Here is a 72,089-nt window from a genome sequence, read left to right as displayed (position 1 = left end):
AATGTTATTTTATATTCTGTCTTAAAAGTCCAAAAGCTGGGCGCCTGGTTGGTTCAGATGGTTAAGCGTCTGCCTTCAGCTCGGGTCATGGTCCCGGAGTCCTGGGATCGAGTCCCGCATCGGGCTCCCCGCTCTGCAGGAAGTCTGCTTCTCCCTCTGCCTCTCTCTCTCTCTCTCATGAATAAATAAATAAAATCTTGAAAAAAAAAAAAAAGTCCAAAAGCTGAAATTTTTATAGGCCTACTTCTGCTGTTTATTGATTCTATCTTTTCTCACTGATAATACCTTATTTCTCTCATTTTTTTAGAGAGAGAGAGTGAGCATGAGCAGGGGAGGGGCAGAGGGAGAGAGAGAAAGAATCCTAAGCAGGCTCCTTGCTCAGCGCAGAGCCTGATGAGGGGCTTGTTCTCATGACCCTGAGATCATGACCTGAGCTGAAATCAAGAGTCAGATGCTTAACCAACTGAGCCACCCAGGTGCCCTGATGCCTTATTTCTCTTGAACTCTTCTTTTCTTTGAAATATTATCTGTGACTATGTTAATATCTAGATTGGAGTTGACTTCTCTCAAACGTGAGTTACTTCTACCTGGGGGACCTATCGAACTGGAACCATTAAAGGATTTCTTCTTCGGTGCCCAAGATTCTTGGTCACGCCGCTTTGAAGAATGAAGAGGGAGACCAGACAGAAGAGTGGTGGGCAGCAAAGCAAAGTTTATTGAGAGATAGCAAAATGATAGTACAAAACTCCTGAAGAGAGAGGGGACCCGAGAGGGTTGTCACCAGAGTTTCTCAGTCTAGAGGTTTTTATGGGCTTGTTGGCAGGCTGTTTTAACCTGATTAACCCTCCCTGGGCCTGTCATCTACCTATCATATGGAAAAGGGTGGAGGGTTCCTTCCAAGGTGGTATAAAATTCTTTTAAGGGTGGTTTCCTTTTACAGTGCAGGTCCCTTGTCCCTGCCTGCCTTGCTTCCAACTATCCTTCATGAGAACCACTTTATTTTTTTTTAAGATTTTATTTATTTATTTATTTGAGAGAGAGAGAGAGAAAGAGCACATGGAGGGGGGGAGGGCCAGAGAGAGAAGCAGACTCCCCACTGAATAGGGAGCCTGATGCAGGGCTCAATCCCAGGACTCCAGGATCTTGCCTTGAGGTAAAGTCAGTCGCTTAACCAACTGAGCCACCCAGGCGCCCCTTTAAATTACATTCTACACTGGAGGGGTTTTTTTTTAAATCACACAGCATGAATTTGAACTGCATGACTCATAAGGGCCAGCTTGTGTTACGACTCTTTGAAGGCTATTTTCTCAAGTTCCAGAACAGAAAGCTCTCTTTTCTGATCCCTTCTGCAGAATGGGGTTTATTTTTCATTTACTCTTATACTTCAGGTATAGTTCTTGGAGCCTCCAGCTTTATTCAGAGGTTTATTACCAGGCCTCTCACGTTAAGCATGCCCCAGACTTTAACATTTACATTTAAACTTTCAGGGTTTAGCAGCGACCTTCAGGGCAAAAATGGGCATTTTTAGTTCCCAGGGTCTCTAAGTTTGGAGAACTCTGCAGAGATGGTCCTTTCCTTCCAGCTCAGCAACGGATTTTAAATGATTTTATATTCTTTATGTTTTATCTGTTTAGTTTATAGGGTCATTCAGGGTATCCAATTGACAACACTGCCTGAGATGGAACTCTACATTTACTTACTCTATAACATAAAAGTATCGAACCGTTAAGATAATTTAAGGGAAAAAAAAAACTAGCCATAGACTGGGAGAAGATATTTACAATACAGATATCTGACAAAGGACTCATACCCACATTACATAGAAACTCCTACAAATGAAGAAGAAAAAGACAACCCAAGTGAAAAATGGGCAAAATAATTTTAACAGGCACTTCACAAGAGAGTATATCCAAATGGTCACCAAGGAAAGGCAATGACATTCCACGACACGCCCAAGAGAAGTGCTATTTTTTTTTAAATAGCAATATGAAACATTGATGAGGATTCAGAACTACTATTACTCTTGTATACTGCTGGTGAGAACAAAAAATACAACCACTTCATTAAAGTGTATACCTGCTAAAGTTGAACACACGCATACCCTGGGACCCTGCAACCCCGCTCTTTGGTGTATACCCAAAAGGAAATGAATACCCAGTTGCATCAATATACAAATACAAGGATGTTCATAGCATCTTTATCAATATTACCCTGTGATCTTGTGACATAATAAGAAATACGCATTTGGTCCCAGTTCCTGGCACAGAGCTCCTAAAACCCCTGGAATTTCCTGAGGGACAGGGGTAAAAGGAACATCTTTTGTTATTCATAAGCCCCTTTCCACCATATCTGAGTTTATGCTAATGTGATGACTCTTTGAGATTAGGGTCTGGTTGCCAGAAACACCAACCATGTGTTTAGAGAGTTGGAATTTTTAGCTCCACCCCCTGGCCTCCAGGAAGGAGAAAAGAGCGAGAAATTTAGTTAATTGCCAACAGCCAGTGATTTAATCGACTGTGCCTACCTAGTGGAACCTCCATAAAAACGTTAAACACTGAGGTTTGGAGAGCTTCAAGGTTCTTGAACACAAGAAGGTGCTAGAGGGTGGTGTTCCCAGAAAGGGCATGGAGGCTCTGTGCCTACCTGCCCCCCACAGCTTGTCCTATGCACCTCCTCTGTTTGACTGTTCCTGAGTTTCATCCTTTAAAATAAATAGATAACAGTAAGTGAACTGTTCTCCTGAGTTCTGTGAGCCCTTTTAGTGAATTATCAAACCTGAGGAGGGAGTCACAGGAACCCTCTGACTTTATAGCTGCCTGGTCAGGAGTACTGGTGGCCCCGACCTGCGATTGACATCTGAAGTAGGGGCAGTCTTGTGAGGCTGAGCCCTTTCTCTGTGGGATCTGTGCTAAGTCCTGGTACTTAGTAACAGAATTGAACTTGATGGTAGGACACCCAGTTGGTGTCCAGAGAGTGGGAGAATTGGTTGTTGGTGTGAAAAATCTACAAACTTGGTGTCAGAAGAGTTCTGTGGGCAAAACCAGATTTTAGTAATCCCCAAACTAGAAAACACCTAAATGTTCAATAGTAGGACAGATAAATCTCTACAGTGGAATATTATACTGTGTTGGAAAAAACACAAAGTACTGATATGTGAAACAACATGGGATGAATCTATAGACGTATATAGAGTGAAAAAAGCCAGAACTACTCTGGGCTTCCATTTATATGAATTTCAAGAAGCCCAAGAAGGTAATCTATTATGACAGGAATCAGAATAGTGGTTACTTCTGGTGTTAGGGATTGAACTGAGTTTCCCAAAGAGATATGTTCAAGTCCTAATTCCCGTGCCCATGAATGTGACCTTACTGGAAATAGAATCTTTGAAGATGTAATAAGGAGGATGAGGTCATGGGGAATTAGAGTGAGCCCTACCTCAATGATGGCTGGCCTTTAAGAGGGAAATTGGGACACAGAGACCGAGGGATGTGGATGGAGAAGCCTGTGTGATGAGGAAGGCAGAGCTCAGCGAGGCAGCTTCGGGACAGCGAACTCTAAGGACCATTGGCAGCCAGCAGAAGCTAAGAGAGAGTCTACAGCAGCTTCTCCCCAAGAGCCTCCAGAAGGATCCAGTGTCACTGATACCTTGATTTTGGACTTCTAGCCTCCAGAACTCAGAGAGAATAAATTTCTGTAGTGTAAGCCACCTGGTTTGTGGCACTCTGTAACGAAAGCCCTGGGAAACTAACTCGCTATGGGGAGGTATCAACTAGGAAAGAATGTGAAGGAACCTTCTGGGCTACTAAAAACTGTTTTGAATCTTGATCTGGGGAGTGGTTACATGATGCATACATATGGAAAAACATTATGGAGCTACACTGTTACCTGCACTTTACCCTAAGTTATACCCAATTTAAAAAGTAAATAAAAAGGAAACCGGGGGCGCCTGGGTGGCTCAGTCAGCTCAGTGTCTGCCTTCGGCTCAGGTCATGATCTCATGGTCCTGGGATCAGGCCCCGAGACGGGCTCCCTGCTCAGCAGGAAGTCTGCTTCTCCCTCTCCCTCTGCTGCTCCCTCTGTGTGCTCTCTCTCTCTCTCCCTCTCTGTCCGATAAATAAATAAAATCTATTAAAAAAAAAAAAGGAAACCGAACAGAAAAAAACATAGTGCAAAAAAATTTTTTAAATAAAAGAGGGTGCCAAAAGAGATTATCTTTATGTGCCTCCTGATTTAACATTCTTGAAAAGATGCTTTAGTTGAGAACAGAAATGATAAAGGGAGCTTAGACCAGATCTCACAGAGTGCCATCACCCTGATGAGGCAAGAGTAGTTGAGGGCTAAACCCCCGGGGCTGCTGATCCAGAAGCTTGACCCAGTAATAACCCTAAGATGATACAGCACAGAGGCCTGTCTTTTCTTTTTTCTTTTTAAGATTTTATTTATTTATGTATTTTATTTATTTATTTATTTATTTATTTGAGAGGGAGGAAGAGAGAGAGCGTGCAAGCAGGGGGAGGAGCAGAGTGAGAGGGACAAGCAGACTCCCTGCTGAGCACGGAGTCCGACTGAGGCCTCGATCTCACGACCCCAAGATCATGACCTGAGCCGAAATCAAGAGACGCTTAACCGACTGAGCCACCCAGGCGCCCCAAGAGAGAGACATGTCTTATTCTAATTTTTTCACTCAGGGTTCCAGTTGCAGAAAACAGCAACTAGGAACTACTTTAAACATAAAAGGATATAAACTGGGGAATTGGAATTAGGCACTTACTAAAAATGTTTAGAATGCCTAGAGAAGCAGACTCTCGTCTGGTCTCCAGGGATGACTTCTAGGAAGAACAGAGAACTAGCCCAGGAGAGGAACCCCAGCCTCTGCTACAGCCAGGAAGGTGGAGAAACAGGCTGCCTCTAGAACATACCATGGAAGCTAATGGATCAGGAAGTCTCTGCCACTGCACGTGGTGCTTGTGAGCTCACTCAGGCCTGTCAGATACCCCATGCCTTGCCTCTTGCTATCCGCACAGCTAGAGATTGGACACCCCCGTGACTGTACATGGCAGCAGACAGATGCCTGCACCTCACTTCCACCTTAAATCATAACAAATGTATCTAATTTGTGGAAACTATCATAGCAATAATCATAAATACAAGGGAAGCACAGTTTGTAATTTTGCAGACTCTGAAGTATAGGAAGGCACAGTAGGAAGCCTTGGGAATGGAGGTTGAATTATGAATTATGTTCCCCATAGTTCAGCCCTTTGGCTACTCAATATCTATGCACACTTGAACCCATACTTAAATTTGTAAACAATGGCAAAGCAAAAGCAACCTGTTTCTGTCTCACATGATGCAATTACCCTTCCTGACAAAAACACATGCAAAACCTCTCACAAGGAGGGTGCATCCAAATTCTAAAGAATCACCTCCTCCATCTCTGGGTGCTGTTCATTCCTCTTCTTGTTCAGCCACAGTCCATATTCTATAACCAGTGGCTAAATTCTGAAGTTAACCACCAGCAACACACCCTATACAAATACGAGGGGAAAAAGGAAGAGGAAAAAAAATGAAGGAAAGTGGTTCAAGTATATACCTATTAACCCAAGACAAGAGCTTGAGGCCCTTATTTACTTGGGAGGTGATGTCATGAAGGAGGAATAGGAGCTGGGGGTGAATGAGACAGGAAAGGGGAAAGACAATGAAGAACCATTATGAGCTGGTGACCACTCTGGACAAGTGCAGCTCATCCCACTGGGACTCCTCTGAGGAACTGATTAAACACAACTCAGAGTTGACCCTCTCAAGGTCAGAGGTGGGAATCTATCCAACAACCCCGCCCCCCACCCATGGTGGAGAGTTGCCCTGGGGCATTAATCTTCCCTGTCTGGGGCACCCTGTGCATGGGTGAAGGGAACTTTCACAATGTCAGAGAAAACATCATCAACACCTGAAACGATGCACCGTCAGCATGCAAAGGGATCGTCCACCAGGGCAATGATTCCTCCTAAGTGCCCCTAAAACCAGAGGCAGCAGCAAAGGGGGGCTGCTACAACATACAACACAGAAAGGAGAAAAATCTGGGCTGCTCCAACAGGTCTCATTTCTGTCAACAGGTCATAAAACTGCAGTTGATATTGAGAATTTCCTTGTTCATTCAGCATTACCTTTGCTCTCAGGGCCTCAGCTGATTTGAGTCTGACCTGGTAGGATGATCCCAAAGAAGAACGCAGTAAAATGCGGTCGCTGAGGGCGTGGGTCAGGAATTGTTATCAGGATTCGAAGCCCAGCGCTGCTACTTATTAACTCTGTGACCTTGGTCGAGTTATTCCATTTCTCTGTGCCTCAATATGCTCATTGGCAAAACAGATAAGGAAAGTGTCTACATCAGAGTCGTACTGTGAGAACCAAAGGAGTTGATCTATGTAAAAGAGAGAACAGAATTTGAGGCGTAGTCGATGCCTCTTAAGCCCAAGTTTATTTGTTGTCGTTTATTTCCTGAGAAGTCCTGCCTGCATTAGGAAGGTAGTTCTCCATTAACTTTTATCACTGGTTTTGGCACATAAGAGGCAAAACAACTCTTTCTTTGTCCCCTTTATAGCAGGAACCCTACTTCTCCTTGATGATCAAAATCAATCATCCCAGTAAGGGTAGTGACCCTCTTTTTGCCAATAGCGAGCAACTAGACGCTGGATTGCTGTTGCAGAAAAACCCCAAGGTCTTCACTCTCCGTGCTGAACAGCAGATGTAACAGACAGATGGCCTCTACCTCACCTCTACCTTTCAAATCTTGACCACACACATCTTGTAACAACCTAGCTGTTGTCAATTTTTTTTAAAATACACTTAACAGTTAGAGATGCTTCCTGAAATATTTACCAAGATACGATTTCATCTCTCTAGTAACCAGAATATTTATATCTGTGAAATGTAATGTCTCTCTGTCTTGGTGAGTGCTGAAGGTTTTAACTTTCTGGGTTATTGTTTATTAGCAATACATGTCTTAAAGTGGACAGCCCTGTGGGTGGAATTACATAATGAATGCACTGATTCTTCCTGGTTTTGCTTTCAAAGGCAACAAACTTCGGGGAATGCCTCACCCTAGCCCTCTTTATACTAATCCCATTCTCACCGGGAAATAAATAAGGAGGCTTTATGGAAAATGTCAAGGGGGCGCCTGGGTGGCTCAGTTGGTTGGGCGACTGCCTTCGGCCCAGGTCATGATCCTGGAGTCCCAGGATTGAGTCCCTCATCGGGCTCCCTGCTCAGCAGGGAGTCTGCTTCTCCCTCTGACCCTCCCCCCTCTCATGTCCTCTCTCTCTCTCTCATTCTCTCTCTCAAATAAATAAATAAAATCTTAAAAAAAAAAAAAGAAAAGAAAATGTCAAGGGAAAAGAATGAAGGGGAAAAATGCACAAGGAAGCTGGGTTCATTACCTAGAGTTGTTCCATGTAAAATCTGTGTCATAGATTATTGCATTATTGTTCAAATACTTGAAAAATTTCCAAGCAGCTGCAGAAAGAGAAGAGGTTGGGACATTTAGGATGTAATGGGACATCATTTTAAAGTGTTGCTCTTGAAAAGTAAGTAGGTAAGCACTTGAGAAATTTGGGCATATAGCCTTGAGGATGTAAAAAGATGATATTTTAGGCTCAAGAATGAACTGGAAGTCTTATTAGACTGCTGACAGTTTTGAGAAGTATTGAAAAACTATAGTAGCACAAAGAATTGAAAGGCTACCTCTAGTGCCATCCTGAATCAATTGCATAAGCACTTTCCCCTAATGTTCCTTACAATTATCCCCGCAGGCTCAACCCACTTGTCAGCAAAAATTAAATGGCAGAGTTACCGTGATATTATTTCTGAGACACTACCTACTTTTACAAAACCCTCTTCAGGACATTTACGAATGCACTACAGTGTTGCTATAAATAATTAAAATCAAATAAATTCAGAATAGCTGAATAATTTAAACACTTGTCAAAATGAATCAGCTAAGAATATTCTGAGGTTTAATATATTTGATATCCATGCTTTGATTTACTTGTTTTCTCATTAAATCAGATAAAATAAAATAAAAAAGCAGTTCAGCTTTCAGCTCCTGTATGCCAAATAACATTGCCTTTGCTGTCCTGCAAAACCCATCTGTTGGAAAGCAAACTTCAATGTGTCAACAAAAGGAACTTATAAAATTTGAAATTTGGGTGGATTTTCTACAAGTACCACGTGCCCTGAATTCAAATCACAGTCCTGTCTCCCCATAAGTACTGTCCTATTTTCACAGACTATATGTCTTTGGAATTTTTGGCTTAATGTATGTGGTCCTTGGGCTCAAGACATTAATATATGTATTATTGTGTATATGTGTCCTTGGTGTCAAGAAACTGTCAATATATTAAGGAAGTAAAGGGTATACGATAAAAGTTAACTGACAAAGTGAGGCGCTAAACGTCAAGTGCCATAAATTCTAAAGGGATTAGAAATTAGGCGAGACAGTACCAGGCTCAATCAGAAAAAAACTTCCAAAAAAAAAGAAAGAAAGACTTTTTTTCTGAGCTTTAAATTATGGTTAGGACCTTGGATAAGGTGATGAGTAAGACAGCATTTGGAATCAAGGTACAAAGTACAAAGTGGAGTATTACGTACAAGCATGGAAGAATAAGCAAAGAGCCTGGCTGAAAGAGGGGACTTCAGGGTCCGAAACAGAAGATGAGAAAAGAAGCATAGGTTGGAACCAAACTGGGAAGGGCCTTGAACTGAGGTCAGGTGGTTTCAGTTTCATTGGATAGACAGTCAGTAAGAGGCTCCTTTGAGCAGTCGAGTACTAAGAAGTTTGCTCCCATAGAACACATTAGAAAGACAGGAGTGAACGCAGGGAGACCCATTACAAGGTAATTATCGCCGCACGGATTCGGGAGCAGGGTCCCCGTGAATCATGGTGATAGGAATACAAAAGAAGGAACCCAAACAGAGGAGGTGTTCCTATAGAAGTTGGCGACTGGCAAGGAAGAAGAGATGAAAGAAAGCCTAAGAAAGGAATCACATTGACAGAGGAAGAGAAATCAACAGTTTGTGACGAAGAGAATGGGTTTGATTTTCAAGCTTTGAGGGGCAGCTCTGTTTGCAGGGGGTCATGTCTGGGCCTGTTTAAGATACATGGAAAAGGCGATGCTAGAGAAAGAGGTCTGGAACCCACCCACTGCCTCGCGGCAAACAGCCTCTCCTCTGCTGCCCTGCCCACCTCTCCCCTGCGCGGTATTCAACAAACTTCCATCTCCTTTGTTCTGCCTCAGGTGAGTCCTTTCACGGCCAGCCCCACCTGCTGCCACCTGATCGTCACCCCACCTTTGGGGCCCCCCATCTGATTGAGAGACACCACAGATGTCCATGCAGGAGATGGAAATATGTAATATGAGGGATGATTATGATTATTATTTTAGAAGTTTATCTCTCAATATTATTCAGACAAATACAAGATATTGAAAATTTACTAAAGAATAATGAAAAAGCAAGAACAATACTAACCAAAACTCTTTTTCATTAATTATGCCAATGGAAATTATATCAAGAGAGATACATACTGGGATGTTTTCAAGTTAAATGTATATTGCTCATTTACGCAAGATGAAGGGATAAAGTATTTGTATACAAATATTTGAGTTAATAATGAATACAAAATTTCTAGGCAGGATAAGATGAAATTATCCATAATAATTACATATTTATGCATTTGGGAAATAAATCACTTATGCTAGCTACCTGAGGCAATTAACTAGATTTTTTTAAATAAATTGACCAAGTTAATAGGATTAATGTATTTGATTGATTGTTTTAGAATGATGTGGTCACATGGACAAAGGTAAATATATTCAAATATATGCTTAAATCCTAATTATTCACTGACACTTTATAGATATTCCTCATACCTACTCAGCTATGAATCCCTGAAGTCTAACTGGGTTGATCCCATTTCTACATTATGTCAAGCAACAAAGTAACATTTGGAAATAATTACCTTGTATACAAGCATGAGAATACTGTTGATGAATTTTTATGGAAGCACCAAATTATTGGAAGAACTTAAAGAGGTTGATATTAAAACCAGGAGGCTGTTTGGTAAAATACTATGGTTTTGGAAGTCAGGCAAACTTAGATCCAGACAGAACATGAACAGGATTACATGAGTGGATGAGTGGATGTATACATATAAGAAGTGCTTAGTTTAAAAAAAAAAAGTGCTTAGTTAATGTTGCTTAATAATTAGTTAAGGACGTTCTGATTTCACGTGCTCATGGGGAATGCAGGAAACCAGACATATTAACCACCAGTTAAAGTAAAATGATGCAATAATAATAATGCTTATATTATTTATTATTACGTGCTTACCATGTTATTGTTATGCCCATTTTATAGAAACTGAGGCCTAGAGAGGTTATATAAATTGCCCAATGTCACACAGCTAATAAATAATGCACTCAAACCCAGATTTTCTGACTCCACGGTCTGGGCTTTTCAACACAAGTGGATTAAGTCTCCAGACAGAGTTGAATAGGAGTTTCTATGGAAGTAGAAAGGAAGAGGTTCTTGATGCAAGAGGCAAGAGATAGCGCGGGGAGGGTAACAGGAGATGGGGAATGATTTTACTGAGATGAAAAAGGCAGCTTCTTAAAAAGTAGGGGTTTGGTAGACAAAGAAATAGAATGTGCAGGCAAAAAGGAGAATTACAAACAGACAAGGTGTGGCTGGCTCACAGAGGGCTGGTGAACACGTGGTAAAAGACGAGGTCAGAAAGGTCAGCAGGAACATGCCTTCAAGAGCTTGATGCCTCCTGAAGAGCTGTGACCCCAGGAAGCATGGAATGTCATGCTCGCGGGGACATTAATGTGTGTGATGGATAGGAAGGGGGCGGAAACTGTAATAGTCCAGACAGAGATAACAGGAGCCTACACTGGGGACGGAAAGGCAGAAACAGAGTGTGAAAATATTATAAGGTAGAATCTACAAAGTCTAGTGCTGATAGGACGTCACGGGTTACAGGGGCAGGGGGACTCTAGGCTAACTTCTGGCTTCTGACTAAGGCAACTGTACAAAAGATGGCCAAGCAACAAAGTAACTAAACTGAAGACTCTAGGGAGAGGAGCTAGTCTGAAATGGAAAATAATGAATTTTACATTGGACTTTTTGTGTTTGGAATGCCTCTAAGACATCCAGATGGAGATGTATAGTGAGGTAGTAAAAAATACGTGTCTGCCACTCAGAAGTGATTTCTTAATATCCATTAATATCAAACGGATACAGCCCTTCCAAATGTACAATATTCTTTTGTTAATCTGAAAAACATCCTTTTATGTATGGACATACAAAGGTATAGATTTAATAACGTACACCAATGAGCATAATCATCCTACTGGTCGACAATAGATCCCTGATGGGAAAGCCAGGCTGCCAACCTTGGATCTATCCATTAGACTGGACTGCCTCCGTGTGTATCCAAGATGCAATAGCAGAAGAAAAGTACCTCACCCGCCTCATTGTTTTAGGAAACGTACTCAAATACTTGGAGGCCAAAAGTAATCCAATGGGACAGATTCTTAGTCTATATAACCTTTTAGGAAACATTTTAGGACTGTAGGGTGACTAACATAACATAATAAAATTAAATTAAACTTAAAAAAAAGGAAACATTTTACAAGTTCTACCATAGTCTGATATTCCCCAGAATAAAAACTTAACTCAATAATAATTTCTATATGACCTAAAAAGAGAGTTATTCAGTAATCTGAAAAGATTTTATTCTTAGCTTTATTAAGTTACCAAGAAGTAATGGACCAATTAGAATTAAGGGCTAGAAGTAAAATGTAATTACTTGCTATACTATCTTCCTGTGGTCTTCAGCCAAGAGCACTAAAGGTCAGAATTTATCTAGTATTAATAAAAAGCCAAAGCATTGTTAAGCACTATAGTGAGCATACTCTGAAAATTTAGGGAAAAATACCAAGACAATAAAGAATGATTTTTCTAGCCTATGGGGGAGAGGACTCACACAAGTTCTACAAAATATGGTTAGCACTTACCCATGCATACAGAAAAAGAAATGCCTCCTTTCTTCAAGAGCAGACACCATACAACTCCAAAAGGGGAGAACAATGATGAGGGGGGAGAGAGAAGAAATTAAAAAAATACATGGATCTGGGGCTTTAAAACTCAAATTTTCTTACTTTTTGAAAAGGAGGAGGAGGCTATGCAAATTATGAGGTAGCTGGGATTTGAACCCAAGACTGAAACCTATCTCTATCTTCAAATTTCATGCTTCCAGTCACCCTGTTTTCTGCCTTTTAACAAAAAAGGTTAGAGGGGCGCCTGGGTGGCTCAGTCGTTAAGCATCTGCCTTCCACTCAGGTCATTATCCCAGGGTCCTGGGATCGAGTCCCGCATCGGGCTCCCTGCTCAGCAGGAAGCCTGCTTCTCCCTCTCCCACACCCCCTGCTTGTGTTCCCTCTCTCGCTGTCTCTCTCTCTGTCAAATAAATAAACAAAATCTTTAAAAAAAAAAAAAAAGGTTAGATATTATCTTCCCAACCCCTAGAGTCAGAATGTCTTAAATCCTCTCATCGACCATCACCTGGAGAAGAGTTTGTCTTCCTTCGAAGCATAATCCCAAGTGAGGGAAAATCTAAGGTATAGGTCACCTATATTTTCATTAATTTATTCAATGATTAAATATTGACTACTTACTCCGTGCCACGCACTGTTCTAGTTATGGCATATATACAGCAAAAAAGATGGGTTTGGGAAGTGAATGAATGAATGAATGAATGATATACAGAAAGAATATCAGGTAGTTATCAGTGCTAGTGGTAGGAGGGAAGGAATGGTAAAGCAGAAATTGATAATAACCTTAACCTTGAAATCAGAAGAACTAGGGACTAGCTTATCTTTCCCACAAGCTAGTGTTTGGACCTTGCACAGAGCACCTCACTCCCTAGATCTTCATTCCTCACATATCAAATGAAAATAATTTTAGGGACATCTGGGTGGCTCAGTCAGTTGAGCGTCTGCCTTTGGCTCAGGTCATGATCCCAGGGTCCTGGGATCGAGTCCCTCATTGGGCTCCTTTCTCAGCGGGAAGCCTGCTTCTCCCTCTCCCACTCCCCCTGCTTGTGTTCTCTCTCTCTCTCTCTCTGACAAATAAATAAGTAAAATCTTTAAAAAAAAATTCATTTTAAAATACAGTGTATTGAGGGCGCCTGGGTGGCTCAGTTGGTTAAGCAACTGCCTTCGGCTCAGGTCATGATCCTGTAGTCCTGGGATCGAGTCCCGCATCAGGCTCCCTGCTTAGCGGGGAGTCTGCTTCTCCCTCTGACCCTCCCCCCTCTCATGCTCTCTCTCTCTATCTCATTCTCTCTCTCAGATAAATAAATAAAATCTTTAAAATAAATAAATAAAAAATAAAAATAAATAAATAAATAAAAATAAAAAATAAAATACAGTGTATTGAAATAAGTAAATAAGTAAATAAGTGAGTAAATAAATATAATATGTATGTTATCCTTGTTCCTTTCCAAAACGTCAGGGAGTAATATAGTAAACAGATTAACAAAAAAAGGAAGACTTAAACCCACCAGAACAAAGAGAAGAAAAGGTAACAGCAGACAAGGGTGTCAACCAAATTTTAGAAGATAAAAAAGTAGTTGAACACTTGGTAATTCACTTAGCAGAATTAAGGAAGCTGAAACCTAATGTAGAAAGCCAGAGGCCAAAACAAACCACTAGATAAAACAAAATGAAGTCAGAGGAAGATCAGAAAATACCAGGACCAAAATAAAACTCTAGGGCATCTGGGTGGCTCAGTTGGTTAAGTGACTGGCTCTTGGTTTCGGCTCAGGTTGTGATCTCAGGGCCATGAGATCAAGCCCCGGGTAAGGCTCTGTGCTTAGCTGGGAATCTGCTTGGGACTCTCTCTCCCTCTCCTTCTGCCCTTCCACCCCTCTCAAATAAATAAGTAAATCTTTTTTAAAAAAATAAAATAAAACTTTAAAAATAATAATATTACCAGAGAGAAAATAAAATAACGTATCCATGAAACAAAAACAGTATGCTGTAAAAGTAAAATAATCAGAAGGCATAACAACAAAAAAAACTTCTTGGAAATTAAAGGATGATAGCAAAAATTTTAAATTCAACAGGAAAGAGACGCCTGGGTGGCTCAGTCAGTTAAGCAGCCAACTCTTGGTCTCAGCGTTGTGAATTCAAGCCCAGAATAGAGACTACTTAAAAAATAAATTCACCAGAAAGACTGAAAGATAAAGTTCAAAATCTACTAAGAAGGAAAACCAAGATACAAAGAGATGGAAAATGGAAGATAATTAAAAAATCAGAGTATATATCCAAAAGATCTTACATGTGTATGTGTGGAGGTGGGGGGAGGCATATTTGAAGAGAAGAATGAAATGCTAGTGGTAATGGCAATGAGAAGAGGAGGAAAGGCGTGCACGTGTGCGTGGCAGGGTGTGGCTGAGGGCCACACGGTATTTATTCCCTGTTGACTCTCCCTGAAAGTCTTGGAAGACGGGCTTGGACGATGACCACCCGAGACTTTAAGGAACTCCTGGCCAGACACCATCATTTGAAGACACTTGAAGATGGTGGTTTAGGAAAAGAAAAACCTTTTTTCCTCTTCTTTTTTGAGATGTTTGGGATGTTAGGGAAATACTGCTCAGTATATTTAAGTACAGAAGGATCATAACAACGACTCTTACAATACACTAGGTCTCCAGGCGCCTGGCTGGCTCAGTCTGTGCAGCAGAGAACTCTTGATCTCAAGGTTGTGAGTCCAAGCACCACATTGGGTGTAGAGATTACTCAAAAATAAAATCTTTAAAACGTCTCTATGTTTTTAATAAAGATAAATGGACAGTCTTTTGCAGCAACTCCATGAATGCATTACTGAAGAAGGCAGGCCACATTTCAGGTGCCTATTCCTAGTGAAATGTTGCTTGATAGAAAACGTAGTAAAAGCTAAATCATTTCTTAAAAGAATAATAAGAGCCCAAGCATTTAGCTTTGATAAGGTGAATAGGTCCTGAACACTCTTCGGTGGACTTCCAGTCAGAAATAACTAGCATCAGAGAGGGTTTGGAATTGGAAGAGAGCCAATTCTTTCTCTTTGCTCTCCCTCAACAATATTGGTTTCTGAGCATTTCTGTAGAGAAAAATTTTCTAAATGTCTTAGGTCTGTGATTAGAGGAAAATTTGCTTCCACATTCACAGTTCAGAAATTCCAACAAAATTGCTTTCTTTAATGATCTTGAAATTCACTGTGATGATTTATACCCTAACCTTTGAGTCATTTAATTTCCAGTGATGGGAAGCTTGAGGTAAGGAAAAACTAAAGTGATGGATCACCAGGTTTGTCACCCTCAGCAAAACTGTCAATCTGATAGGTAAAAATTGGGTATCATTGATTTAATTTGCATTTCTTTGATTACTAGTGAGGTGGGGCATTTTTTCAGTGCTTACTTGCCATTTATATTTCTTCATTTCTGAATAACCTGTTCACTGGTAGAAATGGTCTTTTGATAAATGGCAATTTCCAGTGGAGTAAAGACAAACTATGTTCCAGCCCCTCTCTTTTTCAATTTGTACCTTAAGATACTGCTCTTGGATGAGTAGATTACAGGTCCCTAGCCATAAAACAAAACAAAACAAGCTAAAAGACTAACCATCTTAAAAGTGAATCACTTTTAAATGTTTTTGTTATAACTGCTCTGCTGTCTATTTTCAGACAAGAAATGCTTCTAAAAAGTCAACTTTTCTAATAATAAATTCTTACAGATATCAATGTTTAACTTGCTTATCAATTATAAACTTATACAAGTTAACTATTGAGTTGCCGACATGGATTTTCATTTTGAATGGTTGAGATAGACATGTAGTTTCATCTGATGTAAAATTTTTCCAGGTTAAGCTCCTAATGTCATGCTTCATTACATTGAACTTTGGGGACTTGAATACCCTTGCATCTCTGTGCTAGAATGATTTCGGAACTACTGCCTGAGGAGAATCTAGGCTCTACCCCAGAGTTATTCCTGTGACCTATCTCCATGCCCTTCTAAGACTTTTCTGCCCTCAAAGGAGGCTGTCAATCCTATCCCCAGTCCAGATCACTATTAATATTTATGGCTCTACCTTGAACTACACTGCAGGTACCTGGCATTGAGAATGACATTGAAATCACAGTACTTATCCAAAGTAAGACATAATATTTCTGGAAGATTGCCTGAATGGGCTATTCCCCCAGTCCATGCTAAGATCTATCCCTAGGAAAGACCAAACCAGAAGAGAAGTGGACCTCAGCCCCTGATGTTTCTGCTCTTGCTAAATTAAACTCAGACATGATGTCATTGGCCTACACCAGGGGCATTGTTATGAGACAGTCAAACTCACTGGCCTTTCACTTTCGTGACCTCCTCCTCTTTGTGGACATTCTTCATCTACGCCACCTGAAGGACCTACTCTCCAGAGTCACGTCCCGAATATCATCACCAGAAATGGTACCACTTACTTCCAAACTCACAGATCTAACGTCTGAACCTCTCTGCTGCCCATCCAGTTTCTTTACCCAAGGAGTGCACTGCCACATTCTTCATCTCATTAAGAACAGCTGTCTATCAACACCACCACCAGCACCATTTCAATCTATCCTCCCAAGTTTTCTTGTCTTCGCTTTCTTCCTTATCCACCTTAGGTACCATGGCCTAAATTTATGATCACACATGTAATTTATTTTTTTTTAAGATTTTATTTATTTATTTGACAGAGAGAGCGAGAGAACACAAGCAGGGCGAGCAGTAGAAGGAGAGGGAGAAGCAGGCCTCCCGCAGAGCAGGGAGCCCGATGCGGGGCTCGATCCCAGGACCCCGGGATCATGCACTGAGCCGAAGGCAGACGCTTAACCATCTGAGCCACCCAGGCGCCCCTACACATGTAATTTAAAAATGCAAGGGCATGGGTGTCTGTGTGGCTCAGTCGGTTAAGCGTCTGACTCTTGATTTCAGCCCAGGTCATGATCTCAGGGTCCTAGAAACCAGCGCTGTATCTGGCTCTGCACCCAGTGGGGAGTCTGCTTGAGGATTTCTCTCTCTCCCTCTGCCCCTTCCCCGCTCATGTGCATGTGCTCTCTCTCTCTCTCTCTCTGAAATAAATAAATCATAAAAAAATAAAAATAGGGCGCCTGGGTGGCTCAGATGGTTAAGCATCTGCCTTCGGCTCAGGTCATGATCCCAGGGTCCTGGGATCAAGTCCCACATGGGGCTCCCTGCTCCTTGGGAGCCTGCTTCTCCCTCTGCCTCTCTCTCTCTCTCTGTCTCTCATGAATAAATAAATAAAATCTTTTAAAAAAATAAAAAATAAAAATAAAAATCCAAGGGTATCTCTTGCTTTAGCTACAGCTTGATGCTGGGGAGCAGACGAGGTCAAAAGAACTCAGTTTCTTTTCTGGGTTTAAGAGCTGTCCTTCCTCTATGTGGGTTCCACCCTCAGGCAGGCAGTCTCCTCGTGAGAGCAAGGAGGCTGTATTCACTGGCCTCAAAACTCTAAATCCAACTGAAAGAGAGTTTCTCTTTTTAAGCAACTTTCACTAAAGTTTTGAGATTCACTAAGAATCACTGGGAGGAGGAGCCTTTCACACCTTCTTCCAGCTTGCGATAATGTGAATATGATGCTGGTGCTTTCGTGGTGGTTTTAGAGGTAAAAACCATACGCGGAGCACGGCAGAAAGACAGTATAGTTTCCGTCTGGGTCTCTACCTTCGTAAAGCTGCCCCGTTGGTCCATGGCATTTCAGGAGCTCCCTATAGTATAATAATGTAAAAGCAAATAGAAGTAGAAGGTGAAGGAAAATCCAACTGTAACAAAGCATATCTTTTTGCCATCCTCCTAGGTTTCAATGTTATTCTTTAAGCAATGTGTACACGTATAGACATGGGGTATTTGAAATAGTTTGAGCTGGGGTAATATGATTAGATTTTTCTATATGTTAGAAAGATTCTTGAAGATCTTTTGGAGTTAGACAGAACCAGAGGAACTGAGCTTGTAACAACTTTGGTAAGAGAGGAGGAGGGTTGAAATCAGGGTAACAGTGTTGGGGAAGGCAAAGGGTAGACAGATTTGAAAGATCTATACAGCCTGAATGACTTCTGAAGCAATAAAACAAATAGGCACTGTTACAAGACTACAACCAGCTGGGGTACCTGGGTGGCACAGTCAGGTGAGGGGCGGACTTCTGTTTAGGCTCAGGTCAGGATCTCAGGGTCCTGGGATCCAGGGCACATTGGGCTCCTTGCCTGGTGGAAAGCCTGCTTCTCCCTCTGCTCCCCGCCTCTTACTTGCTCCCTCAAGCTCTCTCGCTCTCGCAAAAATAAATAAATAAAATCTTAAAAAAAAAAATCACTCTTACATACAGTGATCATTTGGATCAGTCCTTCCTCTTTTAGTGGCAAGATTATCTTCAGTCTAGCTTCAGGCATGCATATGAAGGGTTAATTCTTCTTTCTACAATTCAGCTTTGTCTTTATTTTGAGTCTCCATTCCACTTAATGACATAATGTAGTAATTTAGGATTCCCCACTCCCACCCCCTGGCCATTGCAGGTTTAAACTCTGTCCATTCAGGATTTTTTTTCTCCCTCCCCATATTTATTCAGGTCATTTAAAGTCCCGGATGTTTATAGGAGCTCACTGTATTGAGGACTGAGAATAGAATTGCGCATTGGTCCAACTGAAAAATGGCAAAAGCCTTTACTGATGCAATGGCTGCAGAATCATGTCTTTTAAGTACAGAGGAGTAAATAGAGGAAATTCTACCATTCACATGTCCCTCGCAGGGCAAATATAACAAAATAAAAATAATGCCTACACACGTTAGAAAATTATTATTATATTTTTAAAGCATAAATTGACTTCTGATTCACTTTGGATTGAACTGCCCTATTCAGAAAAGAATTGTGACGATTGTAATTTTTTAGAGTATTGAGAATGGCATGAACATACACTTCAAACTGACTTCTAATTTTATGCAATTATTTCAGTCCGCCCTATTCATAAACTTGGAAAAATTCGATTTGTCTCAAACAGTCTCAGTAGACAGTTCAATGAGACTAGCTAACAAGTTCAAATCACAACGTTGGTTCCAGTATAATCAGCCCCTGATTTTGAGGAGCAGGGATTGAGGGTACTGAGGATGTTGATCACTCCATACAGAGCCCTCAGTCATCTGCGTCATGACTCCCTGGTAGAACCACTAGGAAAATAGCTAGCTTTGACATCAAATTTATTATCAAAATTAATTCTTGGTAGGAAAAGATTACGCAACACTCAATTTATAAACACAAAATTGTAACTGATAACACCCTGTGTCTATTCTCCATACCCAGAAATATTTTTCTTTAATTCCCATCCAAAGTCTTCAGTCTTCATGTCTGAAATCAAATGTCACTATCTTTTCAATTTAAAGATCCCTTACCAGGGGCTCCTGGCTGGCTCAGTCAGTAGAGCAGGCAACTCTTGATCTCGGGGTTGTAAGTTCGAGCCCCATGTTGGATGTAGAGATTACTTAAAAATACAATCTTGAAAAAGAAAATAAAGGTCCTTTATAAGTTCCCTTGATTTTGTCTTCTAGAGGGAAACTTATGGGACCGTTAATTTTTTTTATTTATTTATTTGACACAGAGAGAGAGACAGAGAGAGAGGGAGAAGCAGACTCCCCGCCGAGCAGGGAGCCCGATGTGGGGCTCGATCCCAGGACCCTGAGATCATGACCTGAGCCGAAGGCAGATGCTTAACCAACTGAGCCACCCAGGTGCCCCGGGACCGTTAAATTTATCCAACAAATATTTATCGACTGTGTATTATAATCCAAGTACTGTGCTAAGCACTGGGATGTAACAGGCACTGTGAATAAAACAGTCCAAAACAAAAATCCCTACCCTTATGGAGCTTACGTTCTCTTGGGGGAGGCAGACAATAAACAAAATAAATAAGCAAAATGCATATCATGCTATGTGGTGATAAGTGCTATGGAGAAGGGGGTTGGGGTACAGTTTTGCATATAATAGAGAAGGAAAACCTCATGAAGACATTCAAGTGGAGCTTGGATGAGGTGAGAGAACAGCCCATGCAAAGACAAAAGGAAAGAGCCCTCCCGGAGAGAACGGCAGGTACAAAGATGCTGAGGTGGCAGCCTGCCTCTCGTGTTTGAGAAACATCAAGGAAGCCAGTATTGCTGAGAAGGTATTGAAGGGAAGGTAGAAGATGAAGCCCAGGAGGTAATGAGAGACCCAGGAATGTGACTTTCCCTGTGAGAGAAGAAGCCAGTAGCAGTTCCTGATCATAGAAGTGACAAGGTCTGACTTACATCTTGCAGGATCATTGTAGCTGCTGGGTGGAACATATAGCAATGGTACTAGCAGGGCAAGACCTAACTAGAGACAATTAAAGTAATCCAGACCAGAGGTGACGGCAACTCAGATCATGGTGGCAGAGGGGGAAGTGGGGAGAAATGGTTAGAATCAATATATTTTGAATATACAGCCTATGGAATTTGCTGATGGAATACTTACGGGGGAAATGACAAAGAGTGGAATCAAGAATAAGATGTTTGTCCCGAGAAGACGTCCAGATGGCCAATGGACACATGAAAAGATGCTCAACATCACTCACCAGTGAAATGCAAATCAAAACCACAGTGAGATTCTACACCTGTCAGAATGGTTAAAAATTAACAACACAGGAAACGATGGGTGTTGGCAAGGATGCGGAGAAAGGGAAACCCTCCTACACTGTTGGGAATGCAAGCTGGTGCAGCCACTTGGAAAACAGTATGGAGGTTCCTCAGGAAGTTAAAAATAGAGCTACCCTATGACCCAGCAATCACACTACTAGGTATTTACCCAAAGGTTACAAAAATAGTGATTCGAAGGGGCACATGCACCCCAATGTTTATAGCAGCATTATCAACAATAGCCAAACTATGGAGAGAGCCCAAATGTCCATTGATTGATGAATGGATAAAGATGAGGTGTACACACACACACACACACACACACACAGAGGAATATTGGTCATCAGAAAGAATGAAATCTTGCCATTTGCAAAAACATGGACAGAGCTACAGGATTTATGCTAAGTGAAGTATGTCAGTCAGAGAAAGACAAATACCATATGATTTCACTCATATGTGGGATTTAAGAAACAAAACAGGGCGCCTGGGTGGCTCAGTCAGCTGGGCATCTGCCTTTGGCTCAGGTCATGATCCTGGAGTCCGGAATGGAGCCCCGAGTTGGGTTCCCTGCTCAGCGGGGAGTCTGCTTCTCCCTCTGCCTCTGCTTCTTCCTCTCTCTCTGCTCCTCCCCGGCTCATGCTCGTCCTCTCTCTCTCTCACTCACTCAAATAAATAAATAAAATCTTTAAGGAAAAAAGAAAAGAAAACAATTGAGCATGGGAGATGTTTGGTGAGCAACTAAAGGAACTATGCTTCCATTTACAGAGGTGCTGAAGACTCAGAGAGGAACAGACTGATCTTGTTGTTTTCTTACCTGTAAACCCTCACACCCATACTGAGTATAGAAAGCAGGTCTAGATGTTCAACGTAGCATTCACAAAGACCAGGGGGACAACTTCTGAGCCTTTTAAAAGGATCTCAAAACCAGAAGATGCATTAGAGATTCTCTCACTCGCTAGGTTTTGAAATGTTTTACTTTGGTTTTTTGGTTTTTTGTTTGTTTGTTTTCCCATAGGCTCCATGCTCTGTGGAGCGTGAGTGCGGATTCCACTGCGGGACTTGAACTTATGACCTTGAGATCCAGGATCTGATACTTAACCCACAGAGCCAACAAAGCGCCCCTGAAATATTTTACTTTGTTTCAAAAGAAATAAATTTTACAGCTTGACCCACTACACATACATGTACATACACACACACACACTGACTTACATACACATATATTACTGAAAAGTCTCATGAAACAAACATCTTTTTTTAAAGATTTTATTTATCTGAGAGAGAGAGCATGGGGTGGGGGACAGAGGAAGAGGGAGAAGCGGGCTCCCCGCTGAGCAGGAAGCCCCACGTGGGGCTCAATCCCAGGACCCTGAGATCATGACCTGAGCTGAAGGCAGGCGCTTAACTGACTGAGCCACCCAGGCGCCCGAAACAAACATCTTTATTACGTGTGATGTTCTCTGGTGTTTTGTTTTGTTTTTAATTCTGGCAGTTACCCACGAAATTGATTTTATAACCCCCAGTTTGAAAAACACTGATGTAGATCAACTTTTTAAGTTTCCAGATGAGGAAACAGGGAACCAGAGAGTAATTTTAAAAAGTCCCCAAAGTTAGTGACAACACAAAGAGCTGAACACAGTTCTCTTTACTCCTGATCAATGAACAACAGAAAGAGGCTAGATCCTCCTTTCTGGCACTTCCCATATTTTCACTTTGTTTTAAAATATATACATATTAAAGCAGAATGTCCTGAGTAACAGTAAGTAGCTTTCTTAAATTAAATATGCCCTACCTATGTGCCTTATTTTCTAAGCTAAAACCTATATAAACACTTCTCATTAAAATATTATTTGCACTCAGCATAATCCAAATATGCTTAAAATTGTAATTGTTCATGGGTTATTCAAAGGCAAATCTTAGGGGTCATAAAATTATTTAATTTTTTTCATCATGAAGCTCGTCGGGTTATGTGCAGACTACACATATATAGAAGTTCGGGGTCGTAGAGAAATATGGTTATCAGTTCACTTCCACTCAGTGAGCATTTACAGAGCACCACTATTATGGTGTGTGCTGGGGAAATAACAATGAATTAATAATTGCCGTGAGGAACTTACAATCTAGCCAGACTGTCAAACCAAGAGCAATAATTCAATATGAGATTTATTATAGAAGATAGGAGATATCATAGACGTGCAGAGTACTCTTTGCTTAACTGCTGTAGGAACACAGATGAGTGAACAATCCATTCTCCTTGGGGATATGAGTGGTTTAGAAAGATTACAAAGGGGAGATAATATTTGTTCTGGGCCTTGAAAGATGAATAGAAATTTGCTGACCAGATGAAGGTTGAAAAGGACAGAAGGACAGGACACAATAGCATGGGGAAAAAAAAGTCTAGCATGCATGGAGGGGTCACTGACTAGATCACAGAGGCCACATTAGGCTTGGACATGTATTACACGATTAGGTATTAAGACCTTATCCTAGGGTGAATGAGTCATCAAAGGTGCTCAATATCATAATTCTAGAAGCAATGTCGAACTAAATGGGAGGCTGTCAGATTGAATTATATCCCTCAGAAAAGATACAAAGAAGTCCTAACCTCTAGAACTTCAGAACGTGCCTTATTTGGAATCAGTCTTCACAGATGCTCAAGCTAAAATGAGGTCATTATGATGGGCCCTAACCCAATATGACTGGTGTCCTCATAGAAAGGGGGAAATTTGGACACAGACATGCACAGACAGAAGACTTTGTGAAGAGACAGGAAAAATGCCATGTCACAGTGGAGGACTGGAATGGTACACCTACATGCCCAGGAAGGCCAAAGATTGCCCAGGAAGCCACCAGGAGCTGGGAAAGGGCCGGGAACAGATTCTCCCTCACAGCCCAGAGAAGGAGTCAAGTCTGGAACACCTTGGACTTCTAGCCTCTGAGACAGTACATTTCTGTTCCTCTAAGCCATTCCGCTAGCAATACTTTGTTTCAACAGCCCTGGGAAACTAATACAGAGGTTATTGAGCAGTAAGGTCTGAAGTGGGTAAGAGATTGAACAAAGACAATGACAGTGGGAAGTTCAGGAAAGATATTGCTGAGGTAGTAGTACTCAGATTTAATGATTGGCTGAATATGCCAAAGGAGAGAGAGGAGATGGATGAAGCTCTTATTCCATCATAATCAACCGAATGTAGTGTCTAAACTACCTTAGACCTTAGATCCTTGTTAGATCTCTCCTGAGGCCAGAGACCTTACAGAAAGCCCCATGCCTCTTCCTCTGGCTAATGGTATCTAACTATGCTTCTGACCTCCCACTCTGGTTTCCCCAGTTTCCATTCAGTTGACTTGAAGCTATGGTCTGCTCTATCCACCTAGTCCCTGTAAACGAAGCTTCATTTGACCTGCTATTTTCCTTTCCATTTTAGTTTTGTCCAGGATACTACATATTAGATTATCCTTAGCTCTACATTCTGCTGCCTTTAGACCAATTCCATCCCTCCCTTATCCACAGCACTAACCCCTGGCCCCTAGATTCAGCACCACAAGCTCTCACTTGTCTAGGGAGCTAGAATGGCCACTAAAGACATTGACCCACCTGTAAAGTATAGGAAAAGAAAACATAGCAAGAAATATGATTTCAGGGGCACCTGGGAGGCTTAAGCGTCTGCCTTCGGCTCAAGTCATGATCCCAGGGTCCTGGGATCAAGCCCTGCATTGGGCTCCCTGCTCGGCGGGGAGCCTGCTTCTCCCTCTCCCTCTGCCTGCAGCTCTCCCTGCTTGTCTCTGTCAAATAAATAAATAAAATATTTTTTAAAAAAAGAAATATGATTTCACTTTTGGACATTATAGAGAATATATTTTTGGCACAAAGGGAAGCCACTGACCAATCCTTTCTCCAGAACCGCTAATACCCCATATGCCCCATCCAAAGGGATTGGCATTGTACATGCTCCTGTGTCCCTGGCCGTATATCTTTGGTATAAACACCTGTTCCAAAGCGGGCTAACTAGATTATCTCTGGAGAAAAATGGAAATCGGTCTCTGTATGTGTCTAGGTATCTAACATGGAACTTGCAGCAACTATAGCTTTCCATATGGACTAAGCAGGAGACAGAGCTGGTTTGCAGAGAGGTAAGAAGAAAGCAGATGTTAGAAGGAAGTAAATTGGAGAGAAGCAGAGACCCACGCTGCCTGTGTTCCTTACAGCTTTCCCTTTCCTTGTTCCAATCCCTTTATGACACCATCTGCATTCCTGCCTGGGGATTCTGTAAAAAATACCTCTGTATCCTTATGATAAGTGCATTTGTCTTTTTATATTACCCAAACTGGAGTTTGTTTCAAAGAATCCTAACCAACACAGATGTGTTGAGTCTGGAATGTGTATCCAACACCTAAGGGGAGAGATTGTTGGAAGACAGAGCAGAGGTTGAGGGGAGGACACATGGTTTGGGTAAGGGAGTTACTGAAGTCACTGGAGTTCACGAGGTCATCAGAAACAGCTCAAAGTAATGGAAAAAAGGAGGAGAGGGTAAAGAGAAGAAAAATGGGTCTCTTAAGAACATTAATATTTAAGAAACAAATGACAGAAAGAGGTCAGTAAGTAAGGTTTAAAAATACAGGAGACTAGGAGAGAATGCTTTTGTAAAAGGCAAGAAATAAAAGTATCCAGATTATCCTTACAGAAAATCCAACCATCAGGGGCTTTAACAGGGATTGACTTATTTGTCTCAAACAAGATGTTCAGAGCTCATACAACAGATCCACGATTCCATGAAGGACTCAAGCTCTTGCTCTCTCTCTCCTACCACCATCTTTAGCATCTAGCCTTCATCTTGATGGTCACAAGATGATTGTTAAACCTTCCAGGTAGGAAGGAAAAGCAAAAGAGAAAGAGAGAAGAGAGTATGGCTGCTGGACCCTTATCAGAAAAGCAAAAGCTTTACCAAAAGCCCTACTTAAGCCTCATTGGTCAGAACTCTCACCTGGCCATCGTTACCTGGAGGACTAGAGGAGGACTCTGGGTAGGAGCTGGGTCACCCAATCAGCTTTTTTTTTTTTAATTTTAGATTTTATTTATTTATTTGTCAGAGAGAGAGAGCACAAGCAGGGGGAGTGGCAGGCAGAGGGAGAAGCAGGCTCCCCATTGAGCAAAGAGCCCGATGGGGGGACTCGATCCCAGGACCCTGGGATCATGACCTTAGCCAAATGCACACACTTAACGGACTGAGCCACCCAGGCATTACCCCAAGCAGCTTTTTACAAAATATTATAATCAACAAAAACTACAAGGAGGTGAAGAAGAATGACAACTAAAGATAGATGGGGGAAGCAGGGATTTGATAGAAAGTCCCTGACAACCTATCAAAAGCAGTTTCAGAGAGGCACCTGGCTGGCTCAGTCAGTGGAACATGGGACTCTTGATCTCCAGGCTGTGAGTTCAAGCCTCAGGTTGGATGTAGAGATTACTTAAAAATAAAATCTTTTTTTTAAAAAGCAATTTCATTAGGTATGGCGAAGGCTGTTGAAGACTAACTGGGTTGGTGGGAAATAAGTTCTTTCCCAATGTTTGAAAAGGAGAAAAATGGAGGGAGCAAAAATCTAAAGCATAAGGTAGAGAGGCTTTGTCTGGCTTTAGGATTGTGACTACTTGAGCATGTTTATAGGCTGAGGAGTCCAAGCAATTGGCAAGGAGATCAGAGCTATAAATAGCATGACAAAAAGATCAACTATCGGAAAAAAAAAAGTGCAAAATCCTTCTGGTGACAGGGGATTAAATGAGATATGGAAACAGATACCTTTGTCTCCAAAACAAGAAAGGAAGTTAAGGATGAGTAACAATAGTGCAGGTTTGGATGTGGGCATGAACAAAGTGGAATTGTCGACTACTCTTATTTTTGCAAAACTACACTTTAAAACTGTTGGAAGTTTTAAAAGCCAGACCTTGAATTCACTATTGCCCAATTCTAAGAAAGGGCAGTAAGATCGCATCAGAATTCAGGTGTGCTTTATTCATATTTGGCTCCCCGACCTGACTCGGCGAGATAGGGACCCCGTTAGGATTTTTCCGATTTACAGAACGGAGACCCAGAAGACTGGGAGCTTTCGCGAGCATCTCAACATTTCACTTTTCCCCCCTCCTCTCCTCCGGGTTGGAAGGCCCCCAGAGGATGGCGTAATCCCCGGCATTCTTCTCACTCTTCTGTGGCACTGAAAGCAGTGAGGAAGATACCCGGTGGCGGCAGGAGCAATGGCCAAAGCGCTTGCTAGAAGCATCCAGAACTTGCTCTGCAAATTTATTTCGATTCTGTTCTTCGCTCCTTCACCTTGAGCGCGTAGGAGGCGGCGCTGAGCAAGGCTAGACAGCAGGACGCCGTCAGCTACAACCTGCAGCAGTCCGGGAAGGGGCAGAGCTCCCAGAGCCGCTCGCGTCCACGGAGGAACACGCAACAGCAGTGACCCCCGTTACGGCCTCCGCGACTTGCAGGATCCCACCCAGACTCCAACAAGCCCGCCCTCACGCCTGCAAGAAAACGATTCTCACTTTTCATTGGCTGACCCTGGCGGAGTGAGCCCTTGCTTCATTTTCATTGGCTGCCGCGGCCGTCACGTCCTCTCGCCACACCCACCTACCCGGCGGCGCCCAGTGAGCGTTGGGGGAGAGAGATTTACTGAGGGCGGGGGCGGGAGTCGCGCGCTGGGGGAGAGAGATTTACTGAGGGCGGGGGCCGCAGTCGCGCGGTACCCCCTCCCCACCCACCCCGTGCCGCGGCCCCGCCCCGCCCCCGGCCCGAGGCCCCGCCCCCGGCCCTGCCGGGTCCCGCCCCTCCCTCCAGAGAGGGCGGGGACCAGGCGGCGGCCGCAGTCGCAGGAATATGCTGGAAGCCGGCGGGCGGATGCCCGGGCGGTGCTGAAGGGACAGTTCCCGCCGCCAAACTTGCCCCGCGGCGGGAGGGCAGGTGGAGGGCCCCCGAGCCAGCGGGGGCACGTGAGCGATGGAGACCATCTGGATCTACCAGTTCCGCCTCATCGTGATCGGGGACTCCACGGTGGGCAAGTCGTGCCTCCTGCACCGCTTCACCCAGGGCCGCTTCCCCGGGCTGCGCTCCCCCGCCTGCGACCCCACGGTCGGCGTGGACTTCTTCTCCCGCCTGCTGGAGATCGAGCCGGGCAAGCGGATCAAGCTGCAGCTGTGGGACACGGCGGGTCAGGAGCGCTTCAGGTAGGGCCGCCGGGACCCCGGGGCACCCTGGGGACCGCCCCTTCCCCCGCGGTCTGCCGCCCCGCCCGGCTCGGAGGAGGCTCCGGCCCTTCCCTCTCGAAAGTGCGAACTCCATCCTCGCGTCCCCTTCGCCCCTCCTCTTCCAGGGACGACTTCCTCCTCCGCAATTTCTCAGTTGCTGCTTTGGCGCCCATTTCCTGCGCCTTTCCTTTCCCGCCTGAACCCGGGCCCCCCAGTCGCGGACCCCCTCTTGCCCCGCGCTCTCTGCCCCTGCGGGTGTTGGGATCCCCAACTCTTCGGCACCCCTCCCCCTGCTCCCCAAACTCGGCGCCCCTCACTGCGCACACCCTGACCTGGCCACCCTCCAACGAGCTCCCTTTCTGCACCCCACTCCGTGCGGCCCGGGAGAACTGCAAAGTGGGGTTCCCTCCGGCTTGAGGGCGAGCGCCGCTCCGGCCCGGCCTGCTGCATGAGCTCATTGGGCACCGTTCAGAGAGGGAGGGGGATGCGGTAATGGTTGGAACACCTCACAGCACCGAATGTGGTCCTCAGAAATGCTGGGCCGTGTGACCCTTGGGAACGTGTCTTAGGGAGCAAACACAGGCACAGCGGGCGGGGGTGGGGTCCTCGTTTTGTTTAGTAAGGGCTGAGTTGTCTTTAGAAGTTTGTCCTCATTGGTGGTTTGGAAGAGAGAGACACACTGAGATTTTGTCACGAACTTTTTCCTTTATGGTATTTATAATGGGTGCTTAACGTTCCAGGGTGCTAATACATCAGAAAATGCGTTCTGAATAGAGAAGGACGGATCCAAATGAAGAGTCTCATTCTAAATGTTCACTGAGACCAGGAAGGATTTTGCAAAGACAGCTCATGTTATGCAAATAAAAATTAAATGTAATTTGTACGCATTTCCTGGATGTTTAAGACTGAACCGCATAATAAAGCATATTTTAAAGTTGTAGGATTTGAGGACACTTTTTTTTAGAGGAAGGTAGGAAATCTGATACACTGTAATGTTTTGGGTTGTGGGTTTTTGTTTTTGTTCTTGGGGTTTTTTTTGAGATTGCATTGTCACCTGAAACTCATTTAAGCAAGCATTTTGCAATCTTCAGCAAGTACTCTGCTTGTGAAACGCAGTAGTCCATGAGGGGGACTTCCCAAACATGGCTTCCCCTCACCAGCTCTAGCCAGCTTCCCTTCCCAATGAGATCAGCCTCCTCCTGTGAGTGAGGATTTTCCAACTTTTAAAGTTTTGGCTTCCATTCCCAGCTACACCCGGATTCAGACAGATGATAAGTGAACTGCTTAGCTTGCTCATACCTTAGTTTTCAACTATGTATGAAGTGGAAAGATAAGGCCAGCCCCTCAGAGAGATAAAGCTTCCTGTTAACGTTTTGAGTTGTACAAGACCTAGAATTCCATGAAGAATTTTGTTTTTCCTTTTCGAGAAGCCTCTTTTAGTTAAAATAGGGTTTCAAACTTCTGATTCCTCATCTATAAAACGGGGTCATTATGATCTCTTAAGATTCCTTCCAGTTTTACCACTGTAAGATTGATTTCAAATTCCTTCCCTTGTCATCTCAATCAGAGTTGAATCTTTAGGTATTTTGTGGTCCAAAAAAAAAAAGCATTTACTAGTAGCTCTTGCTCTACCCTCTGAAATGAACACAATAAAAACATATTCTTTATGCCTTAAACTTCTAAAAACTAGCAAGTTGCAACTACAAGAAACATAAGTAGTAAAATTTTATTGTATCTAATTATTTCCCAAAAAGTTGCCCCTGAACTTATTGACAAGATAGTTAAGGATAATTAATTTGTTAGATTTTAAAGTCCTTTCTGCTAAATAGATCATTGTTTTTTAATGCCTTTGAGCACATGTAAATAATAATTCATTGTATATACATTATTAAAGCCAGACAGTACCTCTCCCATAATAATACAAGGACATTTAGGGAATGTTTACTGACAATGAGTCATGCTTTATTTTGTCTGGCTCTTTACCAAAGATATATTCATAAATACATACATATTTCAGTAGCTACCTCCAAATACTTGCTTTTCTGTTTAGCAGAATTTTTCACCATAAAATTGGATTTGAAACAGTCATTGTTAAATCATTCTGTATCTTTAAGAAAATAGATACAATTTAAGTAATAGATATCCTTACACATTTTATTTCATAGAAAGGTACTGTAGTTCATGAAGAGAATAGCCATATAATATCATTAGGAATTCATGGGAAATTTTATATTTAAGGTTTATTATTGATTGGATATAAATTAGCAAAAAGGAATCTACTTTAGATAACTCAGGGTGTAGCTTGAAAGTATTAAGAAAACAGAACAAAATAATGAGCTGATAATTATGACCATACTTAACCTTAGTTTTCTGCCCCCCCTGCCCGAGCTTGAGGTATAATTGACACATAAGTCCTTAATTTTCAGTGTTCAGATTAACAAATGCTAGAAGACAATAATGACTTGCAAAAAGTAAGAAGGAACACAAACTGAAAAGGCTTACAAAAATAATGTATATGTGAGCATACCATAAATTGTAATGTTTTTATTAACACTGTGTTAATGAGGATGTCAAATTACTGTATTAAAGAGTCAAAATTACAAGTCCCTTCGTTAAAGATGAAAATTTATTTCTCTGTGTGTAATAGTCTCAAGGTAATTGGTCTGTGTTGGTGGAGGGACTCTGCTCTGAGCCATCATTCGGGTACCTTCCTTTTTAATTTTCTGCCAACCCTAAGATATTATCATCATCTTTGTGAACACTGTGTTCCTGCACAGGAGAAGGAAAAAGAAAAGCTCTAAATCAAGCAATGTTCCTTTTTTTTTTTTTTTTTTAAAGTAGGCTCCATGCCTAATATGGGGCTTGAATTCACAACCCCAAGATCAAGAGTTGCATGCTCCACTGACTGGGCCAGCCACCCAGGCGTCCCAGCAATGTTCCTTTTAAGCAAGTGAGACCACTGTGGTACAGATCACTTCAGCTCTAGGTTCACTGAGAAGAAATTAGCTACAAGGCCACAGTTAGGCTGGGCTACCATGTGCCCATGAAGAAGGGAAGGTGGATCTGGCATTGTGGGTTTTGCAGGGAAACCAGCAAACACCACTTTCAAATTTTAATCATCACAGTGGACAAAGTTCAGCAGAAATGGAAGCAAGAATATTGTATAACACAGTGTTAATAAGGATAAATATTAGAAGGTTCTAGAAGTATGGAGAGCATCAAATATAGGAATATAAATTTTGAACTTCCTATAGAAAGCGCTTGAAGCAATATGAAGATAAAACGAGATAAAGAAATAGCAATGTTGGCTGTAGGGATAGGTAAATTCAAGGCTTCAAACCAGATTTTGCCTTTTATTTCTGGTTGTCTGATCTTTGGGGTGTTATAGTTACAGCGAGTGATTATAAAGCTCAGCTATAAAGAGAATAGGATCCTCCTGGTACAGTGTTTCTCAGAGTGTGTCCTGCGTAACAGTTATATCCCTTGTGATTCTTTTTAAAAATGAATTCTGTGACCGGGTAAATTTGGGAATCCCTATACTCCATGTACCACTCTCTTAGAAATTGATATCAAAGGCTCTCAGAAGTCTTGCAGCAAGGAAGCCTGTTTAACTTTGATTAAACCATCATGTCTCAAATTTTATTTTTAAAATGTAAAAATCTGCGCTAACTCATGTTCGAAGGAATATAACCTGAGAGAAGTTCCACTGATAGAGTTGTTCTAGTCACATCCTCGGAGCAGAATCCCTGAACTTTTGAGGTGTAGAGCAGTGCAAGACCTTCTAAAGCTCCTTACAAAGGGCAGTTAATGTTAATATAATTAATATTATATTAATAATATAATATTATTATATTAACCCCAATATCTGAAGGTGGCCTCTAACACACTGAACATTCTGGGCCTCTCCCTAACCCTCCATCTGCCTTGTCATCTCTTTTTCTTTAGCGTCTCTTCTACTGTGACTCTTTCTCTTCCTCTTGTGTCCTGCGTCTCCTTCAGCTGTTTATTTTTATTTTTCCGGTACCCCTCTCCTTTGTCTGTCCCTCTTCCATTTCCTCCCACCCTCCATCTTTTTCCGCTCCTTCCTTCTCATCTCAGTGTGTCTCTTACTCTCTCATTTGGTTTTATCTATCCCCTGGCTCCCTTGTGTCTCTGCTTCCTCCTGGCCTTTCAAAACATTCATATGAAGTTAATGTTTAAAAGTGGCTTAATTTGCCTCTGAAGCTGATAATACACCATATGTTAATTAATTGAATTTAAATTTTAAAAAGATGGAACAAAATAAAAGTGGCTTAACTTATGTTCTTTGTTTTTAATTTTAAAAGCAAATAAGATGAACATTCTCTATTTCTCCTTAAGAGAACATTTTATTAATTTATTTTAAAGATTTATTTATTTATTTTAGAGAGAGAGAGAGAGCATGCCCCCGAGTGGGGGGAGGGGCAGAGGAAGAGGGAGAGAGGGAGTCCTCAAGCAGACTCCCTGCTGAGCGAGGAGCCTGATACGGGGCTTGATCCCATGATCAATGAGATCATGACCTGAGCCAAAACCAAGAGTCAGATGCTTAACCGACTGAGCCACCCCAGGTACCCCTTAAGAGAATGTTTTAAATGCCTAAACTAAATTGTTTTTTTGTGTGTGTTTTTGATTCCTACCCTTTGACTGCAGTTCATAGTCTTCAATAGAAAAAGATTTTCTGATCTTAGATCAGTGGGTTCATAACTGCATACATCACAGAGTGGAAATTGTCCGCAATTAAGTGCCATAATCATCGCAGTCTCCTGTGGTTCCAGGTTTTTAGAAACAGTAAAAGTGATGCTCTGTTTGTGTTGAGTCATCAGATAAAATAATGTCTTGGTTAAAATTATTTGTGTTGTAGGGGGCGCCTAGTGGCTCAGTGGGTTAAGTGTCTGCCTTCATCTCAGGTCATGATCCCAGGGTACTGGGATCGAGCCCCACGTCGGGCTCCCTGCTCAGCGGGAAGCCTGCTTCTCCCTCTGCCCCTCCCCCTGCTTGTGTGCATTCTCTCTCTTTCTCTCTCTCTGTCAAATAAATAAATAAAATCTTTAAAAAAATTATTTGTGTTGTAAGTAACAGAAATCTAACCAAATTAGTTTAGGTATTAGGGGATAAATTATAAAGGATCCAGATCTCATGAGTGGCAGAAGCTCATGGCACATGCAGGTATCTGGAAGTATGCAAACCCCAGCGAGAGTCTGTGGGTTTGCCCTGTGGTGCTTCTCCAACTCCGTCAGCTCCCAGTTCTCTTGGGGGTCTCAGCCTCTTACTCAGATTCTGGGAAGTAAATAATCTCCTGGACTATTTGACAATTTCATCTGCTACTCATGGACTACCAGTGAATCAGCTTCCCCACAGTCAAATTGCAAGATACATATACATATAATACAGATATAAATACATATATATCAGATATATGTATACATATAATATATATATAATATATATTATACATGTAATAGAGATACAAATACACAAGGTATGTATTTATGGGTCACACAACCCAAATGTATCTGTAAGGGTCTACTTTTTGGAAAAGAGAAAGTCACAGAAGGAAGTGAGCAGTCATCCCCCAAAGTATCTATTTCGTGGTGTTTCAGGGTAACATGGTATGTTAAGAATGAGCCAGCATCATTTCTCCCAAGTGTAGCAGGATGTGAAGAGATGACACATGTAGCCAGACATATTTTTATTCTGTAAGGATTATTGTCCTTGTCCCCTCAGGGCATTCAGCCCATTTTGAGTGACTGTGTAGTCAACACAGTCAAGAAACTAGCTAGTAATTTGAAAAATCTGTAATTGTCTTTCTTAATTTCTTTTTTCTTCAATAATTCAACTGATTCGGCCACAACCTCAACGCCCTGTTGGTATAAGAAGGTGATTATACCTCCTGAAGTAAACTAAATATTGTTCCCCAAATGTCTCAGGGCCCTGGGCCAAATTACAAATAGGCAAAGCTCATTCTTGGGGACTCTTTGGGGCTTTCCCAGTTTTCTTTCCTTCTATGTTTTAGCCACCGAGACCTTGACCTATTCTCTTCCGTTCTCCCTCACATCCCTTAATAGTCCATCTTCACTTCAGAGACCAACACACAATTATTAACGGTTGAAAACAACTTAATAAGGGTCTTGCTAGGAGTATTTAGATTCTAAAAGAGGATGACCACTTAGCGAGGGAATGCTGCCTCATCCTGATGCCTCCCTGGAGGATAGATAGATAGATAATGTGGCTGTTGGTGGTGGAATGTCCTCTCGTGTTGCTACACTGAGGACCAGCTTTTCCGACACAGTGGCCCCACATTTAGCTTTCAAAGCAAGGTTAGGGAAAAAAAAGAGATGACATTGTGAGTACATAGATTACCACAGTAAAGTTTTCGCTTGAAGGAAGGTGCTCTGCTCAGTCTGTGAGAGAGAGAGAGGAAATTTCTAGCCATCGTTAGTCGGTTTGACTGGCGGATAAAGATTTCTGATTTACCTTTCACAGCCATGTTACTTAAAAGTTTAAAGAGGACTTCTTGGAATGGCCGAAGACTGTTTACTATGTTGGTTATCCTTATCCTGGCTGACTTAGAAGGAATCTTTTGTCTTCCAATCTGGTCTGTCGGGCCGTGGAAAAGGCGAGCCACCCAAGTGACCAGGGAACATCAGATACTGCTTTAATAAGATACTTTAATTCGGGCGCCTGGGTGGCTCAGTTGGTTGGGCGACTGCCTTCGGCTCAGGTCATGATCCCAGGGTCCTGGGATCGAGTCCCACATCGGGCTCCCGGCTCGGCAGGAAGCTTGCTTCTCCCTCTCCCACTCCCCCTGCTTGTGTTCCTGCTCTCGCTGTCTCTCTGTCAAATAAGTAAATAAAATCTTAAAAAAAAAAAAAAAGATACTTTAATTCTTTCTGAAGCCAAGTACCTGCAAAGCCTCTACTTTATGATTTTAATAAATCTCTAAATGTCGGTAAGTTTTCATCAATTCTGATAGTACATAATTCCGGAAAGTTCACTTTAAAAATTGCTACCCCAGGGGCGTCTGGATGGCTCGGTCGGTTGAGCATCTGCCTTAGGCTCAGGTCGTGATCTCAGTGGGGAGTCTACGTCTCCCTCTCCCTCTGCCCCTCCCCCTGTTTGTGCTCTCTCTCTCTCTCTCTCAAATAAATAAATAAATAAAATCTTTTAAAAATTAAAAAATAAAAATTGCTACCCCACACACTCCACCTGGCTTATCACGAAACATCTTATTAGGGTAAAAACCATTGTTTTTTGACAGGAATCTATGTAATAAAGTATTGGTCTGACCTTCAAAAGTTCCAGAAAAACATGGAACAAAGGTCAAAGTATGTTCTAAATTTACAAGTATATTTCTAGTTTAAGCTGTGAAAGAGTTTCAAAATACAAGTAAGCAGTTCTGTATATAAGCGTGACTAAGTAAACGTTAATGGCTAGCTGCCATATTATTTTAGTTTGGCTTAAAATCTTAACAGCATACTCTTAAATGTTCTTGAAATGTAGTGAAGTTTTTCTGTTTTCCTTCCTATGGTAGCGATTCATTTTTAATTTAGGAACAACTTGCTAAGTCAAATTACTGTATTACTGGCAGCAAGTGTTTAAGACCATCAGTTGGTATCAATAGCAAGGATATAAAGGAGCTCTTGATATAAATAAGCCATCAAAAATATCTCAGTGCCAAAAAATACTGAGGTAAGGGAGCAGAGATTTTATTTAATTTATTTTATTTTATTTTTTATTATTAACATATACTGCATTATTTGTTTCAGAGGTACAGATCTGTGATTCAACAGTCTTGCACAATTCACAGTGCTCACCATAGCACATACCCTCCCCCATGTCCATCACCCAGCCACCCCACCCCTCCAACCCCCCACCACTCTAGCAACCCTCAGTTTGTTTCCTGAGATTAAGAATTCCTCATATCAGTAAGGTCATATGATACATGTCTTTCTCTGATTGACTTATTTTGCTTACCATAATACCCTCTAGTTCCATCCATGTTGTTGCAAATGGTGAGATTTCAATTTTTGACGGCCGCATAATATTCCATTGTATATATATATACCATATCTTCTTTATCCATTCATCTGTCGATGGACATCTGGGCTCTTTCCATAGTTTGGCTATTGTGGACATTGCTGCTATAAACATTGGGGTGCATGTGCCCCTTCGAATCAGTATTTTTGTATCCTTTGGGATAAATACCCAGTAGTGCAACTGCTGGATCATAGGGTAGCTCTATTTTCAACTTTCTGAGGAAACTTCATACTGTTTTCCAGAGTGGCTGCACCAGGTAGGGAGCAGAGACTCCTCTTAGGCTTGTTTCTACTTCACTAATGTGGTGAGTGCATTGGAAGTCACTTGTGAAAGGTCTTTGTCAAGCCATGCTCAAAAGGTCATCAGTGACTTTTCTTGGCAAAATGTGATCTTTCTCTATGCCTATTTTTTTTAAGTTTATTTATTCTTTTTAGTTAACTCTACACCCAATGTGGGGCTCAAACTCACAGCCCTGACATCAAGAGTTGCATGCTCTTTCAATGCGGCCAGCCAGGCGCCCTATGCTTTTTTTTTTTTCTAATTTTTGTATGATTGGTCATAGTTTCTTTTTAAATTATCTTGCTGTACTAAGAATGTTAAAAGTGGTTTTTCTTCTGATTTTTAAGTCTTTCTAAATATATTTCCTTTTTGTAAGACTTAGTGGGCTATGGGTTAGGGACATCCTTAATAACAGATTCCTGCCTCAGAAATACAAAAGAATGGTGTGGGGCCCAAACTGCACCCTGTCTGAGAAAAGATTAGGAAAGAATACTCCAAACAGGAATTAGATAGATATTAAGAACTTCCTGGCATGATGAAGAAAAGATTATAATTTCTTAAATTCTAGGCATTGCCTCTCATTTTTCTTCAATGTAGTGTTTTTCAGAGTGATGTTAATAGGTGTACTTTGAGAAGAGGTTTCCTTGACTAAATAGTTTGGGAAATGTTGGGCTGTTGCAGGATTTCTCAGAGTCTCTAATATAAGGATATAGTAATAAACGTTGTGAATCCTCAAGGTAGATACGGTGTTTCCCTAACCCAGAGTCCTTTTTTTTTTTAAAGATTTTATTTATTTATATGAGAGAGAGAGAGCATGAGAGGGGGGAGGGTCAGAGGGAGAAGCAGACTCCCCGCCGAGCAGGGAGCCCGATGTGGGACTCGATCCCAGGATCCTGGGATCATGACATGCGCCGAAGGCAGACGCTTAACCAACTGAGCCACCCAGGCGCCCTCACACACAACTGAAACAACAGTAGATAGAAAGTCTAAATTCACAAGGACAAAAATGGTACAAGATCACACCAGAGACAAGACACATCAATAAAGGTTTTGAATTTATAGAGCTGAGATATGAGTAGCAACTGCTTTGTTCAAGTTAAGAAAGTTGAAACGTTAAGTGTCTACAGGAGCAAAACTAAGAAGGAGGCTCACTTGTGCTCCCAAAACTTCCAAAGTAGTTTTGGAAGTGGACACATCGTACCTCCCAGAGTGAAGATGTCAGGTGATAGTAAACACAGAGACATTGGTACATGGGGCGTGGAAAGCAGACCTCAGAGGCTAGCCAGCAGCGTCCCCCTCTCCCCTCCCTGGCAAAGCAGACAGGGGATCTAGTTTCTGGACATGGTCATGCAATGTGCTCTGAGCTCAGAGACACCAGGCACATTGACAAAGGGCGTTCACTCTTACTGAATACAAAGAGGCTTAAGTAAAATCTGTATTCTGGGGGTACCTGGATGGCTCAGTCGTTAAGCATCTGCCTTCCGCCCAGGTCATGATCCCAGGGTCCTGGGATCGAGTCCCGCATCGGGCTCCCTGCTCAGCGGGGAGTCTGCGTCTCCCTCTGCTCCCCCTGCTCATGTTCTCTCTCTCTCAAATAAATAAAATCTTAAAAAAAAAAAAAGCTGCAGGGGTCAGCCACACTGTGGTCAACATACTGGCCATTTTAGTCTATAAATAACTGTAGCCACAGGACCGGGAAAAGAACAGACAGGTGGTCTGATAACAGCAGTCTCGGTTGTTAATAATACAGTTAATGTCCAGAACGGCTTTAACTTGTCCCAGAGGTTACAGCTCCTCGGTGGTTTGCTCAAGGACCCTGTTCTCTTAACTCTGTGGTCAGTGCTCTTTCTGCTGCACTAGGCCTCCTGACATAATTGAAAAGAGTTTTACTGACACACTGTGCAGTTTCTGTCCTGAATACTCTGTTTGCACACGGCTACCTCCCCCGTGTTCTATCCACCCACGTCAGTGACCCTCTCCACCCAAACCAGTATTTTACTGCTGGGTTCAGAAAACAAGGTGGAGATAGCTTTACACACAGTGACAGTACTGATCACTGGCAGCAAACAGCTGTGGTTGCATAGACCCTTCCCCCGCCTCCATGCAGTACTCCGGGACTGCACTGCTATACTCAGTGGCAGGAGTGAGCCCAGCCGCTGCGGAGGACAAGCTTGTATGATGTATCCCGCCTTGTTAGACAAGGAGAGGCGTCGGGTCCTGCCCCAAGCTACCAGCAAATACTGGCTCTGGGGTCCGCAAAGTAGCTTCCCAGTCCTTAAGCTCTGTCCCCTTTTTTTCTGGAGAAGTTGACATCAACCAGGATGATTTACTTGTGGAAATCCAGGCATTGATTTAGCTTAGCTGTTTGTCAAGCACTAGATGTAATAATAGATGTAAATAAAAGTAAGATAGAGGGGCGCCCAGGTGGCTCAGTCAGTTAAGCATCGACTCTTGGTTCCAGCTCAGGTCATGATCTTGGGGTTGTGGGATCGAGCCCTGCGTAGGGCTCTGTGCTCAGCGGGGGTCTGCTAGAGATTCTCTCCCTCTCTCTCTGCCCCTCCCACTTGTTCTCGCTCTCTCTCTCTCTAAAGTGAATAAATAGAATTTTTTTAAAAAGTCAGTAAGATGTCTCACTTTCAGGGTCCATGCTGTCCGTCTCCTGGGTACAGACTACACTGCTGTAATACGGAGAGACTGCCCAAATACGGCTCCTTAAGGAAAACCGGACTTTGTTGCTCCTCCAGTAACAGAGCGAACGATTCCAGGCTGTCAGGGTGGCTCTGCCTCGGGATCAGCTTCCAGGATTCTTCAGAATTTGCCGCTTCCCAGCAAGCAGGAAGGAGGAGGAGGAAGCCATTTCTGAAGAATCTGACCAGCCCAAAAGGAGAAACTTAAGATACCAATATGAGAGTCCCTCAACGAAGTGATCCAGCCTGATTTTCTGGCAGTGGGGCTTTTGGTCTTAATGCAAGATTGCAAGAAATATTGGCGGGGGGGCCGCCTGGGTGGCTCAGTCGATTGTCTGCCTTCAGCTCAGGTCATGATCTCAGGGTCCTGGGATCGAGCCCTGCATCGCTCTGTGGAGAGCCTGCTTCTCCCTTTCCCTCTGCCCTGCCCTGCTCATGCTCTCTCTCTCAAATAAATAAATAAAATCTTAAAAAAAAAAAAAGAAATATCAGGAAATCTGTAATATAAAACCTAGAGACCAAAGCAACTAGAGAAACAAATTTAATAAGGGGGAAGGGAATGTTAAAATAAAACGGTCTTTAATTTCCTCAGAGAGATAATGGGAAAATAACCATCAAAAGAAGAACAGGATACTGTTTTTTTAGAGGAATATTTTGAGAACAAAAGAGCTTTTAGAAACACAGTAGGAAAAAAACAAAGCATTCAAAAAGAGAAAGAAAATAGGAAAATATTTTATTAAAAATTAAAGAAGATAATCCAGAAGATTCAATACACAAGTAACAGGCGTTCCAGAGAGAACAGAAAAAACAGAGGGGAGAAATCCTCAGTGAAGCAATTCAAGAGAATCTTCCAAGACTTAGGGCCCTGAGTTTTCAGATGGGAAGGGCCTAACACAATGGATGAAGGGAGACAGATTCGAAGGGACATCGTCATGAGATTCTAGAACACTGACACCACAGAGAAGTTCCTACAGACAGACAGACGTTCTGAGGGAAGGAAAAAAATCAGGAATCATGTTGGTTTCAGACTTCTGAAAACAGCAGTGGAAGCCAGAAGGTGATGGAGAGACTGCAAAATTCTGGAAGAACTCTATGTCTGACTCGACTGTCATTCACCTGGGAGAGCAGAATAAATCACACTTGCAAGATTTCGAAATCTCACACCCTGTGTCTTTGTAAGGAGAGCATGTGTGCTGAGCACACGCACGTGAGGGAGGAAACCAGGAGTGATGAACACGGATACAGGGGACGGGAAACTCCCTCTGAAGATGGGCAGAGGCCGTGGCCAGGAAGATGGTGAGAGGGGACCACAGCGTGGCCCCTCTCTGAAGGACAGCCGGGCCAGCCTGTAGTGGGAGATCTGCTCAGGAAGACGAAAAAGACTAATGAGAACTGCTTGAAAGAACACAACTGGCAGAGCGTTTGGAATGGGATTATTGGGTTTAGTACAGAAAGAGACGTGGTGGAGACTTTCGTGCTCACTCTTACCAGATGCTGCTTTTCTTCAGGACAGGTGGGAGGCGTACATTCCCCTTTCTCCTACAGAGACAGAATCATGTGACTAATTGTGGCCAGTGGATTTGAGCAGAAGCAGTATATGGTGGTTTTAAAAATCAGCCCCTCCATTTTGAGTCTGTTTTTGTGTGTGGTGTAAGGGAAAAAGAAAAAAAATCAGCCCAGATTCTTTATCATTCCTCCCATCCACAGGTGGGGGGGTCTGTTACTACAGCAAGCCTGGCCTATCTTTATGAATACACAAGAGAATTATGAATCCTAGAAAAGATTGTGCAGGAAAGGAGAAGTCACAGTTTACTTCAGGGCGTCCGTGATCAGAATGACAGGTGCCAAGACATGATCTGCCTAAAGTTACGACGTGATGGTACCGGCAGTTGGGGAATGGGGGAAAGTAACGATGTGTGGGAAGTGTGCATGTCACTTTGATAGAAACGTGAACTTAGAAAAAGAAGGAGGGACACCTGGGTGGCTCAGTCGGTGGAGAGACTGGCTCTTGGTTTCAGCTCAGGTCATGATCTCAGGACTCTGCTTCTCTCCCTCTCCCTCGCTCTTCCCCCCGATCCACGTGCGCTCTCTTGCTCTCTATCTCAAATAAGTAAAATATTCTTTAAAGGAAGAAAAAGAAGGAAAAGGACATGAGCATAATCTGTTCAAATGACTTGAAAATAAAAGCTGCATAACTTCAGAGATAGAATGAAATGAGAAAAGGCTACACACCCACTATAAATTCCACGATGTGGAGAGGTGTACAAAAGCACGCGAAACAGAGCAGTGCGGAGAAAGTCGTGCGGGAACAGACATAAGTCACAAAAATGGTGGGAGAATTATAACCCAAGATGGCCATCGTCTTATTTTTATTTGGCAGAAGGATGCCGGAAACCCTTGGAGTGAGTGCTGAAGTCTTTCATACATTTTCTGGTAACATACCACTTAGAAAATAAGCATCCTTTCATTATCACTTGCAGACAATTAGCGAAGCTAGAAACTGTTCCCATTAATTTCCAAATGAACTGTTTCTTCTTTTTTTTTTTTTAAAGATTTTATTTATTTATTTGACAGAGAGAGACACAGCAAGAGAAGGAATAACAAGCAGGGGGAGTGGGAGAGGGAGAAGCAGGCTTCCCGCGGAGCAGGGAGCCCGATGTGGGGCTCGATCCCAGGACCCCCGGATCACGACCTGAGCCGAAGACAGACGCTTAACGACTGAGCCACCCAGGCGCCCCCAAATAAACTGTTTCGGTTTTCACACATAACTTGTTCTACCTGCCAGCATCCACTGCAAAGTACAGTTTGAATTACTACCAAGCTTAAAACAGCAGTTCTTTAGAAAATGTGGATGATTTCACCTATATGCTTATAAGTATGTGCAGTTATTCAGCCCATTTCTCTCCTTTTGGCTTCACAAATCCCTACTGTATAAATATCAAAAGGAGAAAAGCTTTTTGGTATTTCTCTGTTATTCTCCCATTTGCTCAGCATTTACATGCTGCCTGGGCACGGTCTGACAGTGTGAACTTACTCAGCTGCTGATGTATTCCTTTACAAATATTGCTAGGACTCATCATGTCCAGTTCTGTAGTAGACACTGGAGATAAAGCATTCCAGAAAAACTGACAACAATCCTTGCTTTTGTGGAGCTTACCAGCTAATGGGAGGAGTCAGGCTATAACCAGATAAGCTGGAAAAACTATGTAGGATATCAGCGTTAAGTGCTGTGGAGGAAAATAGAAGGTAAGAGATGAATAGAGCATGCTAGGAGGTGGGAAGACCTCACTATCATCAAGTGATGATCTGTCAAAGAAGGAAAATGGAAGGTGGTCATGGGAATTAAGTACAGTCCAAGAGAGAATATGGCCTGTCATGTCTTGTCAGTGATGTAGAAAGCCTCTGCAACCACAGACTTGACTTTTTAGGCAAAGACCCTGGGATTACACAAAGAAAAAGACTTTTAATGTTTGTATGTATAAAGAAAGATATCCTAAGTCATGAGCTCCAAGTTTCAGAATCTCAGGGCCGAGAGGGCCTGTTAGAGTCAGTAATAATAAAAAGAGAGGAGAAGCTTGTGTTTTCGTCTCTTGAAAGCAGTCCTAAGGGCTGGATGACAAGGCCAGTGAAGCAGGTAAATAAAGCATCGACACAATGACTCTTCCCAGAAGGGCAGTCGGAATGGCAGGTCGCGGTGGAAGGCGCTCATGAGGCTAATGCATTCGTAGACCGCTTGCTGCCCACAGCCTTTGGCACCAAAGTACTTCTGTCCTCTAAATGCCTACTTTACAGTTGGCAAAGCCACAAGAAGGGCATTTCCAGGATGGAACATCTGGTTTGTTTTACCTAAGTCAGTCAGCAGGGGCTCTATATCTTGCTGCTTTTTTAAGAGGTCTGTGCACATCCAACAAAATCCATAGTAATAGCATATAAGAGGTGGATAATCTGGCCACTTTCAGATAACATTTTATATTAAGTAAATATAATATAAATAATCGTGTGCATTCCAGGGCCTGTGGACTTTTGTCCTTCATGTGACAACAGCATCTTGTTTTCAGTTTCCTCCAGGAAACTAGATGACTGTTTAATTTGAGATATTTACATTTTTTAGAATCTCAGTAGTCATGTCATTTGGGTGAAAAAAAATTCCAAATTCCCCAAGGCTTATCATTCACACTTGGTTGCATTGCTCCTATATTAAGTAATTCCTTGTAAATGTAAGCAAACCACAGTGCTCTCACTTGTCTACATATTGTTTCAGGAAAAAGAAAATTAAGAGGAAAATTAACATAAATTAGTTGGCCGTTTTTCTTTTCTAAAGCAAAAATACTGTAAGAATCAACTTTGCAGGGGCACCTGGCTGGCTCAGTCGGTTAAGCGTCTGCCTTTGGCTCGGGTCATGGTCTCGGGGTCCTGGAGTCGAGCCCCATGTCGGGCTCCCTGCTCCATGGGGAGTCTGCTTCTCCCTCTCCTGCTCCCCCTGCTTGTGCTCTCTCGTGCGCGCTCTCTCTCTCTCTCTCTCAAATGGATAGTTAAAATCTTAAAAAAAAAATCAACTTTGCAGATGAATGTTTGAAAGGAAATGTGGCATATACATACAATTGAATAGTATTCAGTCATTAAGAAAAGAAGGAAATTCTGTCACATGAAATAACATGGGTGAATCTTGAGGACGTTATGCTAAGTGAAAATAGCCAGTTACAGAAGGACAAGTACTGCGTGATTCTATGTATATGAGGAACCTAAAATCATCAGACGCCTAGAATCAGAAAGAAGGGCAGTTGCCAGGTCTGGGAGCAGGGAGAAGGGAGTGAGTTGCGGTTCACTGGCTATGAAGTTTCGGTCATGCAAGATGAGAAAGTTCTAGAGATCTGGTGTACAGCATTGTGCTTACACTTCAAAAATAAGAGGTGGATCTCGTGTATTTTTACCAGTTTCAAAAAAGAATGAGTTTTGGCCTTGTTAAACGACGTTGAAGGTTATAAAACATTTGTGACTTTGTTTTGTCATTCTTCTCTTGCAAAATATATGTGGACTCTATCTGGTCTTCCAGTTGCCAGCACCAAAACCAGCTTGAGGAAATCTAAATCTACACAAAACGAAAGTTTCTGGAAGCACGTCTGAGGCACAGAGCCTTGACTGGAGGGACCAGGCTTGGAATGAATCAGAAGATGCCAGGAGTTCTGGAGCAACAAGAACCACAGGAGGCCAGTGTGGTCCTCACCCTATTGTTGCCCCTTTGTCATCTGTCAGCTCACTGACATAAGAAGCCCCAGATGACCAACTAGCAGTCTCAGCTAATTCAGTAGAAGCATCCCAGGGTTCTCTTGTGAAAGCATTTCTCCCTTGGAATTAAAACCTTGACGTCAGCAGAGTTCAGAGTCATGGGGATTAGAAGCAACAAAAAATTGTAGTGACTCATTAAGGGTGATTGTGAGAGGCACCATCACCCCACTTCCACCCTTTGTCTCTCAAACCACAGCATCTGTTTGTGAGGAAAACCACCTCCTAGTCTGTCCCTCACTAGTTTAAAACGTACATTCTGAATCGTGCCAAAACCTTCTGAGCTGTTTCCTCCTGGATGTAGGTATCACTGAATCTGAACCCATTCCACAGTTTTCTAGGGCCAGATGCCTCCGGATGGTAGTGACATGGTAGATCAACGAATCCCATGGCATCAGCCCATTTCCCTGTCTCTGCCTCTGCTAAGTGAAATCTTTGGTCTGTAGTGAAGTGTGGGATGCCACATCTATAGATAAGGGATTCCATAAGTTTATGGATGGTGGTGCTACATGGTGTGAGTCCAGATTCGATGTCTGTTACACTGGGGACACGTCAGTGTCCCCTCCATGATGGTCCCCCCAGAGAAAGATACCATATCCGAAGTGTCAGTAGCTGCTGGAAAATCAACTATTGAACAGGGAAGGGGAAGTCTTTGTTGAGCCCAGTCATAGCCTCCGTCTCTCTGCCGTGATCACTTTGAGTCCAACCCGGGGTAAAAATACGGACTGATAATTACATGACAGGATATTTTGTTTCAGCAGTTATCAGCAACTCCTCGACAGAGGGGGCGTTGGGGTGAGGATTCACATAGAATACGAGTATTCACACGCTCCAGAGCCATCCGCATACCTCTCCCCAGACCTTATGATCAGTCCTCCGATCTTGCTTTTTCCACCCTGCCAAACCCTTAGCCTCTGCTTATGAATTGGTGTAGATCCTTACCTACATCTTTCCGTCTCTGTCTCTGGAAAAAGGACCCCTATCGTCCACAAATGGGAGGGGCTCTCTTTTCCACGAACCTTCGAGTCTGCTACTGAGTGGGGCTGACCGGGGCCGGCTTGCCGTGCAGAGCCATCTGCATGGCAGAGCTGAGTTTTCTCCTCTTTATTTATAGGGGAATCCCGATGAGCTTGAGAGGGTCCCGCAAAAGTCGCCGTGCTGGGTGCGTGAGCCTTGTTACTCTAGGTCCCCTCAGGTCCCACCCCAGTCCTGCCCACAGATTTGGCTTCTGCTTGGTGACAGAGTTCCAGCCTAGTGAAACAGAGAACACCTAGCTCTTGATGAGCACTCAGATTACACCCTCGCTTGGTGTTCCAGGCATTTAGTCTCTATCAAAGCCAGGTTTAAGCCAAGAACTAGCTCTCAAAAGCATAATAGCTCTTCACAAAGAAAGCATACCTTTATTCCAAAATGTCACTCCTGTAATTGTCCAGTGGAACCTTCTCCAAGCTTGACAGAGCATGCCAGTCTGCTGTGGATACTTCTGGCAGGCGCCATTAGATCTGATGGACCATGGGCCAAATGGCCAAGCTGCTTGCATTGTAGCTTGGGCCACCTGAAGGGACTTCTCTTGCTTTCAGCCCTATTAAGCTAGTAGCCTCTTGGGTCTCCCACTTAATGGGTCAGAGAAGTACATTCAAATACTATACAAGTGTCCTCCACGATCCAAAAAAGCCCAAGTATTATGCTTTTTTCTTCTTGGTAGGGGGCATAAGATACCACAACTTACCTTTGGAGAGGCTTTTTTTTTTTAAGATTTTTTATTTATTTATTCATGAGAGACAGAGAGAGAGGCAGAGGGAGAAGGAGCAAGGAGCCTGATGCGGGACTCGATCCCAGGACACTGGGATCATGACCTGAGCCGAAGGCAGACGCTTAACGACTGAGCCACCCAGGCGCCCCCTTTGGAGAGGTTTTAACAGCATGCCTTGGATTAAGGGACCACCCTCCCCTAAGAAACTTCACAGAAATTACTGACTACTGTATCTTCATGGGATATATATTTAGGATGATATCTATCTATCTATATTTAATTTATCCACTCTTCTCTAGCCACTGACATGCTCATAGAATCTCAGTGACCTCGGTGTGAGAATAGAACACACTGCTAATAGGTCTTAATATTGGGCACTTTCTTTTTTTGCACTGCGAGTATCTCTTCCCTCAAACTTCCTCATTCTCTGCCACTTCTCCTATTTCCCCAGTGGCTGTGTTCATGGCTTTACCAAATCAACCACTTATTCCCTCACCAAGAATGTCTTGAGTGCCCACCGTGTGCCAGGCCCTTGAGAACCACTGGATATTCAGTGATGAGCACAGACATGGCACCTACCTACCTTTCACAATTAGCAAACCAGCAAACCAATATCCTGAATTCAGAAAGTGGAAAGAGGTGGAGAAGGATGGTGTGCAAGAGTTACTAACCTGAGAAACAGACTCTAACCGAATGACTGCCATTTTCCCTTCAATAGAGGTGTCCAATAAGAGGAGAGGAGTCCTCTTTTGTGAGGAGAAAAAGGTTGAAAGGGAAATCCTATTTCTTCCTCTAGTAGAAGTCTAAGTGTGAGGGAAGGGGGAGAAGAGTTTCTCCTGATACGAGCAGTATTCCTTGGCAGTGTTGAGTGTCTACTTGAGATGGGTTATAATTAATTCATGGGGACACCAGCCTGCCACCTGAGTGATTATCCCCAGAAACATTCAGTGGCATGCTGGACTGATCCAGAGATAGAGTTTTCCCCGATGAGTGTAGCAGTGGGGGAGGACCTTGGGAATTTAGATATTTCCAAGAGACCAATTATAGTGATATCTCACAGAACAAGGAGGTAAAAATAGGAGGGTATTAATGTACTGGGTAGAAAGTAATAGAATTACTCAGTAGATTACAAATGTGGATACAGTTTTAAAATTGTCACCAAAAATAGGCTGCAGGCTGTGAGATTTTGATCAAAAAGTAGGTTGTAAATCTGAAGGTTTGGAAGTAGTGAATTTCTGATGATGAAAAGGAAGTAGAGGAGAAAGGCAGAATGGAGGGGATAGTTCATTAGCAATGAGGAAGTCAAGTAACAGAGATGACAGCAGACACAGCCCATCCAAACGAGTGAGCAGAATGACAGGAATTGAGATGGAAAAAAAAACAAAGCAAAGTGCTAACGTCTTCAGCACACAGAGAATGACCAAGCACTTGGCAGATGACAACAGATGATAGAGCCAGATGGCAAAAGCCTCAAAGAAGTAGGGAAGTTTGGGGCGGGGGCAGGGGGAGGGATGTGGTTTTTTTGGGGTTTTTTGTTTTGTTTTTTTATGACAGGGGTTGGGAGAGAATTATCTGGAAGTGGCACTGGGGAAGCAGAAGCCACCTCCTCCTGATCCTATAGAATGAGCAGCTTGAGCATGCTGCAGCGGAAGCCGTGTGGTCAGGAAATGAAATTACATACAGCAGGTGTCAAAAAGGCAAGAGGAGGGGAAAACATTCTGCCAGGAGACTAGTCTTTGAATATGGGATAGGAGTTGCTAATAGTGTAGCGGTCAAAGTGTAAAAGACCCAGTAGGTTTCTTTATACTCAAAACCAGGTTGGGGTGCCGGCTGGCTCAGTCGGTAGAGTGTGCAACTCTTGATCTTGGGGTTGTGACTTTGAGCCCTATGTTGGATGTAGAGACTACTCAAAAGTAAAATCTTTTTTCTTTAAAAGATTTTATTTAGGGCGCCTGGGTGGCTCAGATGTTTAAGCGTCTGCCTTCGGCTCAGGTCATGATCCCAGCGTCTTGGGATCGAGTCCCGCATCGGGCTCCCTGCTCCTTGGGAGCCTGCTTCTCCCTCTGCCTCTCTTCTCTCTCTCTCTCTCTGTCTCTCATGAATAAATAAATAAAATCTTTAAAAAAAAAAAAGATTTTATTTATTTGTTTGAGCAAGAGAGAGAGCATGAGCAGGGGGAGGGGCACAGGGAGAGGTAGAGCAGGGGAGCCTGATGCAGGGACTCGATCCCAGGACACCAGGATCATGACCTGAGCTGAAGGCAGACGCTCAACCGACTGAGCCACCCAGGAGCCCCAAAAATAAAATCTTAAAAAAAAAAGCACACAAAAATCAGATCTTCCACTTGGGAGGGACAAGGGTCTGCTGAGAACTGGTATCCCTCAAGCTGTCCCCCATGATTCACCTTCCCTATTGTACCAGTGGGTGCTGTATCCGCTTTCCAATCTTGCCAGAGGGTAGCCTCATAACTCTTAGTTTTCCCATAACACACCTGAGACCAGGTTGAAATCCATTCATTTCTCTCTCCCTTCCTTCTCTCCTTCCTTCCATTTCCCCCTCCCCTAATTTTTTTCCCCTTTAAATCATCCATTCATTCAGTGAGACTTTCAAAGCCCAGAAGGAAATAGTTAAAGTAACCTGCAGCACGATGTTGTTGCTTATAAAGAACTGTTACTCATCCTTAACTCTGGAATTCTCTATAAGGAGGCTGACCTACATAGTTCTTTTAGGATCTGTACCCTACTTCTTCTAACCCTTCTGAGAACTTCTGGAGACCTCAGTGTGCCCCAAGAGAGCAAGTCCAAAGAAAGATAGATGTTCCTCATCCCCTTCTGTAAGACCTGCCTTTCAAGGCCCAGTTTTCAGTCTGTAGCCCTGGATTTTCCCCTAAATAATTGACAGCAGGGATGCCCAGTTGTTTTAAGGGAAACTTTCCCCCGCCCTGGGCCAACCATACCTGAGTCTGAAACCTAACCGTATCAGAATTCTAAACCTCATATCCATACCCACACATAGAGACTGAAGATCAAGCTATTATATAGAAAATGACAGATGTCATATTGAGACCATTTATTCCAACTAATCGTTAGTAAGGGCTTTTTATAGTGTACATGGCGTATACTTGGCTATAATTTCATTCTGCAGAATAATTTGCCAACTGTATTCCCAGTGTCTTTGCAAAACTAAATACAAAGGGCTAGAAAACAAGGCATTTTCTACGGAGTAAAATGTACGTCTGCTTAATGTACAAGCATTTCATCATTGAGTGCTCAACCACAGAAGCGTGTCTTTGTAAATTAAACTAATGGTAGATTAAATAGGAGGGAGGATAAAAGTAATGCAGACTTGGTGCTGAGTAAATTAAAGCTTTCAGTCTGATAACATAGCCTTAATTACATTTCTTTTAAGGCACTGCACATCTGCCTAAATTCACATATATAAAGATAAATCACAAAACAATAAATTATCCCTCAATTTTTTAAAAAAAGCAGCAACTTAAATGAACTGCATTGTTTGAAGCCCGCCAAAGATACTGGGAGATTTTTCTTACTGTCGGTGGCTATGTAATACAGTAGTCCTTGAGAAAATATTCCTAAGTCACTCGAGAATCTTTCTACTAAGAACTCTGAAGAGGGGGCGCCTGGATGGCCCAGTCAGTTAAGCATCTGATTCTTGGTTTTGGCTCAGGTCGTGATCTCAGGGTCATGAGATCGAGCCCCGTGTCAGGGGAGTCTGCTGGGGATTCTCTCCCTCTCACTCTGCCTCTCTCCCTGGTCTCTCACACACTCTCTAAAGTAAACAAATCTTTAAAAAAAAAGAATTCTGGGGCACCTGGGTGGCTCAGTCGCTGAAGCGTCTGCCTTCAGCTCAGGTCATGATCCCAGGGTCCTGGGATCCCCCTGCTTAGCAGGGAGCCTGCTTCTCCCTCTCCCTCTGCTGCTCCCCCTGCTTGTGCGTGCTCTGTCAAATAAATAGATAAAATCTTAAAAAAAAAAAAAAAAGAATTCTGAGGAGAAGCAGGGAAGCAAACAAAAGGGAAAGAAAAAAGAGGTGAAGTACTTTCTTCACATGCCCACAACAAATGGTGGGCATGTGATATTGGGTCACTGAACTGAGCTGTGATTTCAGCAGTAAGGGTAATGAAGGTATACAAGAAGCGGAGAGAGTACCAGGTGCCCTACTGACCCCCCACAAAGGTCTTTGGGGGTCAGATGAGCTTAGTTAGGGATCATTTCAATGCTCAAGATCATTGACAGCTTAAAAACTGAGGCACATGCCATCCCACATACAGCACTGAGCACTTTCCCTCTCCAATAAGATCAATCAATCCTGTATAACAAATATTAAGTGACATCTGTCATTTGCCAGGCAGTATGATTGTTAGGTACTTAAGGGAAACACGACCTTCAAGGAGACTTGAACTGAGTGGGAGACGTACCCACCAATCCAATCAGCACGCTGTGAAAACGGAAATACTCACAATGGCAGTATGCCAACAGCTCAGTGGGATTGTAAGAGGATTGCCTAAGAGGGGCAGAGAACAAGAGGCCAGTGGCAGGGAAGGCTTCTCATATATATGATTTTTAAACTGATTCTTGAAGGAGAAATAGGAGGTAGCTAGGCAGAAAAGGGTAGAAGACATTCTAGGTAGAAAAAATATCATGTAAAGGCACGAAATATAAAAGAGTATGGCCTTGCCACCTTGCCTCATGATTCAATCAGGAAACAAACAGCACGCTTGAAGAGTTAACTAAAAGTTTAATGAGGTGGGAAGTGAGCATTTCTGGAAATGTGGGCAAGGTGAAGGGCATCAACAAAGGATGGTGAGGCATTCGGAGTTAGCAATGATGAGAAGCCATTCACCACCTGGCCAAAAGAGACAGGAGAGAGAATGGGACACCCGAACCCAGTGGAACCCATTAGAAAGGCACTACCCAACGGGAACCATGACCAGAAACAGGAACACAGCTGCTCCTCACCCACGGTCAGGCCGAGACAAAGAGAAGGGTAGATACCCGACCTCTTTCCTCTGGTCCCCAGCTGGTGCTTCCTTGGGCTGGACCTCACGGCAACTGGGCAACCTCTGCTCTTCACCAAAACTTTCTATATTCCTATTTTTAATCCCAGTAATGTAATAATTACTCTATCAGATACTTGAAAATAAAAACAAATCATCGTAAGTGCGAGATGACATACGACGTAAGTCCTTCAGTCTGTCTAAGAATAACTACACTTTAATGTTCTGTCGGATGAAACCGGCTCGCCGGTTAGTTTCATAATATTTTTGTCCACTTAAGACACTTCGTATTTGATCTACAAATTCGGGTTAAGTCACGTCAGGTTAGCTTCACATTTTATTACGGTGCTGCATTGCTTGGAAGAGGAGAAGCAGAACAATGTGTCCTTTGACAACCTGTTTTTCTACTTATTTTTCAGATCAATAACTCGATCTTATTACCGCAACTCAGTTGGTGGGTTTTTAGTGTTTGACATCACCAACCGGCGCTCTTTCGAACATGTGAAGGATTGGCTAGAAGAGGCAAAAATGCACGTGCAGCCGTTTCGGATTGTGTTTCTGCTGGTGGGACACAAGTGTGACTTGGCTTCACAGCGACAGGTGACTAGGGAAGAAGCCGAAAACCTGTCCGCAGACTGTGGTATGAAGTATATAGAAACCTCCGCAAAAGATGCCACAAACGTCGAGGAGTCCTTTACGATCTTGACAAGAGACATTTATGAACTTATTAAAAGGGGGGACATTTGTATTCAAGATGGCTGGGAAGGGGTTAGGAGTGGTTTTGTTCCAAATACTGTGCATTCTTCCGAAGAGGCAGTGAAGCCCAGAAAAGAGTGCTTCTGCTGACTTCAAACAGGCCAAAGAACTAACGGGAACAGATTGGGTGTCATCTCAGGATAAATAGCAACATGGATGGCAGAACGATGCAACGCAAACGTTGGAGAAAGAGTTACAAGCCCACGCTAACGCTGTTTTGTAAGGTATTTAATTCAGAGCACTATGCTTACTCGCTACACTACCAGATCGGGTATTTTGCTAAATTATCAGGCAAAGCAGACAACTTTTTCTTGAAACTCAAGTGTCTACAGAATTACTCCCTTTCTCACTTTGTTAGCGTGTAGCTGACCTTCATGTCCACGTATATCAATAGGACTCATTTTTCTTGACAGTTTAAAATGGGTTTTTTGTGCCTGTGTAGTCTGACTGAAAAGATTTTATCAGGCATTATGTTCTCATGAGTTAATTTGTTAATACTGAATAGTAAAGTGGATTTAAAAGTGCACTGTTCGCTTACAAATAAACAATCTCAGACATATCATCGGCTAGGACTAAAATAACAATTCCTTGTATAAGGTACCACGTTTTTAACCATTCTTTGAAATATTTATCCTCCCGGGCGCCTGGGTGGCTCAGTCGTTGGGCGTCTGCCTTCGGCTCAGGTCATGATCCCAGGGTCCTGGGATCGAGCCCCGCATCGGGCTCCCTGCCTGGCGGGAAGCCTGCTTCTCCCTCTCCCACTCCCCCTGCTTGTGTTCCTGCTCTTGCTATCTCTCTCTCTGTCAAATAAATAAATAAAATCTGTAAAAAAAAAATAATAATAATATTTATCCTCCCTTAATTTACCTAAACATAAGAAAGTAAGTTTTATACTCATTTTTGTTCTCTAATTTATTGCTCTTGATAATTTTAAGTTTTGTGAAGATATCTAAGGATCCAAGCAAAATATTTTATTGCAGATATTTATAAAAATAAAAACGAAGGACCATTCATCAGCAAATGTTTTGATGTTATAGTATATTGTCCTTATTTAGACAAGAAAAACAAATTTATCTATATACAGGCATTTTCAAAGAAAGTAAATGCAATTTACCTTGACCTATTGTCAAAATTATTGGTATAGGTAAATATGGCATGTTCTTAGTGATCGCTTTGTTGTCCACGTAAGTTTTTGAATTTCCGCATTTCTGATACAAGAAAATTATAGGAGGGCGCCTGGGTGGCTCAGTCGGTTAAGCGGCTGCCTTCGGCTCAGGTCATGATCCCAGGGTCCTGGGATCGAGTCCCGCAGAGCGGGGAGCCCGCTTCTCCTTCTCCCTCTGCCTACTTGCATTCTCTCTCTCTCTGTCAAATAAATAAATAAAATCTTAAAAAAAAAAAAAAAAGAAAATTATAGGAAAGATTTCTGGACAAGGACGGTTGGTTAGAGGTTTCATATAATTGGCATTCAAATTGTATTTCAGTAAAATTAAAGGTAGAATAATGAGTTAGGGCTATAAAATGACTTCTGAGTTTTCTAATTTTTAACTTATTGATTAAATTCTCCTCCTGGAAGGGTCATTTTGATCACAAACTCAAATATTTTTATAACCTACATTTCTGTTCTGTTAACAATCCCTAATCACAAAGGGGCACCAAATGCAGCCCCCTTTTGGAAATCATGACTTTTACTGTTAAAATAGCATTTGTTTGAAAACCAAACTGATACGGTAGAAGGAACATTTAATGAGAAATCAGAAAGCCTGGGTTCGAAGCTTACCTTTGCCGCGCCAGTATTTGAGCATGAGTGAGTCACGTAATGTCGCTACGCTCTTAACTGTAAAATGAGGCTAATAACCCCATTTATTGTGCTTCATGAAATTATTTTGAGAATCAAGTGGATCATGTGAAAAAGCTTCGTAAATAGAGAAAGCATTATGCAAATACGAGCGTGGTATCGCTGCTCACGGGCATACTATTATATTTACAACGGATGAGAATTTTGTTTTCTCATATTCTTTCCCCTCGTCCCCACATTCTGCAGAGGGAGCAAAAGAAGGTGCATGCTTGGGGCGCCTGGGTGGCTCAGCTGGTTAAGCGTTTGCCTTCGGCTCAGGTCATGATCCCAGGGTCCTGGGATCGAGCCCCGCATCGGGCTCCCTGCTCAGCGGGGAGCCTGCTTCTCCCTCTCCCTCTGCCTGTCTCTCTGCCTACTTGTTCTCTCTCTCTCTGTCAGATAAATAAATAAAATCTTAAAAAAAAAAAAAAAAAGAAGGTGCATGCTTTTGTGGACCTGGGGGTTCGTGTATGCCCTCTGCCCTCTTGCTCTGAAACACCACTCCTCCAAGGTGGAAATGATAGGGAGGGAAATCCCAGGAGACTTAATTCAATCAGAAGTCCTGTTTGAATGTGGTTTTTGTGCATCTTTGAAGTAGATATTTAATTATATTTTAAATACTTGTACATTTTCTAGGTTCATGGAAGTATTTTTAATAGTGCTTATGGAGAGAAGAATATAAATTATAACATCACTGTAAGATTGTGACTAGTTCTATTGTCAACATTTTCTTGATATCCTTGTATTAATTTCACTCGAGTGAGTTCAAACTGTAATTGATCCGATGAGAATAGCTGTCCCCCCAAATGTAAAGTCATCTATTTTTACTGCTACAATTTTAAATCTTGTATTACAGTTTTCCATCAGTCCAAAATGGCACCAACTCAGAAACTGAGTATCTAACAACAATTTAAAGTACGGTCCCCTGGGCCTAATTGTAAAGTTAAACAGCTAAACTATAAAATACGATTTAAGTTTCAGTGGACGCCCTTTATAATACTAACGTTGGGGTAAAACTAATATTTGGCCTGGAGGGTATGATGTGTTCCAAGATTTAGGATAGAACTAAAGAGTCAGGCGAAACAGATGGAAACACAGGGCCCCCCAGAAGTTGATACTTCACCGAGGTCACACAAAAGCAGAAGCAAGCCTAGAACTCTGCCTAGTCAGGGTTCTTTCCATTACTCTGCTGTGTCAGGGGTGTGTGCGTGTGTGGTGAAGCAAGGGAAAATATGATCCAGCTGAGTCCACAAAACAATAAAACTGGGCCGTAGCATTTTGAGGTTATAGAAGAGTTGTTTGTGGTACAACAACACTAAAATGAACAATAACTACAAAGCTCTGAGTTCTTATGCAAGATTGCCAAACATCTATATAACCTTAGCCAGATATTTTTATCCATATATATACATATATATAAGATAACTATTTTCTTACACATAATTATGGAGAATATGGATAATGGATAATGACGCCAAAATAGTAAAAATACTTGCTCCAGGCAAAACATTTTGACTAAGTGTCTTACAAGTCAGATATTCTTGAATCAGATATAATTGAAATTATTTAATTTAAAATTTACTTAATTTAAATTTAAACCTATTTAAATTTAAAATTCAAAATGAATGGATGATGTAGCTAATTACTAAGTATTTTAAATAAACATGATAAAGAAGAAATTAAAAACTATCTGATCACATAATACACTTGTCCCTGACAAACACTTCTCATCTTGAGTCGCATTAACGCTTTCAGTACATGTGGTAAATGTGAGGGTTCATTAAATGGTAAGCTTAAGCCAAAATGATTTTGTAAACGGGATGCTTTTAAATGTGGCCTTTATAGACATAATAGTAGCGATCAGGATTTCTTTGAAAGTTTATACTAGGTTTCCAAAAGCCTCCAAGTCCTCCATGATTTTTTTTTAGTGGCAACCAAAGCAGCCTTTTTTATTGTTAAGATAACTTTACCAATCTGTTTATCCAACTTTACAGCATTCAAAAACTGAATCTATGGATTAATAAAATCCTTTTAGGAGTGCTTTTGATTTTATATTGCCTGTGGTTCAATCAAGTACAAAGCTTCCACTGACTTCAAAGAGTGCACTGTATTTGAATAATTTCCTTAGGTCTGGCAGAGTGATAAGGATTTGAAAGACTAAAGACCCATTTCGGAAGCTAATTCATTTGTTACCCCCGTAACTGCCTGGAGAGATTTAGTTGGAAATGCAAAGGAAACATGTAATCTTTAAGAAAAAAAAAAAAGAAGAAGAAGAAGAAAGAATATAAAGGCTTTAAAGTTAGATCCTTTGGGGCGCCTGGGCGGCTCAGTCGTTAAGCGTCTGCCTTCGGCGCAGGTCATGATCCCAGGGTCCTGGGATCGAGCCCCGCATCGAGCCCCGCATCGAGCCCCGCATCGAGCCCCGCATCGAGCCCCGCATCGGGCTCCCTGCTCTGCGGGAAGCCTGCTTCTCCCTCTCCCACTCCCTCGGCTTGCGTTCCCTCTCTTGCTGTGTCTCTGTCAAATAAATAAATAAAATCTTTAAAGTTAGATCCTTTGTATTTTAAAATAGAATACATTCCGAACAAGAGCTAGCTCTTGGAAATTCCACAGCTGATAAATAGCCATCTCTGCTTCAAAATCTTTCTAAATCCCCATGTTTTCACTAAACTTTCCTGAGTGACCAGTCTTCACCCCAATAACTAACAAACTTTTCTCCTGAACTTGGATGAACTGCTACATGACTTGGTGTTTCTATAATCCTAATCACTGATAAAAGTAGACACGTGAGTGTTGAGCTGTGACAATCTATAGCAATCATTACAGACTCTGATTCGCTTCCTACACATCATCATGGCATAGAATAAATGAAGAGAAAAGAAAAATTTTAAAGATTATATTTTAAATTAGTGCTCCTTGTTGTTATATCTCTCTGGAAAATTTCTTTGTCTTTTTTTAAATAGTGCCTAAAACATTGTCTTATCGATGTAATTCATGATTATTATGTTGAATTAATCCTATTAAATGTGGATTCCATATATATGGTTTTAATTTCTACATTCCATGGAGAAACAAACATGTTTTGCTACAGTCATCTCTTGCCAGTTTCTTTTCGAGTGACAGCCAATGGAAGAAAGACATGGTATACATTTTTTGAAGTATGTTATTAGTGTTACTTGATTTTAAGTAATGAATAAAAAGAATGAGAATGAGAACTATGGTTGTCACAAGATTGTTACATTATCCATCTTTACTGGTGCTTTCAAAACAGAAGCAAGGGTTTCTTGCAATTAAATGTATCCATGTGTGTGTGTGTATTTACAAATGAAATGCAAATAAGAATCAGATCTGAAATCCCATATGTTACATAATACCCTGGTGGAGTGTGGGGCAGATCCCCATAATCAAACATTTATATATGTACAGCAAAATGTATGAATATTTACACTAAAAAAATGTCTATAACCTGTCATCAATTGAGGTCAGATTTTTTTTTTTTTTTGGCTGCCAAATGAGTTATCAAGAGAATTATAGATTTTCAGAGCCTTTGGGTTTCAGAATTATGAAAAAGGATCATGGTCTTTTATTATACCTTAACAGATAATTCAGAATTTGTGACTTTTCTCTAGTTAGTTCTTTGTCATACTTCAGCCTTGCACATAGCAAGGGCTCATTAAATTTTGAATCGAGTTGTTCAGTCACACAGAAAAAGATTTCTTAGCTTCTGCACAGATAACCAGTTACACACGTAAAATACTTAACAACACTTGGCACATAGTAAGTACTCAATAAATGTCACCTTTTATTTTTGTTTTTAGTAGTAGTCTTTTTTTTTAAGATTTTTTTAAATTTATTTTTATTTGAGAGAGAATGAGAGAGAGCACACGAGAGGGGGGAGGGTCAGAGGGAGAAGCAGGCTCCCTGCCGAGCAGGGAGCCCGATGCAGGACTCGATCCAGGGACTCCAGGATCATGACCTGAGCCGAAGGCAGTCGCTTAACCAACTGAGCCACCCAGGCGCCCATGTTTTCAGTAGTATTCTTACAACCACCGAATTGCCAACAAGCCAGTTTTAATCCCCATGATGTGCCAGAAACTAATTGTTGATAATTGCAATCTTATAGATCATTGCAAAGGGTCATGACTCTCTGAAATGGTCTGATTCTTAGAACGAGGGGAGAACGCTTTAGCAGGACAAACAGAAGATGGTACCGTTCTTGGGGATGGCTGGCGTTCCCCGACAGCATCTGACCAAAGGGACAGGTGTTCAAATGAGTGTAGCCATCATGTCTCCACCTCTGAGCTAGAAACAGTCATCAGCAGAAGAGTTAGTGAGTGTGTACGGTGTGGTAAGGACCCTCGGCCAAAGGACTGGGCTTCTTAGTTATGTATAAAATGATTATCAGTAGCACTGGTTTTTTTTTTAAACTTTTTTTTTTTTTTAAAGATTTTATTTATTTATTTGAGAGAGAACACATGAGAGGGGGGAGGGTCAGAGGGAGAAGCAGACTCCCTGCCGAGCAGGGAGTCTGATGCGGGACTCGATCCTGGGACTCCAGGATCATGACCTGAGCCGAAGGCAGTCGCTTAACCAACTGAGCCACCCAGGCGCCCCGGTAGCACTGGTTTTTAAAAGATTTTTTGGAAGTAGCTTCAATGACATAGAATCCATGCACCATACAATTCACCCATTTAAGATGTATCATTAGATGGTTTTTCAGATTTCACATACTCCGAAATGTGCAACCATCACCACAATCAGTTTTAGAGCATTTTTGTCACCTCGAAAAGAAATCCCCACACCCTTTAGCTATCACTCCCAACACCCCTCCCACTTCACACCACCTGAGTCTTAAACAACCACTGAATCTACTTTGTGTCTCTATTTGCCTGTACTGGACATTTTATATAAATGGAATCAAATAATACATGGTCTTTTGTGACTGGCTTCCTTCAGTTGGCGTGTTTTTAAGGTAGTACCATTATTTATTTTTTTTTATTTTTATAGTAAGCTCTATACCCAATGTGGGGCTTGAACCCACGACCCTGAGATCAAGAATTGAATGCTCTACCAACTGAGCCAGCCAGACACCCAGTACTGTTATTTTACTAAAAGAATCCCCACTATGTAAAAAATATTAGCTCATTGTACAAAATTTGGAAAATATAGAAAAATAGAAAGAAGAGGGGTGCCTGGGTGGCTCAGTCGGTTAAACGTCCGACTCTTGGTTTCAGCTCAGGTCCTGATCTCAGGGTTGTGGGATAGAGCCCCATGTCAAGCTCCGTGCTCAGCAAAGAGTCTGCTTGTCCCTCTCCTCTGTTCCTCCCCGCCTGCTCACGCTCTCTCTCTCTCTCTCCTCTAAAATAATAAAATCTTTAAAAAAGAAAGAAAAATAGAAAAAGGGGGAAATTGCCATTAGACTCATCACCTGAAAAATTACTATTTCAATATTTAATGTATTTCCTCTTTGTAATAATACAGCCATGTTGTAAAAAGAAAAAATCTAACAATAGAGATATAAAGTGGAAAGTGAAAACTTCCTTTTACCCTCTCCAACTCCATTTCCCTGTAAGAGACAATCACTGTTCACAATTCTATGTTTATCTTTCATGTCTTTTCCCTATGTATTTATGCATAAAATATACACGTAATAGATGAGGGACCACACAAATGAGATCAGTTATAACACTGTTCTGTAATTTGCTTTTTGCACATAATAGGGTCTTGGAAATCTCTTCCATTTTGACACACATTGATTTTGACAGCTTCTAGAGTGCCATATATAGTGGGAAATAATGATTTATTTAACCGCTCTCAATAATAAATGTTTAGATTGTTTCCAATTTTTTGCTACTATAAATAATGTTGCAATAAACATATTAGTGAACGTATTTTTTGGGAAAATGTGTGAGTAATTTTGTCTGATGTATTCCCAGAAGTGTGCTGGGTCAGAGGTCATTGCACATATTTTTAGTAGATCTTGCCAAATTTCCTTTAAAAAGAGTAGGCCAGTGATATTTTCAAAAAGAGTTTATACGAATATTTGTTTCCTCAGATCCTTCATTAATACCAAATAATGGCAAAATTTTGACATATTGACAAATGATGGGCAAAAATATTCTCATTTTATTTATTTTAAATATTCTTTTTAATTTGCATTTTTCTGTTCTGGGTCTGAGCCGCATTCATAAATTAATCGATCATTTGTATTTCCTTGGTGAACTATCTACTAGTATCCTATTCCCATTTTCAACTGGATTATTAGAATTTTTCTTACTGATTTTTTTAAAGACCATTTTCTATCATATGGACAGAAATGCTTTGTTTTGTATGTTGAGATTATTCTCTTGCAACCAGTAATAGCTTGTGTATGTTATCTTTTGTTGTAAAGTTCTCATTTTTCTTCATATCTTCTAGGATTTATGTCTTGATTAGGAACTTCTTCCCTAGCCCAAAATTACAAAGCACTATCGTACATTTTGCTTTTTATGTTTACACTTTTATATGTCAGAATTTATTTGGACATAGGGATTTTTTTCTGAATAGTCCATTGTTCCAACGTCATGCATTCCTTTCTCCAAACATTTGAATTAACATCTTTATCACAAAAGATTTACTTATCTATAGTTTAGCTCTCTGTGGCTGTACAGAAACTGTTTCCAGACTTCAGTTCTACTGATTGTCTATTACTGAGCTAATACCACACTTTAATTTATTGACTTTTTTATTAGTTTAGTTTTTTAAGTTGGCTCCATGCCCAGCACGGAGTCCAACGTGGAGCTCAAACTCACAACCCTGAGATCAAGACCTGAGCTGAGATCAAAAGTCAGATGCTTAACCGACTGAGCCAGCCAAGACCCCCCCAAAGTTTTTTTATTTTTAAGATTTTAAGTAATCTCTGTACCCCACATGGGGCTCGAACTCAAGATTCCCAGATCAAGAGTAACATGCTAGGCGCGCCTGGGTGACTCCGTCAGTTGAGCATCTGTCTTCTGCTCGGGTGTTGATCCTGGGTCCGGGAAACGAGCCCCATATCGGGCTCCCTGCTCAATGGAGAGTCTGCTTGTCCCTCTCCCTCTGTCCCTCCCCACTGGGCTTGTGCTCTCTCGCTCTCTCTCCATCACTCTCTCTCAAATAAATAAATAAAATCTTAAAAAAAAAAAAAGTCACATGCTGCACCAACTAAGCCAGCCAGGCACCCCGAATCATTTACTGAAGTTTTAAAATACCGTGCCAGAATGACTAACCCAACTGCTTTAAGCTTCTCCCATGCCCATCAGCACCCAGACTGTGGTCTCTAAATACTCTTTCCCTTTCAAAATAAAAAGCACCAGGGCTCTTTGGTGAAATGGCTACTTCTTGGTCTGGGGCAAGAAATGAACCCAATGAGCCTGGACATCTTGTCACACCAGAAGGTAAGGAAGCGATCCAAGAATACTATGGACATACCAAAAGAACATAGAAGCAAACCTGGAAAGGCCAAAGCTGGGACAATATGAACATCAAAATGAAAAGTAGTGGAGTAAAATAGCATTGAATATTTTTAAATCTCTGAGTTCAAATGACAGTAAGAAAAACTCGTATTTCTCGGCGCCTGGGTGGCTCAGTCAGTTAAGCATCTGACTTGGTTTCAGTTCAGGTCATGATCTCAGGGTCTTGGGATCAAGCCCCACATCTGGCTCCCTGCTCCGCGGGAAGCCTGCTTCTCCCTCTCCCACTCCCCCTGCTTGTGTTTCCTCTCTCGCTGTGTCTCTCTCTGTCAAATAAATAAATAAAATCTTTAAAAAAAAAAAAGAAAATATTCATTATGGGAAATTAGCTCATAAGACTGTGGGGTCTTATGACCCCACAGTCCAGAATCTGCAGGGTGGGCTGACGAGAACCTGAATGCCAGCTTGAGTCTGAAGGCCACCTACTGTAAAATCAAGAAGAATCAATGTTGCAGATGAAATCCAAAGTCAGTCTGCTGGACAATTCTCTTGCTAGGACAGGTGGGTCTTTTTGTTCTATTCAGGCTTTCAGCTGACTGGATGAGTCCCACTCATCTCGTGGAGTACAATCTGCTTTACTCAAAGTCGACTGATCTAAATGTCAATCTCATCCAAAAATTACTCTCACAGAAACACCAAGAAAAATATTTGACCAACTATCTGGGCACCCGATGGCTCAGCCAAGTTGACACATAAACCATCAAGGGCGCCATATTCTATCCACCATCTCAATAACTCTCTGCGGATCAGGCACTGCTGACCTTAAGGTACATTACGATAATTGTGTCCACATGATTTCTGATGGTTAAGCCTTGCCACCTAGTGACTTGTTTTAGAGTCTTGTCAGCCCGGATCCCTTCAGGAAGCCAGTTCTGTAGGACTTCTCCCACCACCAGCCCTAGGCTCTAGAGGAGAGCCACACCTGAACATCATAGTGAGTCACACCGGTGATCCTCTGACCAGGACATTCCTTCACATTCCTTCTTGCCTTGCTACGTGATGTATCCTCCAGGCCATCCTGGGCAACACTATCACCAGGAGAATTTTCCGCTCTACCTACTACATCCACTTCGGCAAGCTCACTTCTCTGACCGTTTTAACCCTTCTACGATCGGTCACGGCAGTTCTAGCATTCCAACTTCCTTGAGTGTGACATGACTTCTCCGTTCCTGGAGGGCATCCTAGGAGCAAACTGGCACCATTTCCTGGGGTTCTTGCCAGAGCATGAAATCCAAAATCCTGTGAAAATGCTCCCAAATCAGTAAAATTTCCCTTATCCAACTCTATGTCCTGGCCTGTTGATAAAGCACGTTCAGAAGCCAGTAGCCTACACAGCCCCCCAGCCCCTACCCACACCTATGGGCAGTCTTGCGATTCCTTTTGGGATGTAGTCTCTTTTCTCCCTTATCTGGCCCAACACAGTCTTGACTGGGTTATATTGTGACTTAACCCTGGTTCAGGTCTGGAGAGGATGCACATATTGCCTTGTGTGAAGAAAAAAAAAAATCTCTGCATCATCAACAAGCCAAGGGAGAAGAGCTGGTTCTTAATGGTGAGGGGTGGGCTCTCAGGCTCAGAGGTTTCAGAGAAATCTGATGATTCAAGACTCTGTAGGTCATCATGTCTGAGGACTAGATGTCCTCAGTCCATGTGTCAGGTTCCTCTTCCTTTTCAATCAAGGCTCTGACCTTGGCATAGAAGACCTGCCTTGTAGGGCATTGAACTCTCTCTGGAGCTCAGCTACTCTGAAGAGTAAGCCCTGGGCCTGGTGTTGGCCTACTGTCAGAAATGACAGCCTCTGTGTAAGCTATCAGGGACACCTCCTGAATTTCACAGATAGTCTGCAGTTGGCAATTCATGCTTTCAGATTTTCATCATCGTTTTCTTGTACTTTGTGGTAGCCACCCAACACCATTGTACGTGTGGTTACCATCGTCGCCGTCTTATAGTTAGCCTATTTTACTCAGACACCTGATGTAGTCCACCAGCTAATGGCTTTCCTTCCAGCATATATCAAATAATTCACCACTGGACAAAGTTTGAACAATCTGTGATGGTGTCCTCATCATAATAGTAGGAAGTGATTCAGTTCTAAAACCCCATTTTAGCTGCTTCTCTATGGAAACCCTCCTTCCTGGTAACCACTGTCATAGGACAGATTTTCCAGGAAGCTGATTCTGAGACAGAGTTAGGTGGAGATGGCCGGGCCTTTTATTCTTTTTGTTGAGAAGTTGTAGGAGGCAGGCCTCCCAGAAGAGGTGTGGCCTTGGGTGAAGTGGCAGTCCCCGTGGGGACCGAACAGAGTGTTACCAGCAGACAGCCGAGCTGGGACAATGTGCCTTTCATGGAAGGAGGATCAGGGTGGGGAATCTCAGAAGCTTACAAGTTAGAACATCAACCCTATGGGTCGTGTTGATTCAGTTGTAAGAGAGAAGTAACCATCAGGAAAAATTGAATATTAAATAATACCAAGATATCGTGTTGATTTTTTGGTGCAATGTTGGTTTATTGTCGTGTTTTTAGATGGAACCCCTACCTTTTACAGATGCATACTGAAATGTTGATGACAGGCTATCCAGGACTTGCTTCAAAATAGAAGTATACGTGGGACAAAAAATAAAAATAAAAAAAAATTTTTTTTAATTAAAAAAAAAGTATACGTGGGACAAGAGTGACTATGATTTGCTGGTATGGATGGAAGACAAAACAACAGGCTGCCCGCCAAAGGATGTCCATGTTCTGATCTCCAGGACAAAAAAGGATGTTGCAGGTGTGATTACTTGATTAGCGGGAAGATGATCCTGGATTTTCCAGGTGAGCCGCATGTAATCACAAGAGTCCTTATAAGAGGGAGGCAAGAGGGTCAAAGCCAAAAAAGAAGACGACCATGTGGCAGTAGAAGCAAGCAGAATCAAAGAGAGAGAAGATGTTGTGCTGCTGGTCAGCTAGACGGAGGAGGGAGCCACCTGCCCCAGAAGGCAGGCAGCCGCTAGAAGGCAGGAAAGGCAAGGAACAGAGTCCTTCCCGGAACCTTCAGAAGAAATGCAGCCCTGCCAACACCTTGATTTTGGACTTTCAACCTCCAGAACGGTAAGGGAATAAATCTATTGTTTTAAGCAACTACATTTATGGTAATTTGTTAAAGCAGCTGTATGAATCTAGTACTGTAGGCGTATGGAGTTCCATTGTGTTATTTTTCTACTTCTGTAAAATTCCTTTTTTAAAAAAGACTTTATTTATTTATTATTTGGGAGAGAGAGATTGAGAGAACGAGTGGGAGGAGGGGCAAAGGCAGAGGGAGAAGCAGACTCCCCACCGAGCAGGGAGCCTGATGCGGGACTCCATCACAGGACCCTGGGACCATGACCTGAGCCGAAGGCAGATGCTTCACCAACTGAGCCACCCAGGTGCCCCTACTTCTGTGAAATTTCTTATGATAAAAAAGTGTTCTGAGAATTAAAAGAAAGCCCCCATTGAAAAAGTAAAGCACTTGGGTGGCTCAGTCAGTTGAGCGTCTGCCTGTGGCTCAGGTCATGATCTCAGGGTCCTGGGATCAAGTCCTGCATCCTTGCTTATCGGGGGGTCTGCTTCTCCCTCTGACCCTCACCCTGCTCTCATGCTCTCTCTCTCTCAAATAAATAAATAAAATCTTTAAAAAGAAAAAGAAAAAGGAAATGTAATATGGGTTGATATGTAGTTGGGCAAGTCCTCCTTTGCTTTTTTATTTTTTGTTTTTCTTTCTCTTTTGTTTTTTATTTTATTTTTTTTTTGCTGTTCTTCCACATGTTTCTTCCAAATACATTTTCAATCGGCTTGTCAAGTTTCTGTAAACGAACAAACAAAATCATGTTTTTATCAGAATTTTATTGAATATACAAATTAATTTAGGGGAAACCGTATCAAAGGTAATGTAACCGGATGTCCCTGCTAATCTGAGCTGATTCTTGCGTATGTCCAGTGGATGGACCCCAGCTGTGAAACCTTGTGAGCTGCACCGGTCGAAGGAGGGCTGTTATATTCCAGCCTCCGCCTCGACAACTGAGTGGGTGAGTTCTATTCAGAGAGAAGAGAGGAAAAAATAGACACTTGGCCTCCCTTTCAAGACAGATTCTCCAGCACAGCTTTACTACCATACTGTAGATATTTTATGCCCTACTCGTCCCCTTATGTTTATTGTCCATTGGCTCATCATTAGTTTCTAGCTGTATTATCTGAAATCATCAATACATTGTAAATGATGGAGCTAAGTGAAGCTGAATCCAAGCAGCATTGATCCTGAGCATTTTGAAGGATGCCCTGGAGACTAACAAAATAAAACAAAACAAAAAGAGTGAAGGCGAGAAGCGGAGGTTGGTGGACAAAGTGGCAAAACTGTGGTTTTGATATTGATGTGACACCAGGGGACCTGGCTGGCTCAGTCAGAAGAGCCTGTGACTCCTGATCTTGGGGTTGTGAGTTTGAGCCCCACGTTGGGTGTAGAGATTACTAAAATAAATAAACTTAAAAAATATATTGATGTGATTTCATTTCCTGGGGATGTTTTAATTTTGTAAGTCATAAGTAATTTATTGAGCAAAATAAAGCAGACACATCCTCTGTGCTACAACGACTGGATTGTTTTGGCACCGAAAAATACTCTGACAATTTACTTCGGGTTTAATTCAATTAGGAAATTGAGTTTCATGTAGAAAGTCTGTAAATTCTATTACTAAGATATTATTTTCATAATTCATCCTTATCTTGTAAACTGTCTAAACAGAATTTAAAAATAAATTGGATAAGGCTTTTGAATGATAGTAGCTTGAGTAGAATTACTATTATAGGATTTTTAAAAAAATTCTAATTAGATGAGGTCTCCAAGTGATAGCATGAATAAAAATGTTATAATTGGCCAACAGCTGCTAATTTCTGTTTCTTCCACTTAGCACTAATTAGGCAAGATAAAGTTGCTTGTTTTTTCTGGTACTGAGAAAGTGAATAAATGTCTGTGTAATTATAGATAATGAAGCAAGTATTAGAAGTATTAGCGTGTCTGTGTATGTGTGTGTTTTCCAGGTTCTTTGAAATCCCACTTAAGCCCCAAATCAAGTCGTCTCAGACGGCAGCTCCTGCCCCTGTAGTTAACTGATATACCACGAGGGGGAGCGCGTGAGACGGAGCTTTGAACGCTCCCCATCCCAGCGGCTGCAAATCTAACAGTGGTCGCTGGAGGGCAGCAGAATGCAAAGCTAAGGAGCCCAGACTTAAAACCTCTGACTTGCCTTTTTCCAAGAAGGAAAAGTTTCCACCTGCTGGGGAACTATTCAGTGGGAGAGGAAGGGAAAAAGGATGAGGTTGACCTGGGCACTGGAGCAAACAAGTCCAGCAGAAACGTCAGAAAACTTGGAGCCATCTGCGGGTTAACCACTCCTCTCCTCCGTGAAGAAGAGTTAGGGTATATTGTGAGAGTAAGGAGACCTCCACAGATGTGACAGGAGCAAAGATGTAGAGTCTGAGTCTTTGCTGAGGCAGCCTCAGAGAAGATAAGAAGAATCAGGTCTAGAAGTGAAGATTCAACCCCACAGTTCAAGCAAAACATGCCTTGAGCATATTTCTGTTGATATTTTTCTGTGAAACCATCCTTCAGACAAGAGGAGCATTAAATCCCAAATCTGAAGACTTGGATCTAGTTTCAATCACCAACACTAGCTGATATGGTGGAAGATAATTTGACTCCAAGCACTTTCATAGGATACAAGTTGGTCAACCCAACAAGTTGGTTAAAATATCTATTTGTTCCAGAAATCGTATACCCAATCAATGGTTTTTCAAGAACTGACAATTCTGGGGACTCACGGTGTTGTTTTGCAATATTTTTCACCTTTAGACACTTTTTCTATTTTTCAGGATTTGGGGGTTGTTTTCCATTACATAAATAGAATATCATAAGCTCCATATTATTTAATTCATCCTTGTCTAGAAAATACGATTAAAGCATAAGCTTCAGGTGGTGGTTAACAATTGTTAATGAAGAAGCTGGAAAGAACATGTGACAATTCATCAGTTGCTTTCAGAACACTAGCCTCAAACTAGTTATTAAAATTTGTTCCCCAGAATTCTCAGGACTTCGGTTAAGCCCGTGTTTCTCCCGGGGTTCCCTGCTCCTTCTAATAAGGATCAAGAGAGGATGCTAGAACTCTGTATGCTTCCGGCAAGATCTCAACCCAGCCCTACTGCCACACACACACACACACACACACACACACACACACCCCGTACCTGCTCTTACACTATTATGACCAATCTCATTATGCCTTTAGCCTTGTGTTGTCTGTATCCACAAGAAGTCCCGATACCTAGGTTCCCCTCAGTACTGACCCCCTTCTGAGTCCATCTCCCATTTCCCCAACTGCCACGCCTCTGGACAGGCAGTAAAATCCTCTGTTTCCTCAAACTCTTCTCTTTACTTTCTTATTCTCGCTGAAGCTTGATTCACCCCTGAAGTCATTGCTTCTCCTGCATTTCTCTCGCAAGTGGTTGATGTCCCACTGGGCCTGGAGCTCGGGTGCTGGTCTTCTTTGCTTCCCACCTCCACTTCCAAACCATCCTCTCCCCTCTTGCCTAGAAGCAGTTTTGAGTCAGATGTCAGTGGACTATCCATCCACTAACCCTCCTTGTCACCATCACGTGCCGACCCCCAAGGTCATACTCGCTCATTCTTTAATTAGTTTAAGTCCTCACTCACTATCATTCTCTCCAACATGACCTCTGTCATAATTCTTAGTGATTTCAATATTAACATGGAAGATTATTAATACTCTGGTGTTTTAGTAAGGTTTCTCCTGAAACAAGGATTTGACATACCAGTGGCTTATTTGGGAGATAATCCAGGAATCGGGAACTAGGGAGCAAGGAGAATAAGAGGGAAGGTGGCAAAGCCTCTGCAAAGGTGTGATATCAAGGTCACTGCCATGAACACGGGAGACTCAAGTCCACTGAGACCTCTTGGAAGCATCCTGAGTGCCCGCAACATTGTCTACCAAAGGACCCGAGACTGGGTCATTTATTCACTGGCTTCTGACCCTACAGGGTTGAGGGTTGTGCCTTGAAGCATCATCTTCCCCATACTCGCTACATTTGCCTGTGAACCTAGTAGGCTCCTGGGGTCTTGGAGAAGACCCTGAAGTGAAAGCAGAGAAGGTGGGAAGCTCTTAGGGGGAGACTGGAATGGTGTCCACCACAGCTGCTGCTGAAATCAGAAGTGGGTTAAGGGATGTGACTAGGACCCCAAAAGCATTGGGAATGCCTGGCTCCTCAGTTCCCTAACTTCCTCTTTCCCAGGGATCCTGTCCTCCACCCTACCTCAACTACCCTCTCCCCTGCAACCGTTAACAGCCTGAGCTCCATTTCACCCTCCAACCACCTCCTCATATCTTTCCTATCAACTCAGTCCCCGACTGTGTCTTGACTCCAACAATCCTTAGACTCTCACCCAGTACTTTGGTCCTATCTTTTCACTGTTCTTCACTCTCCGATTCAGCTTTAATCCCACGGTCAATCATCACACTTACTCTTTCACATGTATCCAACTTCCTCCCTCATCCTCCCTCAGCACAACCCCAGCCTTGGTCCCATCCCGTTCTATACCTATTCACTGCCTGCATCGGGGCCCCTGAAAGTGGCTCACGAGCTGTGAGACCTTGGGCACATCACCTAGCCCTGCCGAGTCTCAGTTTCCTTAGCTATGCTGAGCAGTCTCAACAAAAATTCAGGACCAGTAGTCTCAAGGGCGTCCTTGGGGCTGCCTAGGAATCAGAATACACTTCCCCGGTCCCTTCACTCTCCCTCCACCGTAAGTCCTAATCTCCCATCTTCTTTTCTCACAATGTCCTCACTGTCAGGCTTCCAACATGGGCGGCGGAGCACTCAGAAGAGAACGTTCCCTGCCAACAGCCCATCTGTGCGTCGTGCCCCTGCTGCTATATATGTGACCGTCCCCATCTTCTGCATCATCGTTTTTTCCCTCTTACCGGATCATTCACATCAGCCAGATGTGAAGTTTAAATGATACTTAAGTTCTCCACGAGGAGGGGAGAATTCCAGCATCACAAGTATTCATCCTTGTAAAGTGCACGGTGCCCGACACAGAGTATTATATGTATTAGCTCTCATTGTTCCATGTATGGAGTGCTTACGTGTGTAATACATTATGCTTTACATGCGTTATCATATTTAATCTTTATTTTTTAATTTTTCTTAAAGATTTTATTCATCCGAGAGAGAGACTGTGTGTGCTCGCACACGCGCCAGCACGGGAGGGGCAGAGGGAGAGGGACAAGCAGACTCTGCTGAGCAGGGAGCCCACCGAGGGCTCAAGCCCACAACTCTGAGATCACAACCTGAGCCAAAACCCAGAGTTGGAGGCTTAACTGACTGAACCACCCAGGCGCCCCCATATTTAATCTTTAAAATAACTCCATGAAAAAGAAAAAAACCTCTGTGATGCAGATGCTATTTTTAAAAAAGATTTTGTTTATTTATTTGAGAGTGAGAAAGAGAGCATGGGGTGGGGAGGGTCAGAGGGAGAAGCAGACTCCCTTCCCGCTGAGCGGGGAGCCCAACCCGGGAGTTGATTCTGGGACTCGGGGTTCATGACCCCAGCCGAAGGCAGACGCTTAACTGACTGAGCCACGCAGGTGCCTGCAGATGCTATTTTTATCCCAACTTTACAGATAAGTAAACAGAGCCTCAGCTGGGTCATTAGAACACACAGGGTCTCACCGTTCATAAATGGCTGGAAATGCTCTTAAGCATTATCCAGGGGTTCTCAATGATTAGGACGTGTAAAAATCACCCCCAAGTGCATGCTTGGGGGAAAAAGCCGATTTGGGGCCTATCTACTGATCTATGGAATCAGGATCTTCCCAGGGTGGAGCCTGGATCTCTGCCTTTTTAATAGGCACTCTAGGGTTTTCTGATGTAAGGGATACAACCACCACACTTGAGAAACTCCTTTGTGCATCCTTTTTTTTTTTTTTTAAAGATTTTATTTATTTATTTATTTGACAGAGAGAGACACAGCGAGAGAGGGAACACAAGCAGGGGGAGTGGAAGAGGGAGAAGCAGGCCTCCCGCGGAGCAGGGAGCCCAATGCGGGGCTCGATCCCAGGACCCTGGGATCATGACCTGAGCTGAAGGCAGGCGCTTAACGACTGAGCCACCCAGGCACCCCCTTTGTGCATCCTTTAATGGAGACACAGAAAACCGTGAGGAGAACAAAGCAAATCCAAAACAGTGGATTTCTTAGAAGGTGGGAGAGAGGAGATTATAGAGAACTTCCACTTCCTAGTGTATGTTTAAAGATGGTGTTTAATTTTTCTTAAATGAGCAGGTGATTTAAAGAATATTTTAAATGAGGGCGCCTGGGTGGCTCAGTTGGTTAAGCGATTGCCTTTGGCTCAGGTCATGATCCTGGCGTCCCGGGATCGAGTCCCACATCGGGCTCCTTGCTCAGCAGGGGGTCTGCTTCTCCCTCTGACCCTCCCCCCTCTCATGTGCTCTCTCTCTTTCTCTCTTTCAAAAAAAAAAAAATCTTAAAAAAAAAAAAAAGAATATTTTAAATGAAAGGCCCCTGGGTGTCTCAGTCCAGTAAGTGCCTGACTCTTGATATCAGCTCAGGTCTTGATCTCAGGGTCATAGGATCGGGCCCCGCATAGGGCTCCATGCTCAGCAGAGAGTCTGCTTGAGATGCTCTCTCCTCTCTGCCCCTCCTCCTGCTAAAATAAATAAATCAATCTTTATTTTAAAAAATAAAAATAAAAGCCCCCAAGTAGATGTTTGTGAATTTCTTTTCTCTGCTGAATTAAAATGGATTTCAGTGAGGATAAAAATACTTAAATGAGCAAAATGCTAACTGATTTATATGCTCTACAAAGGAGATAGTTATGACAGTAACAATGAACATTTTTCTCACAAGGAATATATAGAATGTTATTCTTAAATGATAGAGACATTTTTTAAAAAAGATTTTATTTATTTATTTGAGCAAGAGAGCACGAGTGGGATGAGGCAGAGGGAGAAACAGACTCCCTGCTGAGCAGGGAGCCCGACTCGGCGTTCGACCCAGGACCCTGAGATCATGACCTGAGCTGAAGGCAGACGCTTAACAACTGAGCCACCCAGGCGCCCCAATAGAGCCATTATTGAAAAGTCTAATCCTTCAGCACTCCAAATTGGGTCCAGGCTCTCTAATGTATCATCTGGTAGCCTTGCAACGTAGCCAATGGTGACTGATTCTTCCACCTGCTCTAACCCACAACATCTGTAGAGAGCATGGATTCAAGAAGTGCGGTTAGGGATCTGCTGAAGTCAGAGGGTGGCTTGTCATAAGGAGACTGCAGTGGATGTGGAGTGGAATGAACAGATTCAGATTATGTTGGGAGCCAGACTTAAGAAGATATGCTGAAACATTGATTGTAGGGGGCAGGGGAAAAGGAGGAAGGAAGAAGGATGCCCAGATTTTTGACCGTAGCAACTGGGTGGAGGACAGTGCTTTAAACGGAGAGGGTGAAGCCTTGGGGAGGTGAGAGAGGAGCAGGTGTGGGCCAGGTAAAGGTATGGGAATGGCAGTTAAAGAGCAGTGACGAGAATCAGAAGTTCTGTTTTGCGTGTTGGCAAAGGTAAAGACATCAGACAAATAAGGAAACTGACCTTATTCAGGCTATCGCGATGGGGAGAGCACGCCAGATCCAAAGACCAGAGTGCCTTAGCAGGATGGTTTTGCCTGGAAGAGTAGATAAGTTATATGTGGGGTGATTTGACAGCTGGGTTGCTTTTATAAACGGGGTGGGGGGGAGTCTCAGCCAGTCAGCTGAGCAAGACATGTTTGTCTCTATGTTTAGTTAGTTGCAGGGGTATAAACAGTTCAGCTTATCATTATGAGA

At 42.5% G+C, this 72,089-nt stretch overlaps 1 protein-coding gene across 2 annotated transcripts; it reads left to right on the top strand.

Moving 5' to 3' along the window:
- The first annotated feature begins 27,651 nt into the window (after positions 1-27,651).
- On the top strand, positions 27,652-52,515 carry RAB39A (RAB39A, member RAS oncogene family). Of its 2 annotated transcripts, none has more exons than XM_021696485.1 (2): positions 27,652-27,989; positions 51,504-52,515. In XM_021696485.1, the coding sequence occupies exons 1-2, from the start codon at positions 27,763-27,765 to the stop codon at positions 51,928-51,930; spliced, it is 654 nt and encodes a 217-aa protein (XP_021552160.1). In that variant the 5' UTR covers positions 27,652-27,762; the 3' UTR covers positions 51,931-52,515. The 2 variants fall into 2 exon arrangements, 1 of the variants encoding a protein (XP_021552160.1); XR_002480690.1 differs by lacking the exon at positions 51,504-52,515 and adding an exon at positions 38,985-39,376 and having other exon boundaries at positions 27,968-27,989.
- The last annotated feature ends 19,574 nt before the right edge of the window (positions 52,516-72,089 follow it).

This window comes from Neomonachus schauinslandi, chromosome 11 (genome assembly GCF_002201575.2).
Source record: "Neomonachus schauinslandi chromosome 11, ASM220157v2, whole genome shotgun sequence".
Taxonomy (NCBI): domain Eukaryota; kingdom Metazoa; phylum Chordata; class Mammalia; order Carnivora; family Phocidae; genus Neomonachus; species Neomonachus schauinslandi.
Note: the sequence above shows the minus strand (reverse complement) of the source record. Positions and strands in the feature narration are given on the sequence as shown.

Excerpts from the sequence above, each read along its gene's own strand:
- RAB39A (XM_021696485.1), top strand. The coding sequence starts at position 27,763 with ATGGAGACCATCTGGATCTACCAGTTCCGCCTCATCGTGATCGGGGAC. Across the intron at positions 27,990-51,503 it reads GCGGGTCAGGAGCGCTTCAG|ATCAATAACTCGATCTTATT; the intron begins GTAGGGCCGCCG and ends CTTATTTTTCAG.